Source organism: Psittacula echo (genome assembly GCF_963264785.1).
Source record: "Psittacula echo genome assembly, chromosome: 4".
Taxonomy (NCBI): domain Eukaryota; kingdom Metazoa; phylum Chordata; class Aves; order Psittaciformes; family Psittacidae; genus Psittacula; species Psittacula echo.
In genome coordinates, this window is record NC_137738.1 from 117,722,427 (window position 1) to 117,794,515 (window position 72,089).

The 72,089-nt window shown below is 46.3% G+C and overlaps 1 protein-coding gene across 1 annotated transcript; it reads right to left on the reverse strand.

Annotated features, from left to right (window-relative positions):
- Positions 1-34,076: 34,076 nt before the first annotated feature.
- BMP2 (bone morphogenetic protein 2) lies at positions 34,077-38,075 on the reverse strand (the record flags this gene model as incomplete). The annotated part of the gene is made up of 2 exons (XM_080615504.1): positions 34,077-35,377; positions 37,724-38,075. The coding sequence occupies 2 exons, from the start codon at positions 38,073-38,075 to the stop codon at positions 34,533-34,535; spliced, it is 1,197 nt and encodes a 398-aa protein (XP_080471630.1). The 3' UTR covers positions 34,077-34,532.
- Between the last annotated feature and the right edge of the window lie 34,014 nt (positions 38,076-72,089).

Genomic DNA, 72,089 nt, shown 5'->3' on the forward strand with positions numbered 1-72,089 from the left:
GTTCCTCCCAAAGCCCTACAATGCAATTTGCAAAACTCCCCTTTGTGAGATGTAAACATTTACTAAACATTGTCTTTCCACTTTGTATTATGACAAAAGAATAGAAGTCAAGATGTTAAATGTATTTCTGTATTTGCATCTGAAAGCCCCAGGCCTTCCTGAACATACTTGTAGATAACCTCCATTGTTTCCAGCATTGTTACCTTTTCTGTAGATCATCTTCCCCATGAAAATCCAAAGGGGAGGTCTTTGCCAAAACACTGAGTAGGACCCACTTATTACCCAGTGCCTTACAAAGGTATTAACGCCACGTGATGATCATCCACGTTGTTGCACGTCATTATTTAATACTGAGACATACCCAGCCTGGCTCACAAAGTCACCGCTGGGCATCTGAAAATGAGTGGCTTATTCTCCAATGCAATTACAGCTAAACCAGAGGTTGGCAGCAAAGCCTTTGGGTGGTTTAGAGTGATCCAGCTGCGGGGTGGCCAGGCTGCATCGGCTCTTAAGGGGCTGCAGAACAAACTCACCCAGTGCTCAAGCAGCCTGGGAGGGCAGCAAGAGCTGGCGAACCCCAAGTCTCGCATACAAACCACCAGCAAGCTGAAAACCCTCCTGAGTTTTCTCTGGAGCCAGAAACGCCTGGAAACACTTCAATCACCTCCCTCACGTCTCCACTAGATAGAAGAAATCCAGTGGCTTCATCAGCTCTGCCTTTGCCAAAAGCCTTCGTAATGAAAACAAGACCTTAAACCTAGTTTTGACGAAGTGCGGAGTACCCAAAGCTGCCTTTCCCAGCCTTCTTGCTGAACACCTTGCTGTGGCTCCAAGCAGACCTTGGCCCCTTGAGCAGCACAAAGCAGCAGACCCACACTGGTCTTCTTTTCCCTCCTTTTCTGTTTGCTTCTCTCTCTGATTGCTATAGACACGGTCCTATATTCCACAGCTCGTGAAAGATGGCATTACATTCATTGATGCTGTAACCCTCTCCAAGGGCTTAAAATAAAACTAGCTCTCAGAATTGCATTTCATACCATAAGCACATGCTTTCTTTTTTCCCTTTCTTCCCCATTATTTTGTGCATGTGTGTACACATGCATTTTTAGTGTGAGGTGTCCCTGCCCATGAGGCAGGGGGGTTGGAACTAGATGATCTTAAGGTCCTTTCCAACCCTAACTGTTCTATTCTATGATTTGTTCACGAGTAAAGAGCATACTTCACCCCATTACACACACACACATTCTTCAAGCATAATTAGTTGGAAAATCTCCAGTTAAAATTCCTACTAAATAAGTAAACATCACTTAAAGAAGAACCTCTTGGCGTTACTTGGTGCTTTTCTTCCTATAAGATGAAAATCCAAGACATGGGGCTGTAAGAAGAGATGCTCAGACTGAGTCCCTAATACAGGCGTGACTTTGGGATATGAATCTGCAAACCCGATTGAGACCCATTTTTTTCCGGAGCTATAGGAGCAGTTTCAGAGCAAACCCGCTCAAACCTTTTCACAATCACAACCGCAGGGACCATCTCCATGAAACCTTTTGGAGGGAGGTGGGGCTGTTTGTTTGTTTTCAATAGCCTGTTAACCTCATCTGCTGCTGCAGACAAAGCCTTGGGGCCAATCCTGCAAACACCTCTGGTATTGTTTGGAGCAGCCCTTTTGCACCTGCCAGGAAATTTGTAAGATCAGAGAGGCAGATCCACCTCCTGCAACCTCTCTGCCTTCCTGGAAACTCCCCCAAAAGAGCTGGTTGGGGAGGATTAGGCTCTTGCTTTGGACGTTGATTATGTGATCTCTGTTTCTTTCGGTCTTGCCAGCCAGGGCTTACCTCCAGATGAGTATTTCAGCACGTGCTTAACCTTAAGCAATGAGATACTCGTGCTTATAGTTAAGTATAGGCTTAAAAATGTTGTTGGAAGCAAATCACAAGCACATTCTTACATATTTCTCTGGGCTGGGCCTAACCATAGTTCTCCTGTTAAAACAGTTGGGTTTTTTCTTTCCCTCCAAACACTTATCCCATCACTGTAATTTCCCTCTTCAACTTCCCTCTCCAACTGCTTCATTCCAGGAAACCAAGGGGAAATGACATTTTCTTCTATGGCAAGTAAATCATAATTGACAACAAACCATTAGATTATGCACAAACTTGCAGGAAGAGGGAGTATCTTTTACATGGATCAACTAATCCAATACAGGTGGGTCTGTCCCATACCTGGCTTTCCCTAAATGAAGCATTGCCTCTCATGTAACTTGTATTCTCACAGTGCTGCATCACCCCAGTACACACACTTGTGCTTTGCTGAGGTTTTACGGGGCTGGGGGGAAGCTGCCTGCTCTGTTAAGCACCTAGGAACACAGAAGGAATGCAGTGTATTGCTCCTGCTGCGTAAGGCTGCCTAGCAGAGAGTTAATATCACTGCACATGAGCCATTTCACCTACAGCAAGAAGTGAAAGCATGCGACTACACCCAACAAATGATCACAGAGCACCCTGCAGGGAATTTGCTTCCATTTCAAAGGGAGAGATCAAAACCCACAAAGAGGGGAAAGAAGAGGGGGGGGAAAAAAAGAAGGAAAGAAAAGAAAGAAGGGAAGATGCTCCCAGCCTGTGCATGAGATCAGTGTTGGGCCCAACCTCAGAAGTTTTCTGAGAGGAAGGGGATGATACGGACAGAAGAATCACAGCGCACCTTCAGTGCCTCGTTATTTATGGGCTGAGGGTTTGATCCTACACACCAAAATAAATGGGAGGTTTGCCACCGACTTCAATGGAAGCAGAAACAAGTCCCATCACCTTGAGGTTTATTGGCTGCCTGCAGAAGATTCTAAAATGCGTATAGAAATTAAACAGGATAATTTGACAGTTTAATGGTGACGTGGTGGTTTTTCACATTAAAAGAGACACAAATTTATCCTTTGGGGTTTATGATTGTTCTTTTTTCCTGCCTGTTGTTTTTCTTTTAAAAGGAAAATTCTCACGTTTCAAGGGAAGAGTGATAAAAATGGGATATTCCTGTGCATAAGGAGAAAAGAACCTAAAGCTCAGTCCAGCCCTACATCCCTCACTCAAGGCTCAGTCGTTCCAAGCAGTTGGCATTAGCCATAGCAGCAAATTAGCCATCCTGTAAGTGCTCCAGTCCTGTGCCAAGAACAAAAGAGGGCTGTCCTAATTTGAACTATGCCAAATAGGGCACCTACCATGAAAAATGACTTTAAAGAGCTGGAAAAACACCCACCAGAGATAAGAAATATTGCTGTATTCACATCCTGTGCTCAGCACCCATCAACTGGTCCAAACAGTGAGGAACCAGCCCTGGCTGGCAGAACCAGGCTCAGGCCTCCCTATAACTCCAGCTCCTTGGGAAATCCAGACCAAAGCTCATGTGAAAATTGCTGAGTAAATGAGTTCCCAACGCCTTGGTCATCTTGGTCAGGTGGTTATTAATTAATTCATTAATCCACTCACTGAAGCCCACTAACGAGCTGCAATGAGCTGGTCTCCGCTCTGTTTCAGTTTGGGCTCAAAAGCCTTGTGGTAAATATTAAGAGTTAGGATAATGATCACATTTCCATCAATGTGAAGCTTAATAAAATTATGTATCTTCAGTTGCTTTGGTTCGTGCCCTTGTAAATCCGAAGTACCATGAGTGGCCTCTCCAAGCAGACCAGGACAGGACCCAGCCTCTGTTCAGGAGCTGACGGTCCTGCAGCTGCAATGCACAAGGAAAGGTGGATGGGAAAAGAGCTGGGGAGCAACAGGAGAAACACAACACCATCAGCCACTTCAAGGTGGGCTATTCCAGACATCCTTGGAGCCCCTTTATTAAATGAGTCATTCATTGGTCTCCAATACAGTACTTGCAGGAAGGTGGCTGTTCCCTTGCATCCCACAGGGACATCTCCCTGCATCCATCCTCACTGCTCAGTCCTGGAAGCAACACAAATGGCCCATTAGCCTCTGAGGTGTGGCTGCAGCCCCTGGAGGGAAGGCAGATAGGAGAGGGGATGCAAAAGGGACAGGAGGAAACGTTTAAGGTTCACACAGGAATGAAAAATCTCTGGTTCTTCCCACTCAAAGCTCCCACCACCTAGGACTGTGCTGTTGCTTAGGAAAATACAGGAGAATCCTTGGGTTGGGCACCACCAACAAAAATCTTTACAATGAACTGTGAAAAATACAGCTTAACCAAAACTGCTTGAATCTGTGCCACGTTCTGTGATGAGCATTTGTCTATTGCCAGTTCAGGGGAGGAGGGAAGAGGAAGAACAGCAAAACCATTTCAAGTCAACCTGAAAGGCTTTGGGGGTTTTTCCCCCTCTCTCCTGAGATTTTTCCACTTTGGTCAGCGCACGGAGAAACTGCCTCCCACATCCCTGCTGCTTCCAGCCCCACTTCCACTGAGGTTTTCCTAAGGCCAAATAGCTGGAGCAGACACCAGCGCTGCGGCAGCGGGGATGGAGCTGCTCTTCATGGGCCATGCGGACACCGTGTCCAGCTCCTGAATCCCCTTGCCAGAGACCTGGGTTGCTTGGGAATGGAGCTACAACCGGTGGCTGCTCCGGCAAGGAGACAAGCCTCTGCTGCTGGAGGTATAATCTCCAATTTATACAAAGCTTTGAAAGGCATCCAACAGTCTAATTGGGAGGCCCTTAAATTAAAGTGGGGATGGGATTTGGAATCCACTTTAGAGCCTGTGGTTTGGAGGGAAGCACGGGGATCCATTTCGTCTGTGTTGATATCAAGGGAGCCCAATATAAATGCTTTCTGGCACTTTTTATTCCTCCAGCCCTGGGGTTTACATGGGGGTTGGCTTTTTGTTCAGTTTTTTTCTCTTTCTTTCTCTCTCTGTTGCTGTTTTCTTGCACTCTGAAGCCTCTTCCAAGTGTAATTTCAGGAGAGGCGTGTTATCGCAGTGTCTGGGGCGTTTTGCTCTCAGGTCTGGCTGCCCCATGCCTGTCACCTCAGTGGTGACACCCACCCTAGCTGAACTCAGAGGCTGACGTGGGACATTGGCCATATGTATGGGAAGCAAAACTGTGCTTCTGGCCAAAGCCCAAGCACCAGCTCTGAGATGCCAAACTGATGCCATCTGGGGCAGGGGATGTGCTGCAGGGGTGGAGGGAGAAGGGAGATGTGTCCATCATAGCGCTATGCTCTGGGTTACATCTCTCTCCCCTCAAGCCTCAACAGTGCATTTTCACAGCTCTGAGGTTAGAAGCATGCTGTGGCCTCAGGGATATAGCTCTGGGATGGCTTTGGGACTGGCATTGGCCCAAGGGCAGCGCGAAAGCTCTGTTGCCCTTAAGCAACAGCTTTGCAGCTGAGGCAGCTGCTGGGGGCAGGAGGTGATGCTCCTTTGCACATCTGCTTTTAATTGGACTCTGCTGCAATACTGCAGCCAGTTTGCATCGCTCCTAAGTTGGCTCCCTGACAAGGATTCCGTGGCTGGCTGCACCTGAGCACTGGTTGCAGCCCTTGTGTCCCAGCACCCTTCACTCCCAGCATGGGACAGGATTTTCTATTCCATAGCCAAAGGAATACATTTATTCCATAGAACTGAAGAACAGCTTTCGGTTGGACCTGCGAGGCTCATCTGGTTCCAGCCTCCCTGCAAAGAGCAAGGACATCTTCAACTAGATCAGGTTGTTCAGAACCACATGCAGCCTGGCCCTGGATGTCTCCAGGGATGGTGCATCCACCACCTTTCATGGGAACCAGAAGCCAAAGGGGACACATATTTTCAACTTCTCCCACTACCATGAGTGGCAAACACCTAAAGGTGACACTATGAGGAAAAACCTCACCATTCCCATATGCTTTTTCCTTGTAGATGTGCTAAGCTATAACATAATAGGGAGAGGAGGGCTCCAAATGATCTTCTCCACAAGCCCCCTCCTCAGTCTCCATAGAATGCCCAGGCTGCAGCGAAGTCGGGCTGATTTACAGCCCTTAAGAGCTGAGCTCTGCATATTGAGAGTGCTGATAGGTGTCAGCAGCTGCTAACTGTGGCCACTTCTCCTTCTAATCTTCTCATGAAATATTCAGCAAGCAACCAGAAGCGACGCGGTTTGAGGGAGCAGGAGCTCTCCCAGCCTCGTGTTTTTACTGCCAGAACAGGGCTTTATTTCTCCTTGCCGCTCGAAGGGGTTCGTGTTCACAAAAGCCCTGCAACAACAATCCCGTGCGCGCGCAGGAAGTTCCCTTCACGTCTCGGTGACACGAGGAGGAGGAATGGGGAGCACACAATGCATGGAAAAACATAAACACGAGAAGTGACCTCACCCGTGCCAGCGCTCAGACTGATTATAGAGGTTCATGGCCAGCACTGCTCCCGTGGCCTTATTTTTGCTCTCCCCTCCAGTCTGCTGCATGCTCCGATCGAAAACAGGATAATGTCATTAAATAAGACTTGGCCTCATGTCATGTGCTTTCCCTCCGACTCCTAAACCTCCTTTCCCGGCCAAGCACCACCGTCACTCCCATTCTCCCGGAGCTGGGAGGGCAGGTTAGCTTTGGCCCTGTCCGCACAGGGAGCAAGCGCACTGCTCTGGTAGAGATCCCCTGGTGGGAAACACACATGTATGGAAATAAGGGATAGGCTTGAGGCTTAAGTCCTGGCATGAGATGCAGAAAAACTCGCCCTCACCTCCCAGCTCTCCCTCGATGACATCTGGCTAATCCTGGGAGCACATGGATCACCTTCATCTCCAAGCAGCAGCAGAGCAAAGCGTTCCTGCTATTCCTCACCCCTCCAGAAAAGCAGGCTGGGATTCTCCATCGCCCCTTCCTGTGAGCGACACAGAACCGTGGATTCACCAGGGTTTGTAGCTCTTCACTGTAGTGACAGGACAAGGGGTAACGGGTTCAAACTGAAACAGGGGAAGTTTAGATTGGATATAAGGAAGAAATTCTTTACTGAGAGGGTGGTGAGGCACTGGAATGGGTTGCCCAGGGAAGTTGTGAATGCTCCATCTTTGGCGGTGTTCAAGGCCAGGTTGGACAGAGCCTTGGGTGCCATGGTTTAGTGTGAGGTGTCCCTGCCCATGGCAGGGGGGTTGGAACTGGATGATCTTAAGGTCCTTTCTACCCCAAACCATTCTATGATCACTGGGGATGACCCACCTTAGCCCTAGGCCTGCTCTTTCCAGCCAGCAAGTCACAAAGCCATTGATGTCCTAAGCAGAGCGGAGGTGGTTGAGCTGCCACTCTTCTGTTTTGCATGAAGCTGGGACATTTCGTGTCTGTGTGCAGGATCAGCTCCAGAAAGACAATTCCCACAGAAAGTAAATCATTCGGGATTTTTTCTTTCATTTTAAGGGGAAAAAAAAAAATGAACCCTTTCCTTTTTTCCTTTATTTTCCTTGCGAAATACATATATAAAGAACTGCTCTTTTGACACTTGAGTACCTGCTGCTTTACCCTGCCCTGGGGTCACAATAAGCACTGGGGATGCTGATAGCAGACTCCAGAAGTCCCAGGGCTTCAGGCCCTGGAGCACAGCACAGAGCAGGATCATGGGGGATCCCCACTCCCATGGGGTTTTGGGCTCCTGCCCTGGGGCAGCACAGTTGGAAGCTGTAAGATGCCCAGCTCCCAATGCTGAGCACATCAGCTGTGTTGAAGCTACGCAGTAGCCTCAGTACCTGTAAAAGAAATGCCCCAGAGGTTACCCTTAAGCCAAGAGCCTTGAGGGGACCTGATTCTTCAGCTGAGACACTTGGCTCTGGAGAACCTTGATTCAAACACTGCAGGTTGGCCAACGACCTCCACATCACCCAACAACTCATCCCAGGGCCATCCCTGCCTGCTGGGTAGTGCTCAGTGCCCATGTTCCCCCACCACCCAGCAAAGCAGGACAGCAGTGCCCTGTCCTTCCAGGAAAAGGTGTCTGTCATTTGGTTAGTTACCTCCCGCTCCTCTGCCAGTCCCCTCCTTCATTAAATTAGCACCTCGTTAGAGAATGTGAGCTGCTTTGTTCCTACAAATGGTGCTGGAGGGTGTTTACTTTCCTAATGAATATCCTATGCAGAATGGAAATCTGTCCCTGGCAGTCCTTAACAAGTGCTTCATTAAGCTGTTTGAAAAATGCTCCTTTCTGTTCTCCTTTGAACAGGTTATGCTTTGCTCTTTTAAGCTAGCTTTTGGCTGCCTCCCCATACCTGAGAGGATGGGTGGAGAGGTGGCCATCTGCTCCCAGAGCAAGCAGTGCTTTTAATCCCCAGCAACAGGAAATGTGCTGATAGACAGTGCAGTCTCTCGACCAGGTAAATCAGCATCCCCTCTGCTGACAGGGACAATCTGGCAGCACCCAGTGCAGTGCAATGGAGAGAGCAGCGTTCATCTGCAAGTGAAGCTATGAGGTTCATGCCCTTATGGTACTACCATGTACTTAAAGTACCAGTACTTTATGATATTACCATGAAATTAAGGAATTCAATAGCAAAGTGGAAAGGTCAAAAGAGAGGTGTGATGGATGTAGGGGCCAGATGATCGAAGTAATGTGATTTCTGCTTGGAATTAGGCATTGACTTCAAGAAAAGCCTGGCTGTGCCAGCAGGGTAAAACTCTTAACAGCAAACACTTTGACTCTTGTGTCCCTGTTAGTAACAGCTAAAGTTGCTTATAATGCTGTTGAATAGGGCTTGGTTTAAAAACTGTTTATGAAAGTCTGGGGATAAAGAGTGTTTGGTGATGCTTCTCCCCCCGTCAGTAGATAGAAATAGGTACCACACATGTGCCTTTCACCCCAACCCTAAGGAAAGCTCACAAAAGGACTGAAAACACAAGGGGCATCCTTACAGGGCAGGAGACTTATTAGCGTGCTAACAAAACAGGATTCCTGGAATCTCCCTTCAAATCAAGGCATGCTCTGAGCTGATATATTGCTGCTTTCTGTCTCCAGTCAGTCCTGCATCCAAACCAGGAGCCTTTAAAATCCCCACAGCCTCAAAGGGTATTTTCATGGGCTCCTCCTTCCCCAGGCAGGCTGAGCATGGCCCATCATGGCTGATGAATTACCAAAGCTGGGTTTGGGATTTCCTTCTGGATTCTTGCTAGTATTAAAACCCTTTGCTAGGTTCAAAAGGGATGAACTGTATCACTTTGAGGGTGAGAAAACTGCATTAGTTCAAAGCTAACACAACCTCCTTTGCCCTAGAGCTACTCCAGGAGTCTAATTCATCTGGATAAACAGGAAACATGCTGGAAAAGGATCTGGCCATGAAGAAGAGAGCTCATTCATCAGCAGACCTCCAACCTAGGAGTTCTTATTTTGCCCCACTCATCTAACATCATTCCCCTCAGGCAATAAAGTTTGGGGAGGGCAACAGGGTTGGAAAATAGTCTTGTTTCCCTCAGAGTAAATGCAGGTCCCTATTTTAAGAGACAAAATCATCTGACAGTACCGAGTGATGTCAACACAGTGCAGGTATGACAAAAGCTCAGAGAAGACGTTTCAGAAGTGTGTGTTACAGCCACTGGTGGTTTGGGCATTGGTATCTTCATCACACAGCTTGGCACTGGCCACACAGCCTTGATCTTGGTTGGTAGGGCCTGAACTCTCTACCCTTCAGATGTTTGCTTTCCTCAGCCTACAGCTTTCAAATTTGAAAGGAAATATATGCCATTGGAAGGCCCAAAATAGAGCAAACAAATCCAGCCTTTTAACGGAATAGGGTTTTCTGGAGTGGTTTTCTTACGTGTTTTGGGAGGTTGGCGTGGTTTTTCCTGTATTTCTTTTCTTTTTCATTTACTACTGCATGGTGAAAGGCTGCCACTCAAGTCATCAGGCAATACCCACAAGCACATGAGAACTGCAGTGAAGTCACAGTGTGGATGTACATTAAGCTCAAAAGCTGAACCAAAACATGCAGTCATCAACATAGCCCCAGTAATAGCATTTGCAGAAGAAGGAAAAAGCTAATTTGCTAGCCAGTCATCCCATTAAGACAAGTCCCCTTGTTAAAACTATATTGATAGAGGAGTTGATAATTAACCAACTGGTGTCTGTACTGTACCAGTGCATTGTGCAGTGTTATCTGACAGTGGTTTCAGAGATAACACTGGACAATGGCTGTTTGGAAAAGTGGGTAAAGTGGAAAGGAGTACGGGAATGTCTGCATGAAAAAATAACGCCACTATTCAGACACTCAGCTACTAAATTCAGCCACTGCACATAAATTCTCATTGGACTTGGAGAGCTTTCCTCACAGATGGTACGTAACGCTGGCTGAAAGACCAGTAGTCCAGCAGTGGCTTCGCTTTCCCTTAGCTCCATCTATTAGCTAGACAGTTCAAAAGACGGGAAAAAGGAATTCATCTGCCACTGGCCATTGAAAGGAGGAGGCATTTAGAAACCACAACGTTGAAAGCAGAGGAAAAATAGCTGAAATAACCCAAAAGACCCGGGACAGAGCAAGACAATGTCAAGTAATTCCCTTAGCAAACCCTGAACCCAGACTCTGGCCGCTAATCCAGGAAAGGAAATGCTCCAAACTGGGCAAAAAAAGAGTTCTCAGATAACCTAGAGAAAATAATTCCTAGAATAAACCCGTGAGTCCAGCCTAACAGTCTGCAGGCCTGCCCTAAAACTGAGAACCTCTGCTTTTCCTGTGGCCAGATGATTCCAGCTGGCACGTCCATAGGCTACCTCAAGCATTTGGACCAAATTAGCATTGCCATCATCTATTAATACATATGAACCGCAATTAAATACTTCTAAAACAGGATGGGCTCCGTTCTGCCCTAAGTGACCTGCATCCACTGGGAATAGGCTTTACCAAAACCACTGAAATCACTTCTCTTGTACCCGAGATTAGAATCTAGCTTGATGCCTTTAAAGATTTTTTGGTTGCTCTCCAATCTGTACAAGCTAATGAGCAGCTTTGCCTCTATCAACCTGATAAATGTGTAACCTAAGGAATTATGTTTGCATTTCTACCTATTCTACATCTATTCTATGTGGTCGAAAATGATTGAGTTTGACTTTGACTATACATAGTTCAGTTTCCCAAAAGAGAGTGGAAGAATTACACTGAGAGTTGCTTTAAAATCCTCTTTCTAGGACATTTTCCTTTGAATTGCAGTGGTTGTTTCTCCTATAGGCTGTGGGAACAAAGGTGAAAAGTGCCATCTGAATTCAGAAAGTTGTATTTTACACCCCCTTTGCTCTTACTCTGCAGCATAAGGTTACACAGGGAGGAGGGCAGGACAGAAGCGAGTCTGATGTCTTACCATAAGTCTTGTAAACTCATCCACATCAGAATATGTGTCTGAGCACTATTTAATATACATTAAAAACTAGCTTCAAAGGCAGGCAGGAAACAGAACTTATCAGCCCTGTTCCTGAAGAGAAAGGGAAGGCACCACATTGTGAAGAATCTCCTGCTCCCTATTCCTGCACGCCTTTCAAAGCAGGATCTTCAATAGGTTTTATTGGACCTCTGAACATCCCTTCAAGACTGGGAGGATGAATCATAGCTAATGCCAGAGGCAGAAAACTTGCCAATCTGCTTCACATTTTGTTCTCTTCCCATAAATCTGGGGGGGAATGGAATTAGTGCATGCAAAGGTCTCTCCATATACACTGCTCACCCAGCCAGGCCAACAGGAGCTTCATGATAATTACATTGAATAAATCCTCTGTGATCCCATCAGCAGCAGAGTCTGCTGTGATGGAGAGCTGCCCTGGCATCAGCCAGAGGGCACAGAGACCTCCAAGACCAATGGTATCAGCTCTGCCACAGCCAGTGCTGCCTCTCTAGGCAGTGGCAGAGGCCATGATCTCCATAAGTAGGAATCTGACATCTTCCCATTTACTGACATCTTCCCATTTACTCCATCTGGGCAAGTCAACACAGAGAAATTGGAAGAAGGGATAGAGTAGGTGAGGAGAAACATCATCCAGGCTAGGACCAAGGGCAAGAGCCAGGCAAAGCCTCATCTCCCCTCTTACCTCAGCCTCATGATGGCTTTTTGTTCCCTGACGTCTCCCTGGTTTGCCATCCAAGTGGTTTCCCCTGCAGGTGCTTCCAGCGATCCAGAGCTTTCCATAGCTCAGCTCAGCCACCCTCCTCACCCAAAAGTGGCATTTGCTTCAACTACGTTTGCTCCCTGACTGGAGCAAAGTGATTAAGTCTCCCCTCCAGCTCGCACTGTTGATGACAAGCTGCAGCACAGGAGCATCAACAGCAAAGTTGTCCAAATTCAGGAATTCAGCAGAGAATGAGGTTCAAACACTGCACATTTTGAAGGCACTCACAAGCCAATGCAGCAGTAGAAATCCTCATGTTCATTTCATTGCTGACAGCCCTGTCCTGAGCCACCAAATGCTACATATTGGCATGGGCAAGCTGGGCAGGAAGAACCTGGGCAGGTAGATTTGACCCAAGGAGCCAAGTTGTGCTACCAATAGGGTCAATGACCTTGTTGAACTTTGTAGCTGTGTCATATTTGGAAACACTTGGATGCTGCTCAAGGGGAGAGAAATGGAAAAGGAGTTTCTCCTTAAGCTGAATGGAAAAAGAGTACAACAAGGGAAAGAAATGGAGCAGGCAGGCAAGCAATGAGCTCATCAATAAAGAGAACGAAAGACTGACCCAGAGTTGTTCTCACCAAGAGCAGAAGAACATGGTCCTCATCTCAGCATGTTTGACATCAGCAAAGAAAGACACAGGAATGGCACTTTGAGCCACCTTTCCTAAACTAAATCCTACTGACTTCCTGCACCTGTATGAGAAGGCACGTTGAAAACCACCACTTCTTTGGATAAGGGAACACCCCCGCACCTCCTACAAAGAGTGACAGCAACTTGAGGGCTCAGAAATTGGAAAAGCAGGGTACTGAATAGTAAGAGAGGCAAAGCGTAAGCTTAGAGCTACATTACAGCTCCCTCTGGTCCTGCCTACACCATATCTGATCCCATCCCCTCAACACACCACCATCTCATTGTCCTGCTTTTAGCTTCTCAAAAACATTGACCATAAATTCCATCTGCCTCCGTCTCCTACATAATTTTGTGGAAAAACAGAAGAACAAACCCCAGCTTTCCCTACACCACAGCAGGACAGGACAGGACAGCCCCACCATTGCAAGTCACCTTTCAAAGGCTCATAACAGCGGATGAGCTTGCACCTTCACCCACACTACTTCTGCACCTCCATGGGCTGAGCCTCATGCACCCAGCTCCGGCACCATAACTGCTTCCAACTTTGCCATTTCCCAGATAAACTTCACACCTCGCCCCACATCCTCCCCAGCCAGGACACTGCTACCACCTTTGAGGGATGGCCTGAGGGATGCCCTGGGTGTTACCTGGGGACAGCAGCAGCCTGGGGCCAGGCTCTGGAGCACTGCTGCCATCCCCTAAGGGAGAGGACTGCTGGCACAGCAAGGACACTTGCCTGGGCAGACCGTTCTCAACCAAAACTGCAGTGATAGAATAGGACAGTGATGCCAGGAAGTCCCAATCCTTTCTTTCAGCCTTTTCTTTCCCCCCTCCCTCCCCTCTCTGTGGTTCTTTTTTTGGTCAGATTATTCCAGGGAACTCTTATTTTTGGAAGAACTCTGATTTCATTCCTATTCAATGATAAACATTTATAAGCCAAAGCGTAATTCCAAATACTTAGCCCTTAGGTAAACACTCGAAAGTAAAGGTCAAACTGTAAACACCAGGATTTTTGTAAAGATTGAGCGCATTCGTGTTTTGAATTCTTGTTTTCCTTAAGTAAACCCCAGGCAAGAGATAACAGATGCCTAATTTCAAAGATCCTGAAACTCAGAACTTGGCACGCAACGGCATGCGCTCCAATGACGTTTACAGAAGCGCTCTCTGAAGCGTTCGCACATGAAAAATTAAAGTGGGGAGAGTTGTTTTATTTAAATCAGACCTATTTTCAGAACCCTTTCATCCTGCCATAAACTGCTGCGCAGGAAAAGATCAACATTCGTGCCTCCAAGTTTTCTTCCTAATAACAAGCCGCTGAATGCGGCACGTTCTGTCTGAAAGGACCATTAGGAAAGCACTTCTTTGCTGAGGGGTGGATAGGGATGTGTTACTCACAAAGAGATAAAGAAGACTTAATGTTCATGCAAAGCCAAGTGCTCACAAGTGAGAAAAAGCCGGAATTACAGTAAGTGGAGCAAGTTTATCCCCCCTCGTAGCTCATGCATATGAGCAATGATACAGCCTGTAGCAATAGGACCATACTCCTATTTTCAGGGTGCCTGCCCCAGTTTTGCTCAAGGTGAGCAAGGGGCTGGTCTGGCTCTGCAGAGCAGTTCTGTACTTGATATACTGAAGCTTGATATATGTATTGATATATACACTTGAAATACTGAGCTCCAGCACACACTGCGTGCTCCTGCTTCGCTGCACATGAGTCAAACCCAGCTGCAGAACTAGCAATGTCCTCATCTGTTTTGCTATGGCACTCTTGACGTTATTACTCAGGCACGTCACAAAGTTGACTTTATCTCCTCTGTTTCCCAACAAACTGAAGGGATGAACTTTCCCCCATTTCATGGACTGGGAAGTGAGGAGGGAAAAGAGGAGCTGAAGGATCCATAGCTATGGGAACAGTGCAAGTGGGCATGCCAAAGCTCTCCTGAGCTTCTATTGCCATTGTGACTACTCAGGATTTCAGGTCAGACCCCTGAGTCTCAAGTCAGATACCCAGAATAGAGGAACACTTAAACAGTGACCACCCATGAAGAGTTTGGTTTAAGTAACTTGCCTGGAATCACTCTGGCAGAAGCACTGGGAGTGCTAATTCCCTAGTGTACATGTGAACAGCCTTTAATATTTACTCCTCTTTCCACAAACCCCCACTTCATTCACTGTTCATCTTCCCACTCCTGCCAGGAATGGGGTAGAGATCCTTGGACAATGGTGTCTTTTACCACACAACCCTGATTCATTCCCCAAGCAAGTCTGTAATTGTAGTGGTCTAATTAAAGACTGTATCGTAACGCAGAGGATGGGAGCAGGGCTGGGAAGAGAATTAAAGTTGCAAGATAATTTTGGTATATCCCAAGCGTTTTTAAATGCAGTTTGCACACACACGTGTGTGATATCCTTGGCTTCAAAAACCAAGTCAAAATGAAGCTACAAAAATCCACTGGGAGCACATTCCAGCAGGGATGGGATCCTTGGAGCAACTTGAAGGGATCCCCAGTAGTTAAAGCTAATGAAGTACCTGTGTGAAGGGGAGCGTGTTGCCTTCTGCTGTGCAGACAGGAGGGAGCTGAGCGCATGCTTTGTCTGAGGACTTTGCAGACACTTGCTGAGAAGGGCAAAACGCAGGAATCACCAGCTCTGTTTCAGGTTTCTGGAAGGAAAAATGCTGAACACAAACTCTTCCACAGCCTCACGAAAGCACAGAGGCCTCCTGCTCTCTTTTCTCCTCTATTCCGTATGTATCTATGCATCAAGGGGAGACAGAGGAGCTCTTTGCGAACATCTGCCCCCCCCTCCCTGCGAGCACAGAGGGAGATACTCATCCAGACATGCAGGCTTTCCCGAGATCACTCCCATCCTCAAAACACAGCTGCGATTACAGAGCAATTCCCCTCTCATCCATGCCCCCCCCCTCCATCTCCCTAAGGGACAGACCCACCATGGGTGGGGGCTGTGGGAGAGCAGCCCCTATGCAGAGGGAGAAGCCCGAGCTGGCTTTGCGAGGATGAGATTTGTCCCTCAACCATCAGCCGAGCACGTGCAAGCCGAGAGGCTTGAAATGTTCATTAAGAGGCTGATTTTGGCAGGGAAACGAAGTGAAAGTCGCTCTCCTGCCAAATCTCAGCAGCACGGTGGTGCTCGAGCCGCTCCAGTCGGATACCTCGCTGTTTCAAGGCAAGCAAAGCGGCTTTTTCCCCATTTCCAGAGAACTGGTGGTGCCAGTCCCACATCAGCCACATGCCACAGTCACATACGTGCACAAACACACACACAGGGCAGCACTGCCACTGAAATCTGTGCGTTGTTAAGTGAAGAGATGGGTTTGTCCTGATTTGCAGCTGTCTGGGAAGGTTTACATTTCAGATCCACCCATCATAATAACAGAAAACCCCACGATGACTGGAATTCCTTCCTGTAATACTTTAAGAACTATTTCCCCTGTATTTGTCCACGTGCCACCAATAAGGGAGACTTTTGACAGCCGTCAGGAATGAGGATTTTCCCTGCTTTTCCCCTCACTTGGCTATGGTTGAGCAGCTCCCATCCACCTCAAGCTGAGAGCTTTCAGTTTAGACTCACAAAGTTGCAGACATCTTCCTGGCAGAACCACTGTATGCAATAGGCAAATGGCAAATGTGCTAAATAAACGGCAAGTGGGCTAACTGGGAATAGAGGCAGCAGACAACAGCACACACCTTTGTGTTTAAACTGTTAGGAACAAATATCCATCTCGTTAAATACAATATACATCCAAAAGCAAATTAACTGCCCATATTTGGGTCTACAAAAGGAAGCCATCTCGGAGACTGGGCCTACTGGAAGAGCCTGGTTTTACTGGTCTCATGTTGGCCAGTGAAGTTGGCAGCAGCTACCAAAGCTGGGACTTCAAAGAACAGAGGAGTTGCTGGAAAAGATTCAGTCTAGTCCATTCCAGAAGCTCTTTCCTGCCCCTGTGCAACACCAGATATCGACCCCCCTGTCTGTTTTGTGCACTTTTGGGGCTTGAGGGTTCAATTGCTTGAGAGTGCAATTATTTTCCTGAATAACCATACAACTGATGACTAACAAACACACTTTGGTTAATTCAGGCTTCTCATTGTTGTTATGTTTAAGCTCTGTGACAACACTGTTCACAGATGTCTATTTTCTCTTTGGGGTACAATTAAACACCAAAGAAATCGAACCAAATACAATTAAACAATAGCTAAGGGGTACCTGGTTTCACCAGATGTAAGTGTTAATAAATAATGGTATTTCTCTCTCTTTTTTCCTATCAAAGGAATTTTTGAGGACTAGAAACCAGCTATTTTCCTGAAAGCTTTACAAAACCTCAGGCCATTTGTACCTCCATTGCCATTTCGATATTAGGGATATATTCAGAAAGTCATGGAGCTTTTAGCTTTGGTGACTGGCTAAGCAATTCACTAGAGCAGCACAGAATGGCAATGCCGTCAGGAAGCAGGCAAGGAAGGGGAAAACTAAGGAAAAAATAGCGGGTTCTGTATAAAATATGGGATCTGTTGAAAACAGTCCAGGGGAAAGTTTTCCCTCAGTTCTGCATCCAGCTCTCCCAGCACCTTCCTCAAAACAAGTATTTCCACTTCAAGCAACACAGAAAACAAGAGGCAACATAAAGCAGCCTGATTTTCCAGGAGATCCAAGTCCCGGCCATCTGAAGAAACTACTCTTTGAGCCACATCCATCCAGACACCCAAACATTGAGACACTCCGTGCTGCTGTTCAGATCCAAAGTGTTGGCCAAGGTTTGTGTTTCACTGGATGATTATTCTGAGGCAGCAAAATACGCTTGTACAAGCCTCTGGAAATCCATGGATCCCTGCTGGCTTCAGAGCCTGGTGGAGAGATGGAAGCAACCAAGCTTTGTGCTAATACATTTTCCAGTTCACATCAAAACTCTGAAGGGAAATAGTTGGCTGTTTCCTCAAGCACACACTACATCTAAATGGTTTTGCAATGAAAGTCATTCACATTGCACATCCGAGAGGTCTTGCAGGCTGCAGTGAAACCTCTGCTCAGCTACATGGTAACTGCATGAGCAATGCTGAGCTGGTTTGGATTTCACCATATTTGGTGTGAATGAACCGAAACCAACACAAAAAGCAGCCGGTGTGACCCAGTATCAACCGGATTCCCAGCCATCGTTTCCCGCCAGCATCACTGGAGTTTGGGAGGTTTGCTTTGGTGACCTGTGGCCTTTCTTTCTTCCCACCCGCCTCATTCCTTCTTTCTTTGCTATGTATGTTAATTTGGGGAAAATCATAGCCTAGGGCAACACACCTGACTGCTTCCCACCCCAAAATCATTTACCATTTAATGCACGGTTACATTCATTCTTCTGCCTTTATAGTTCCCTAATGAGCTTGAACTGCAATTAACAAAATGATTGTGTTCACTTTAGTACAATGCACCTGCAAATACCAGGATGGGAAGTCATATTTAAACCAAAAATACACTCAGTACAGATTGCAGCAGATACTTCAGCGAGGGGTTGAATTCTAACAGGTGGCAATGGCTGCAAGTAGTTTGCTGTCTTTAAGGTTTTTATTCTAACTGGTCAAAGATGTTCTTGCATCATCTTCTCATCCACGCTGCAGTGATTTTGGGAGTAAAACTACAACACTTCATTTTTTTACTGAAATCATTTACTGTAGTGAATAATCCTTGTTGTACAAGTTCAGATCGAAGCTAGCACGAAAGTCCCTCTTGTGTGTGTGAAGATCTTTTCACACCCATTGTTAGGATTCGTTCAAAACTGGTATTTATGAGGAAGAAAAGGCTGCCCAAGATAAGTGATCAGGTATTTCTTGCATGATTTAATTGATATTGGACACAGTTTCAACAGAGATGTGACATCCTAACCCGCACACTGCAGCAGGCCTCCTGCCTACAAATTTCTGATCACTTTGAGGAGAAGAAAAAGAGAAAAGAACCAGGTTTTATCTTTTTCTCTGCTTGTTAAATGGAGCACAAATGGGAAATAACTTGCTACATGCAGAAGCAAGAACTTGCTACATTCCTATTGCTCCATCTATTGCTCTTGCTCAATGGTTTTTCTCTATGTCACAGAATCAGGAATGTTGAGGTTGGAAGGGACCTCTGGAGACCATCTCATCCAACCTCTTGCTCATGAAGAGCTGTTTCAGCTTCAGGTTAGATCAGGTTGCTCAGGACCTTGACCAGTCAACTTCAGGAAATCTCTGAAAGTGGAAATCTTACAACTTCCCAGGGCTCAAGTGCTAAACCACTGCTGCTGTGAGGAATTCCTTCCTTCATTCAGATTTACCCTTGCTACAATCTGTGGCAACTGCCTCTTGTCCTTCCACTGTGCGCCTGTGAGATGAAGCTGCCTCCATCCTCTCTATAACCTCCTTTTGGGTCACGGAAGAGTGCAATGCTATTCCCCCTAGCTAAATAAATTAGGGTTCCCCTACCCCTCTTCATGCATCACACAATCTAACAGTGTGACCACCACAGCTGCTCTCACCAGTTAGCCAGTATGTCTACCACAGAGGCCCAAACTGGACACAGTATTCCTGTGGTATTCTAGCAAGCACAAACAGGAGAATACTCAGTCTCCAGGCAACCCAGTGCACAGTTGACTTTCATTCCTACAGGAGACAGGTCCTCGACGCATGTTGGATGTAGTGCCTGTCAGGACTCTCAGCTCCCCTGTACCTGTTTCTGTGCTGGGTAAGGGACCTTGCATTCATCTCTGCTGGACTTGAGGAGATTCCTGTTGGTTCACTCTTTGCCAGCAGACTTGCTCTCCAGCATATCAGCCACTTCTCCTGGGTTGGTGTCGCCTGCAACCTTGCTAAGGATGCGCCCTGTCTCTTTGATCAGGTTTCTGATGGAGATGTTAAACAGTACCAGCCCCTCAGCTCACTCTGATGTGTCCTTGTCCAGCCCCATGGGCTTTTACATGCCACATTTACCTTTAATTCTTTAATGCAGGTACCACCTCTTCCCCCAAGCTTTGCCACTATGCATAGAGGCCTGAAAACAGATCTTGCTAATAAAGACCAAAGCAAGACATGAATACTTCAGCCTCTTCCCATGCCTTTCATCACCTGACACATTTAGTAGAAGGCCCACATCTTTCGTGGTCTCCCTCGTGGTGCATGTAGAAGTGACCCAAAAGCCACTTCCAATTCTAGCTGAGCTTGGACTTTCCTGTGTTCCTACGTGCCTAGGCAACAGTTCTGTGCTCCTCTTCGGTTGCTTGTCCCTGTTTCCACCTCCATAGTCTTCCTTTTTGCATGTGAAATCAGGCAGGAGTTCCCCGTTCAGTCTAGCTGGTCTCCTGCTCTACCTGCTCAGCATCCTGAACATCAGGATGGACTGTTCCTGTGCTTTGAGGAGGCTGGCCTTGAAGATCAAGCAACTTTCATGGGTCTCTCTGCCCTCTAGGGCAGACTCCCAGGAGATTCTACCTACCAGTTCCTTGAACAAGCCAAAGTCCACACACTTGAAGTTTTGAGTGCTTATGATACTACTTGCCTTTCCCATTTCCCTCAGGTTCTTAAACAACCGTCTCATACTGCAGCCACGCCACCCCAAAACAGTTCTTCCTTATTCATGAGCAGCAGGTCCAGCACTGTGCTTCCATCATAAGCTCATCCAGCACCAGCATCAAATTGTTTTCCCTCACATACTCCATAGGTCTCCATCATTGCTTACGTCCCTTCACACCACCCTTCCAGCAGATGAGAGATGGTTACAGTTCTCCTGTATTTAGCCTAGTATCAGAAAAATGAACCCACTTCTTGCTAACCAGGCTTTTGGATGTGCTCACAGCAGAATATTCCTGTTGTGACTTTATAAGCTAAGGTATTGCCATCATAGATACACTGTAGGATCACAGTTGGAATCCATACGATGTAAATGCAATGATTACAAGCGCCTTTGAAAGAGGTCCATTTTGACAAATCCATTGTGGCCTCCCTTGCTGAGGACCCCTGGAGTACTTCATACAGTGTAAAGCAAAGGCAACACAACACGGAACTAACGCCTGAAGTGTTCACTTACAGCAAATATGGGCCTGCAGGTGAGCAACACTGGCTCATTTCAGTACTTGGTAAGAAGAGGCATAGCATGACTTACCTGGATGATGAAAGCTCCAAAGCCAGACAGTCCAGAGGGCAAGGCCAGGAAATGAGTAAAGGAAGAAATATTTCTGTACCTCGTGGGCCCAATCCCCAGCATCAGTCAATTCCACTGAGTGCCAGGGACCGCAGTTCATATACAAAAGATGGGATCTGCAGAACTGCAACTGAATAACATCAGGAACCTGACACAGGCTTTCTAATGGACTTGGACACTGGCTGCACAAAGCACCTTCGCTGGTTTATAAATCAGAAAGCAAGTAGATTTTGGCCAATTCCCACTCACAAGCTTTCAACCTCACTGGTTTCGCACAGCGAAAGGCAAACCTGGCCATCAGTATGAACCAGGGCTTGCAGTTTGCCCAGGCTCTGAAAAAGCCTGGTGATGTAAATGAATGCCCGATTTGACTGTGACTCATTTACCCTGTTAGACAGCCCTAATGACTGACCTGCCCTGGCTCTTCAACAAGTGGGAGCTCAGAAGAACCTCTCCTGTCCACACACTGGTTATTAAGACATTCATATCTCCTGGTCATCAACCTCCTTCCTACCTATCTGAAGCCCTTAACTCCCATGCACCACCCCTGCCACTGTCCTCATCTACGTACCTCATAAATGTCACCAAATGTACCTCCACAACAGCCCTGCAGGATGGATTTCCTCCATGTTAGCAAGGGCAATGATGGGACAGCAAGGGCAATGATGGGACAGCAAGGGCAATGATGGGACAGCAAGGGCCAGATTTCTTTAAACTGGAATTTAGCTCAAGTTCATGCTAGCTTCGACAAACCTTTACTTTGCTTCTGAGCTGGTTGAGCTCACAGGCCTTGATTTTGCTTTGTGCTCCTGCAGTCGTCAGGGTTCAGGCCATGCAAAAGTGCCAAGTTTCACACTGTTTTGCACATGAAACCATAAATCCCCCTCCAGAACCCCAGGGGCATGAGGGGGGCCGCCGTTCAAAAGGTTCATGAACTTGCATATAGTTGGGCAGATACCAGAGCTTGTAACAATGTACTAAATTAACTTCTGTCCTCAAGTGTTTCGTGGGCCTAGAATACAAAATATCTAATAAGAACATTGAGGTTTTGCAGAATTGGGTAAAAGAAAAAGCCCAAATCATGACCGCATTTTGTTCTTAGCTTTATCTTTTCCAGTTAATTCAATGCATTATTTTCCCCTGGAAAATCCAAAGGAAGTTTTCTTTATCTAAGGTAATTTTAACTTTTAGTTAAAATCTAGACATGTTTCTTTCCCATTTTGCTTGCTTTTAAACTATGCACCTCCCAAAGACAAATGACCACATTCTACAAGATGAGACTAGCTGAAAATGTTCATTAGCCCTAAAATAGTTATTCTTCTGCATCTCTTCCTTAGAGATGATATTTGCTTGTACACAATATGAAGAAATAATGTATTTCTTACCTGTTCCCTTCAGTAAAAACCTAAATCAAAGGTTTATAATAATATAGGCTTTCGAGTAAGACTGAGAAATACGTGGTCACCTATTTAGCAAGCAGACACGTCAGCACAATAAGGAAGCACTTGGTTCATAGTTGAAAATCAAATTTCAAGTGAAAAGTATATCTTGACAGACAGATTTGAGACTTCCTTATGATAAGTAATAACTTACTCCATTGCCATCCTGGCATAATACTACCAAGAAGTGAGAGAGTCAGATTTTCTTACCTACAGAGCAGTCACAGAATCACAGAAGAGTTAGGGTTGGAAAGGGCCTTAAGATCATCAAGTTCCATTACAAGATGGAGCAATGAAAAGGACTCTGGTTTGATTCATACTGAAGTCACAAACACAACTGGTTCAGTGGAAGCTGTTTAGAGCAGCAGCTGTCTCTTTCCTTCATATTCAAACAGCGAAGCCTCATTTCAGCATCTCTTTACCGCTGACATATCAATAACTTTTGCAACCAGGAAGCCCAGATGTTTTGACAGCATGTAACGCTGCACAGTGCTTTGCATGTGGTTTGCAAAGCACTTTACACAGAGGCACTGGGCGAGGGTCACCTCAAAGGCCAGTGATGAACCCAGGTCCTGGGGCCTTTGAAACATTTCTCTGTCCCAATAGACATTCCTTTGGGAAAAGCAGCCCCCGATGGACTGGCACCTCCTAGAGATCCATCGCTCTGCTCTTGAGAGTAGCATCAATGGTTACTGAGGATGGCTTTTCATTTCCTGCCTGCCCAGCACACAAAACTGACATGACTAAAGGGAGTAGTGAAAAAATGTAAGAACTGGGGGAACCTTTAATCTCTGAAGTTAAAAAGGGGGGGAAAAAAAAGCAACCACTTACTAATGGAATGTTAAGATTGTGTATTAAACCCACAAAAGTCAGAAAACAAAGGAATTAAAGACTCCCTTGGCTCTTTTAACCCTTCCCTCTGCCTGCGTGCATTACAGGCTTTTCATTACACAGCCACATAACACCAGGCAAAGCGACATAACCGTAGGTGATGTTAAAGGGGGAGTATGGCTGGTTATGAAGCACAGCTACAGAAATTGAAAGGTTAATAACTAGTCATTTTATCTCGTTAAAGTTTAATATTCACTATTAAAGAATGGCAAAGCACTAAAGAAACGGCAAGATGTTGTTATGGAGCTAAATGAAATATGGAATAAATGAGCTGTTCCTCTCAGTAAATATTTTGCTTGCAGTTTACTTGCAGATGTATTTGTCTCCCATGACCCCATATGATGGTACTATATCACAGTAAGTAAGCACCCCCCAGTTTACGCCCTCATGTAAACAAGTCTCACTGAAACAGGCTAAGTTGGGCCTGCGCACAGCACCCATATACATGAGTCCCACACCTACAAAACCCAACGTGCTCCCCCCTTCTGTGACTTGCAAGCTCCATATCTATTGCATTGTGAGTAGCTGCACACTTCCCAACCATTAACACACACATCCTCTTCATGCGCAAGGAAATATTATTATCCTGGTCTTACAAATGAGAATCCTCGGCACAGAGAGATTAAAGCTGAGCATTTCAAAGCATCCCAGTTAATTAAAATGACTGGAAAATGGGTGTCCAAATTGTTTAGATACCTTTGAAGTCTCAGAATAATTATATTGCTCAAGGTCACACAGGGAGTTTATGGCTGACCCACAACTTGAACCCAGATTTCCAGCGTCCCATTCCAGCACCTTAATCACAAAGCCATCTTTGCTTTCCAATTTAATACTGGCCAGACCTGGTCCGCATGCAAACTGGTTACCAACGGATGAAACCTGTTATTATGCCATATAATGTAGCTATCTATCTCTACCCTACAGGATAAACAGCAGTGCATTTGGGCATCTCCAGATTCTTTAAGGTACAGATCATTACGACACAGGAGGCAGGGGAGAGCTATATAAGAACTAGAACACAAGGATGCTGAGGGACTCCTCTGATGGCGCACTCCAGCTTTGTCTCTCCTGTCCTTAGCCTGGTGGCCATGCCTCTACCCCACCTCTTTTTCCTGATGCAGTATATGATTGGCAGCATTTCCTTTTAACAGGTTTAGCCTCCAAAGCCCACCTTGTTGCTACCAGCTTAGCTGTGAATTCCACCACCTTTTGTGATTAGGCCTGCTTGACACTACAGCCACCAGCGATGCTGGTTTTTGCCATCAGGATTGCTACATTACAGCACAAAATAAACCCTCAAAGTTATTCAGAGTAGCAGCAGGACTTCAGCAATAGAGCACACAGTAGAAGAGTCCTCTTCCAAAGGAGAAAGCTCTGAAAGTACCTGTTGAAGATGCCTCCACACCATAGAGACAGAAGAACTTCTGCATATAGCACCACCAGATGTTAACACTCTGACACCCATTGGCCCTTCTCATGCCTCTGGGGTCTTTGCATACAGGAGGGCTGTACTTAACCAGCCAGTTTTGATAACCCCTAATGACCTGAACTCAGCTTTTCTTGGGCTTACACTCCAATTACACACTCCTCTCATTTCGAGCTCATTTCGAGTCAGAAAGCTGCATTTTCCAAACGATGATTCCTGCCCTGAGCACAAAGTCTTTGGGCCTTGAACTGATGGAGTTGCATAAAGTAAAACTTCCCAAAGAGGATTCAATCTCGGGTTCTCCCTAGACACACCAACACCCTGCAGGATGTGGAACGCAATGGAGGACAGAGATCACCATAAAACACACACACACACTCAACATGCTGACTTTTTATCACGGAGGTTGCTGATTTCCCATGCTAAGAACAACCTTTGGAACTAAAATGAATTATGCGTCTCATTCCAAGTGCATCAAAGAGTAGACAGCCTTTTTAAAGGAGTCAAGATCACCTCAGCTGTGCTTTTGTTATCTAGCCCAAGGTTAAGGATTTGGCCTTGGGCTAACAATTGGCTCAGAAAACCAGGATCACGTAATGAGAGTTCCAGGAAGAGAGAAAAACCAAAGCTTGGTGAAGGCACACTCTTCAAAGTGTCCCGGTGTTTGACCCTGTTCTTCCCCCTCCCCAGATGAATGAGGTAAAGAAGAGAGGAATGAAGCCTGAAACCCTGAAGGAAGTACTCTCATACAAGAGGAGCTGGAAAGACCTTCCCAGATCCTTCCCAGACACTCAGCCTTAGAGATAAAGGCCTGACAACAATTCTTCCTCACCAGTTAGATGGAAAAGTTGGCAGTAACTCACTGCATGGCTCAGGGCTCAAGAGCAGAAGGGAAGAGCAGTGCCTGGTTTATTTGCTTTGATATAAAACCTAAGTTAAGCTGCTTCTATTTGAGAATTAAATCTAATCCTCAAAACCAGATAAATCTAAGACCCTCCAGCAGGTGAGAGCTGCAGAGCAAAATGTCCTGCTGGGTTATACAGGGTTGTTCACAACCACTGATCTGTTCTTGTATGTCGTTTGGTTGGTTGCTGGGGGATTTTTGTCAGGACCTGCACACAGGAGCATGACTTCCTCAGCTTCTGCTGCTGACAAAAACCAGAAGGCTCCGACCCACAAACACCGTTTTCCCAGGGCTTGGTCTTCCTCGCTGAGGAACTCAGCAGTGGGCATGAATCAGTAAGTCGGCAGGTGTGCAGCAGCTCTCTCTAAATGACTCTGCCCTCTAGGGTACATTTGGGTTATATTTTCCAAGAGGAAAACCTTTCCATCTGCAAACCTGGGAGACTCCTTTGCCCAACGTGTCAAGAAGCAGTCGACAACCATTCCTTAAAAGAATAAAAATCACTAGACCAGGAAATATGAATCAATTAGTCTTTGAGCCGCCCCTCAGTAATAACATCATCTAGAGCATTGGTTACTGCTAGTCCTAAGTAACCAAGAATGTTGATGGACTTTACCAGTGGTTAAGAAAAGGAGAACTTCAGTTCCATTTCCTTCTGATCTTTCAGTCTCAAAGTGGCATTTGTGGGGCTTCTCCCCACACAGTGTGAGGAAACTCTATGTTTAAGAATCCCTGGTGCCCTCATGAGATTCCAACAGGGGAGGCTTTAAAGTAATCCTGCAATATGCCCAGTCTGTTCACAGAAAGCTGTAGAATGATAACATATCTGCCACTCACAGACCGGTTTGGGTTGAAAGGCACCTTAAAGCTCATCTAGTTCCAACCCCCTGCCACAGGCAGGGACGCCTTCCAGTAACCTACATCTTGTACAACAGGAATGAAAGAGCATCAATAACACCAGTATTTCACAGAACAAAACCACTCATTTTTTACTTAAAGCTATGTGGTCCACCTTTGATTTACAGTGCCAGGGCTGGGAAAATGACCCCCATGTGCATTAGGACTTGGTCCAACAGCAACAGTTGGTGACATCAAAACTGCCTTTGTGTTAACATTATGATGTCAACTAGAAAACCAGGATTCCTCAAGAAAATGGACAAAAATCAGCTGGGCTCTGAAACTGATTTGAAGTTAAAGATTTTTGCATTCAAAGGAAGAGAGAAAATACAAGCAGGAAAAGTATGGTAGAACTGTCCTTGAATTAAAACAACAGCCAGAGTGATGTTCTAAAGAGATAAAACATACCCTGTCTCTCTTCCTAATTCCTCAGGATTCAGTAATTCCTCTGGTCCATGAAGTCCCATACGAAGTTATCAATAAGTCATGAGAAAAAATGCAAAAGTCAAGATTATCATGAAATGAATCATTGTTTCTGGCTGTAAAGCAGAGGCATTCTGCTCAGCCCATGTGTTTGCTGCAGCCGCAGTCAGATATCCCTTCCCCCTCCCATCACCACTGGCCTTGCAATTAAGCTTCAATATGCTTGTGTGTATATTATTGATGTGGAAACAGCTATTTCCATCATGCCGCAGACATTCTATACTTTTGAAGTCTGTGGTTACAGAGTCATTATTCCGCACAACACTTTCCCATCACTAGGGTGTGCAGGATGCCATAAAAAAATGGGTTTGTGCAAGTTCCAAGTTACTGGAGTTATGTCAATAGTTACCTTAAATACATTCATTTCTTGTACGTGGTCACCCTGCTTTCTGAGGGTTTGCTTTAATAAAAAGGAGCGGATTGCCTGAGAACGAAGTCAGTAGGTAGAGCTGTGCTGATTTGCAGATCTGCTTGATATTCCCATCTTTTAATCTGCGTGTTGTTTCCAGGATGATGATGATGATAGCAATAATAGCAGTAGTAATAATAGTAATAAAAATACATTTGCTTCTGTTTGTAGTGAAACACTGCTGGAGTTGAATGCTCTGCTTTAATGAGACACGCTGAATGAAACGGTATCCCGCAGTGCAAGAAGTACATGTCAGCTCTCCGCTGCCTTGGCGTGATGACCCAAGCTACAGTACAATATTCATCATTTTCTTGGTGATCTCCCAGCAAAACCTTCTTAATTTAATCTCTAATGGGATTATCAGCCTCATTAAATTGTAAATCTGCCACAGTCCAGCTGTTGTGGGAAACTGAACTTTCAGACTGTTGTCAATTCACGGCTCTGACCTCTCCACCTGAAGTCCCTCTAGAAACTTTTAACGCTTTCAGCCTCAAAAGCCTGCAGGGTCCTTCCCCACTTCCTTCACCTACAACGTATTCTCACAGAAATCCCTGCCTTTTTGCAAACTAAAAGGGCACAGACCTGCTGCTTTCCTGGAGTTAAACCAATATACCCAGCTGCAGCTCCAGCCCAGTGGCCCTGCTCTGGTTTCTACATGGGCAGCCTCTCCAAGAATGAAGTCTGAATCGCATTCATACATCTCATCCCTACCCTGCTTTATGAACCAAGACCAAGCTGACCCAATGCAAGTTTCCTACCTCTGGAGAAGTCCAACAACTCTCAGCCTCTGTTCATCTATCAAGGGCAATACAAGCCCAGGCAGGTATTACAGCTGAGTGCCTTCACAGCACTATGTAAATACAGATGCAAATGAGCTTTGGCCCTCAGACTTCTGGCAAGCTACAAACTCCATCCCTTGTGTTGTGAGGTGTCTCTGGCTGCACACATTGGGTGCAAGCCTTCAGACCCTTCCCAAACTGGGGTTCTTGCTGGAGGCAGGGATGGATTTGTCTCATAAAGGACACAGCCAGGACAAACCCAGTGTACCTGCTTTGCTAAGTGACCATTGCACAGGGCTTGCAGACAGGAGGCTGCTAAATCCCAGAGGGCACTGACAGGTGACTCGGTTCCAAAAAGAGGGGAAACTCCACCTTGGGAAACCATTACTGCTTGTTGCTTGTTGCAGACAGGGCTGGGAGGAATACAGGTAATGAAGGATTAGTACCGGAGAGACAGGAAAGAAGTAATCTTAAAGTAAGTTTGGAATTCCTTTTGTGCCCAAGCAAGGCAGGCATAGTGGATGCACACACCTGCAAAACCTCTGAGGAGGATTAAACAAGAGATGTGGAGTTCAGCACAGTAAGGTTATATTCTGAAGGAGCTGGGATGTTTTTTCCCCTTGTACATAGTAGTCTAACAAAACAAAACACTGACACTTTTCCCAACACCCTTACAGCAAAAGTATATAAAATCCAAGTATCCTTCTGAACATAGCTTCTTTTTCCTTTCCTATGTAACTAAAAACAAAGTGGTTTGTGCCTATAACAACCATTTATAACGTCTTTAAAAATACATTTTAATGCCTTTGGCTTTTCATCATTATTTTCAGCAGCTTAAGTCAACTGGGAACAAGATTCGTGGTTCTCGTGTTGTAAGAACACAACAAATCAAGTTCTCATAGCAGCAGCCTGCCCTACCGAAAGGGGTAGCCTTAACATAAAGGAGAAGATAAACATTCCATATCCATAATTAGATAAATAATACTTCAGGCAAGATATGGCACCTTTAAAAGTGCCTTTTCAGCCTTGGATTTTTTTCTCTGCTTGTTACTACAGAAACCATCTAGCAACCAGAATCTAAGACAGACTCCACCCAAAACAGAGAAAAACAATATAGACAGAGTAGGCTTTTCCTTCCTCCCACCCCTTTTATTTCCCCCCCTTTTCCTTCCCCCTCCCCTTTCTCTTTTGGAAGGGTGGGTGCTAAGGAAAAGTCTCTCACTGTGCAAAGGACAGGAGCGTTTTGCATGCAGCTGAAACAGTAAAGCTCTGATTACAGATGGCAGAAATGAAAGCAGGGAATGAGTAATGAGCAATGAGAAATGCGTAATGCGGGATGAGGATATAATTTCCACACATCGGCTAAAGAAAGGTTTACACTCTTAAGCAATAAAAACAAACCATTAAGCCAGACCTGCACTGTCAGGAAGTATAAAACAGTTCTTGAAACTCTGCAGTTACTATACAAAAGCTTTTCATAAACTTTTGTTTCCTGATCTTTCATAAAACATTAACATTATGTTCTTTCATAAAACATTAACATCAAGCTGCCATATGGCAATTAGCTGCCTTCTGAAATCAATAAAAGAAGGCCCCCAAAATCAACAAGTTTAGGAATAGCTCTATAATAAAATAGTTCAATAATTATCCTCTTCTAATAGTGGATCTATTATAAATGCAGTCCAGATGAGCTCCTTCTCCAAAGCTCAGAGTACAATAAATCATGTTCCTCTCCAAGCCTCATCAGTACTGATTGTACACGTGGGACCTCTGACTGCCTAATGGGGGGCAAGCAGGTGACAGCTTGGGGACCCCCAAACACAGTCATCACAGGAGCAGGAAAGGTCTCAATGCCTGGCTATGATGAGCCCGGATTAGCGCAGCAGAGCACATCCTGCTCTGTTGAAAATGGCCAATGCTCTCGGGAGAGCTTACCTCAACTGAAGATCTTCCATTTCTACATGTTGCTGACCACAGGAGTCCAACTGAATTGTGCCCCAAAATTACCAAGCCACTCGACAAAGCTGCTACTGAGTCTCAAAAGGACAAGGGGAGATGCTGATCACATTTGTGTTTAGAGAGATGCTTATCTGAAATGCACAAAGGGTGATATTATCTATCACAATCTCTAGCTATATAGGTTGTAAAAGTGCCTAGAAGCAATATGTTTAGGGGAAAACAGGCCACAGGTTAACAAAGGCAGTTTTGCCTTCCAGATCTTCTGTTTTTTTCCTCCTCTTAAGAGGAATAAAAGACCAAAAAGCTCATTTCTTCTAGTAGAGCACTATAACACTAAGTACTACGAACAAACTAAAGTGCTACTAAAGAACTAAAGTAAGTACTACTACAGAACAAAAGTAAATGCTACTAAAGAACTAAAGTACTGGAGCACTGTGGTAACAGCATACCTTTAGTTTTTAGGGCTATTTAGCACTCATTACCAGACTTAGATGATGATTCTGTGTCAGAAAGCCCAAACCTTTAGGAAGGACTGTCTGATCATCAACCCTATTGAGCAGGGTTCAGGAACCCAACTGATCTCTAGGAGAATTTCCCGCTACTGAGGTATGAAAGTCTGATTCAATTCTTCTCTTTGTAATCCCAAACAAGCTCTCCAGTGCAGCACTCTCACAATCTAGAGAGAGAGGTTAAGGGTTAAGCATTTAAGGTACATTACAAAACCAATCCTGCAGAAATTTATTGATGTGCTGAGCTTGACACATGCCTATTTCCTCCTCAAAATCAGTACAGAACCGGTGATTCTGTGACTAACACTAAACAGGTATAGAAATGCTTACAAGAATGGGTCTTAATAGGTTTACAATTACACATTGGCCTCAGTGTATTTTACTAAGGATGCAATTCTTTCTCAAGCAACAGGAGGTTTGCCTGTACAAGGAATGCGGCATCACGCCATGAGCCAGCTCCTGCTCATGCATAGACAAGCGCCGTAGCCAATTTTTGTGAAACAAGATTAGCATCAATGTGTTCTCGTGCCTTACAGGAGAAGTAAAGCAGTCACCACTATAAAAAGGCTCCCTCAATCTAGTCACAGATGAAGGGCTGGGAGCTGTGAAACTGAAGCTTTGCAACGCTGGAGTGTAAGATCTGGTTAGAAGTGCTGTGGGTTCTTTACAGATCTCAGTAGGTTTGGGATCACACCTTTCCTGCTCATAGAAATGGTGCAATCTTCAAGTTTTCAGCACTTTCTGTCCAGGTTTTGCAAGCTGAGGCTCTAGAGTACGTTAGCACTGCCATAACTTGACTGGTACAACTGTACATTGCAAACAATCAACAAATCACAGAATCACAGAATAGTTTGGGTTGGAAGGGACCTTCAAAGCTCATCTGGTCCAGCCCCCATGCAATGAGCAGGGACATAGAATCATAGAATAGTTTGGGTTGCAAAGGACCTTGAGATCATCCAGTCCCAACCCCCCTGCCATGGGCAGGGACACCCCACACTAAACCATGTCACCCAAGGCCTCATCCAACCTGGCCTTGAACACCGCCAAGGATGGAGCATTCACAACCTCCCTGGGCAACCCATTCCAGTGCCTCACCACCCTCACAGTAAAGAATTTCTTCCTTAGATCCAATCTAAACTTCCCCTGTTTCAGTTTGAACCCGTTACCCCTTGTCCTGTCACTACAGACCCTGATGAAGAGTCCATCCCCAGCATCCTTGTAGCCCCCTTCAGATACTGGAAGCTGCTCTGAGGTCTCCACGCAGCCTTCTCTTCTCCAGGCTGAACAGCCCCAACTTTCTCAGCCTGTCTCCATACGGAAGGTGTAGATCAGGTTGCCTGGAACCACATCCAGCCTGGCCTTGAATGTCTCCAGGGATGGGGCATGCACCACCTCTCTGGGCAACCTCTGCCAGTGTTTTACCACCCTCATTGTAAAGAATTCCTTCCTCACACCCAGCCTGAATCACCCCTCTTTTAGTTTAAAACCATCACCTTGTCCTGTCACAACAGGCCCTGCTAAAATGTCTCTCCCCATCTCTCTTATAGGTCCCTTTTAAGAACTGAAAGGCTGCAAAAAGGCCTCCCCAGACTCTTCTCCTCTCCAGGCTGAACAACCCCAACTCTCAGCCTTGCAGAACCTTCACTGTAGCATATCCTGTGCCTGACAACCTTGCCAAAGCAACGGCCATAAAGCGTTCATCATCAGTCACACGCTGGCAACAAGCAAAAGGCAAACTAAAGTTCTGCATATTCATGTTCCCCCCTACACACATGAGCCAAGAAAACAGCACTGCTCTTTTGATAAAGCAGAGGTTGTCCACCCAGCAAGGCTGTAGGCTACCACTTAGTATCAGCATGACAATAACATCAGCTACCTCTCAGAAATACTGCTGGTACAAAGAAACACAGAAGTTGTTATCACACCACACAAGCTTACAACTGGTCTAAGAAACCTTCAAGAAAAATGGGAGCAGCAAACAGGAAATCAGTTTTTCTCCCATATCCTCTGTACCCCTTGCTTTTTGCGATGATAAGCCCCAGAGAACTGTTCTACATGAAGACCTCTAAGCCATCAGGTTAGCCTTTCTGATCAACAAACCTATGCAGTTCAGACAGTTCTGGTGAAGAAGTAGGAGTTTGGGGAGGGCAGTGAGAAAGAGGAAGGTTCTGTTAATAGAAAGTTAGGCTAGTAGGAGACCCAAATCAGAGATTCCCAGAATTGCCTTAGAGAGGTCTCTAATGGGCCAGCTGCACACATGGCTTTATGCTGCCTCAGTTCACCAAATCCAGAAATGGATCCGTAACAGAACACAAGGGAGTTCTGACATCTCTGGAGATACCAGCACAGTCATTATATATCCCTCTGAACACAGTGGAGAGCTCCTGAAACAGGCAGGAACCTACCACCAGCAGTTTAACGCAATCTCATTCCATTCCCAGCTTCAGTGCACTCCACAGTGGATTGCCAAGAAGCCGGTTTAAGCTACTTTCCCGCACAGCTTTCACACAACAAGCAACCCAGCCTCTATGTGCTCATCCCAGGTCCTATAGCTAGTAACCTGACTGCCCTACCAGTCTTCAACTACAACAGGCACAGTAAGTATTAGCTTTAATGCTGTTTACCAGCTGCAAATCATGCTTTTGCCTCTTAGAGGAAGGATGTGAAGAGTAAGAAGTTATAAGCACAAGTTATCCTTGCGATGACTGCACAAGCGAACCATTTTTTCCTTACAGACTGGACTTTTCAGAAAGAAAGATCAGAGTTTTATGATTTATTACCTGACACAGATTGAAACATTTGGGAAAGGGGGGAAAAAAAAAGGCTTTCAAACACAAAACCCTGGAGAAGAAGACAAGCCAATCTGCAAACCAGCAAACCCATCGGCTGAGGTTAGACAGGAGGCTGCGTACGACAACGGCTTGCTGTATGTAGGGCAAAACCTGAAGATGAATGTCACTACAACACTCCATAGAAATGAGCTCTCCTCTGAGGTGAGGGAGTATGCAATGCTCTTCCAACCGGTAAAGACAAGGGCTGGTACAAATAAGGCAATAATTCCTCTTTAGCAATACATAATCACCAAAAATAATTAAAAAAAAAAAAAAAAGATGACATTTTAGTTTTTATTATTTTATATTTGGCCAGGACTTTTAAAGGAAGGACTTTGAAAGGAAACATCAAACATTCACTTTTCTGTAGGTCTAGAAAGGATGCAGCCTTCCCCCACCCTCCCCACCTCCCATCGGGTTTCTATTGGCCCTTCTTAAATTCACACTGCAAATTAAGTTGGGAATCGCAGTATTTATACTAGATCAGCAACGTCTGGTTCTTATCCAAGTGTTCCACCTAAAGAGGACGCCAGTTCCCAAGGATTGGACAGCCCACCCTGCAGCATTCCTGAGAATTGTACAATATAATCTTGAAAGTCAGCAGAGTGGATTATCCACTTTTTTTTCTGGACTTGAACTTGTGACCTTAACAGTAGCACAGCAGAAAGCAAATGTGCTATGCACTTTGCCATAGTAACCTTCCATGTATTTTTTTCTTCCAACTTAAATACACACGACTGAAACAGCTACAATTTTGGAAAATTATGTACAAACCCTATATTTTTTGTTCTTTTTGATTACATATAAATACAAATTAGCTATTCTTCTAAAAAGTGGTTATAATAGGAAATAAATACAAAATAAGAATCTGACCATTATACTTCATGTGCTGGGGTGAACCCCATATAAAATGTACAACTAAAATACATTTAATCTTTAAAGGAATATTTCTCTGATTAAAATATTTGTTTTCCCAACTTTTTTTTTTTCTTTTCGTAGACATAAATATATTTTCAAAATAGTTGTGTTTTTTTTTTTTTTTCTTTTTCTTTCCATTTCATTACATAAATAAAGTCTTCATTGGGAAATATTAAAGTGTCAGCTTGGGGGGTTATTTTTAACCTTTTGTATTTGTCTAATATATTTTTTGCTGTGTCAGCGGCACCCACAGCCCTCCACAACCATATCTTGATAGTTCTTTAATACAACTTTTTCATTTTCATCAAGGTAGAGCATGGAAATAGCACTCAGTTCTGTCGGCACACAGCAAGCCTTGGGGATTTTGGAATTCACTGAATTGACCAAAGTCTGAACAATGGCATGGTTTGTTGAGTTTAGATGATCTGCCAGTGGAAAAGGACATTCCCCGTGGCAGTAAAAGGCACTATACCCCGGTGGGGCAACAATCCAGTCATTCCACCCCACATCATTGAAGTCCACATATAACGGATGCCTTTTGCAACTGTATTTGTGGCGTTTACGCTGTTTGTGTTTCGCTTGACGCTTTTCTCTTTTATGGAGCGGGTGTCCCTTGCCATCATGCCCAAACGTTACTAATAATGGCCTGAGCTGAGACCAGCTATCTTCATCCTGATGTAAAGACCTGCTAATCCTAACGTGCCTCTTGGAGGCACTGTTCTCTTTGTCCAAGTGAACCACCTCTACCACAAACCCATGATTAGGTTGTCCATGTGCAATCCACCTCAAAACAGCTGGCGTTACATCAAAACTTTCCCATTTACTTGCATTATGATGCACCAACCTGGTGTCCAAAAGTCTTGTGACAGGGTCCTTAGAGGTGGCTGTGGCTGGCTTTATAATTTCATAAATATTAATACGGTGATGGTAGCTGCTGTTGTTCTCAAAGGCTTCGTGCACCTGCTTCCGAAAAATCTGGAGTTCAGCTGAGGTGATAGACTCCTCATTAGGGATGGAAGTTAAATTAAAGAAGAAACGCCGTGCTGTTTTCCCACTTGTTTCTGGCAGTTCTTCCAAAACTTCTAATTTGATTAAACAGGGAAAATAGAAAGAAAGAAAGCAAAATCAGGAACTGAGACAAGCAACCAAACCCCTCACAGATTGTCTGCTGCTGGCAACTTTCAAACGATAACTAACGTATGTAACACACGAGACTTCCAGGTGGGAAATGCCACCTCCCTTGTCTTTCCCTATTTACACAAGCACTTATAGCATGGAGTTAAGGGTGCTTCACTCACTGTTAAGCATCTTGACTGCACACCGGTGCCCTTTGCATTCCAGGCGGTTATGAACGAGTGGCAGGAACCACACTGCGTTATGCTGGAATTCAAGGACATCAGTGCGAAGACTCAAGCCTGACAGGGTGGTTCTGATGTGAATCGTTACAACTGGTTGAGGACTTAAGACAACTGTTGCATTTCTGCCTTTTTCAAGAAGGTGGCTCTAATATCAATCCCTTAAACTCCATCCTGAAAAATACCGTTCCACAGTTTAGGTGACTTAGAAATATTAACTTATGGATTCTTGTATCTTGATTAGAAACAGTGAACTTAACATCTGTAACAGCGCTTTATGAAGCACACCCTAGCGTGCACCCAAAAGGGCCATAAAGAATGGCAGGAGCTGAAAAGGGGTGGATGGTGAAGGGATAATGAAATAAAATCGCTTCTGAGCAACAGGTTTCTCAAAACCACACCAAAAAATAAACTTAAAAAGTCACTGAACCCCAGGCCATTCTCACCTTTGAGTCAACAAGTGACTGAATGGAGCTTCAGAAGGAGTAAAACGTACCTAGGGCTGCTAAGAGTACGCTGCTGCTACAGCCATTGAAGAAATTACAAGTATTTGCCAAAGCAAACCTCTCTCAAATCAATTTTGGTTTCTATTTTGGGTGCTAAGCATCCTGGAGAAACATTCACTTTCAAAGGGGAAGCCCTAACTGCTGTTAGCAGTTCTTGGTCACGTAACCATTCTCTGTTGAATCCAGTGCAACTTTTGGATAGGGGAAGGCTCAGTTTTCCCGCTTTCCAGGAGCGGATCAGTATTTGTAAACATGCAGATGTTTGAAGTGGTCACAAGACCAACTCCTGCTTTCAAGAAGCCAGGAACAGTGTGAGAACTCAGCGAAAAAATGGACTTGTATTGATCTTCTTCTAAATTTTGTGACAATTATGGAATAGCTTTTATGCCAAAAACTGTGCTTTTTTGACTATTTCAAACTGCAGGTTTTTACATTTGCCTAGAAATCATAAACTTGGCTCTCCAAGTTCCTCTCTTGCTCAGCCCCTTGCCTATCACACTAATGTGAATGACCCCCACACTGGCTTTTCTCCATTCATTGCTACATGCTTACTTTCCACACAGGGAAGCACAGATGATGAGAGGTTACATTTCATCATCCATCTCCTTCCTCACAATAAGGCTTCCCACTAAACAGCACAGCCACTTCTGCGAGACCACCTCTTTTATCCATCGGAAACATTCAATATTAACCGATTCCTTTTCCCAACGCAGTTTCACTTTAGAAGCATGGGGAAAACTGCATTTTCATTACATCTACAGCAGGGCCACTGCACGCCAGCACCGGAGACGAGCAGCCAGGAACAATTACAACCTGGGGAAACGTTTCCCAAAGAGCACGCGAGCGACACGCGCCCCACCGGCTCCACGGGCCTACCCGTGCCGTGGCCAACACCACAGCCACTGTTTCAGCTCCGTGGGCTGGGAAACGCATCCAAGCTGCTTAGAGGGTCCCTGGCCTCGGCGGGCTGCAGGCCAGGAGGGATAGGGGTGAAGTGGTCACCGCGTTTCGCTAAGGGCTGGGTTATCTGCAGGTGAGAGCCCAAACCTGGCCACAGGGCTTTTACCAGCCTGGGCGCTGCTGGCTGGGGAGGAATAGCTTGGGTCCGGGCTAAACCCGCTCCTCGACGGCAGCGGGGAGAGGGAGGGCGCGATTGATGGTTGCATCGATCTCCCACGGGGATTAGATAAGGATTAGAAACCCCCGCAGCTCTGCCGCGCCTCAGGGAGACTTCCCTGCGCTTTACCCTCGCGAAGGGAAAGCCACCTGGGGGAACGCTTAGCGTGGAGCGGCTCTGCTTTACCGAACAAAACGGGAGCCCCTCGTCGGGAGAAGGAGGAGGAGAAGCGAGGCTGGCTGCGCGCCACAGCAGCAACCCCGGCGCCTGCCGCCGAAGCTATGGGAGCGCGGCCGGCTGGAAGCGCATCGCCGCCCCGGTGAATCCAACACACTCGCGTTACCGGCGCTCCCGGGGAGGAATCCACCCCGACGCTCCTCCTCCTCCTCTTGCGGCCCTCCCCTTTTTCCCCTCCGCTCCGCGCCCGCCACCGGCCCCCCGAGCCCGTACCTTCGTGGTGGAAGCTGCGGACGGTGTTGGCGCGGCTGGCGGCCCGCTCCAGCGGGTACCCGAGGGCCGGCGGCTGCCCCTGCTGCTGCCCGGCGTGCAGGCGGTAGAGGTCCAGCATGTAGGGGGGGATGACGACGTCCTTGCCGGGGCTGGGCCGCCGCTTCAACCCGAACATGTGGAGCAGGCGCAGCTCGAACTCGCTGAGGAGATCCTCGGGGCGCTGCGCGGCCGAGGCGGCGCGGCCCGGCTCGGTGAAACGCCGCCGGCCCACCTCCGGCATGAGGCCGGCCGCGCCGCCCAGCAGCGCCTGGCAGAGCAGCAGCGCCAGGAGGGAGCGGGTCGCGGCAACCATGATCAACCTGCGCGGAGGAGGAGGAGGAGGCGATGGGAGCCAGTCAGCGCGGACACCGCGCCGGGGGAGCGCGCCGCGGGGTTGGGGAGGGCGGCGGACGGGGACGGTCCGCAGGTGGGTCCTACCCCGGAGGGGCTCGGCGCGGAGCCCATGGCGAGCGGCCCCGGCCGGCCCCGAGGCGCGGAGGAGCCCCCCGCGGGGCCGCTTCAGGTGCGCGGCGGGCGGCGGAGCGAGGCACGAAAATCCCCGTGGCAAGAGATCAAAGGGGACGGGACGGGGCGGGGGAGCGGAGCGGGGCGATCCGCAACAAAGGAGCGCGGCGGGGAAGGGGAGGAAAGGGGCGGACGGGGGCACCGCCGGGGCCGGGCCGCTGCCCTCGGCGGGGCGCAGGTGTGCGCCGGGACGGGACGGGCCTCGCCTCCCGCCGCGGCCGGGACCGCTCCGGCTCCGGGACCAGGCTGGGGCTGCTGCCCCGCCGCCGCGCAGAGCGACCTCCCCGCTGCGCTCCCGTCCCGAGCAGAGGGGACTCGGGGCCGGCTCCGCTTTCCGCCGCTCCCCGCAGGGGCAGCGACTTTCCCCCATGGAGAGAAAGGGAGAGCTACCTTCCCTCTGCAGGGTGGGAGAAGGGCAGGGAGGAAAACACAAATCCTGCTGCGTCCTTAGCCAAACCCACAGGGTGATATTCTCCCCCGTGAAACTCTGCGCTGGGTTATTATTATTATCATTATTATAATTGTTATGATTAGTGTCCCGTCCCCCCTCTCTCTTCCAGAGCGCTAGCACCTCCGCCGTGGCCCACGGAGTCATCCTGCGGAGGAGGCTTTCAGCGGGTCTGCGACCGCCGGGGTTATACCTGTGTGCAGCAGCAGCAGGGGTTGTGTCTGCAGGAGGGTTTTCTGCTCTCGGGGTGTTTTTCCCGCATCACTTGGTGTTACTCCGAACTTCGCTGCTGCTCCTCTACAGCTGCCGAGCAGAAAAGAGAAGTTCTCTGAAGTACGGTCCGCCTCAGAAACATACTTTTAGCAGCTGGGTGAGGAGGCAGAAGGCAAGTCCCGGCCAGGGAAAGGCTTCTCTCTTTTAAAAGCAGCGATCGAAAAGTTGTTGCTTCTTCTTCTTCTTCCTCCTCCTCGAGTGTGTGTGCGTGTGCCTGCCCGTGAATGGGTCCCTATGTGTCTACGGAGTTAAAAAGCTCCTTTTCAAAGCAAAAAACAAAAAAGTCCTTTTGCATCACCCGCGTCGGACAGATGGACATTTACCGAGGCTCCCGTAGCGGCATTAAGGCGAAGCTTGACTTTTCCCCGCTCCCTTAAAAAGAAAGAAGAAAAGAGGGAGGAGAAAGGAGGGGAAAAGGAAAGGGAAAAAAAAAAAAGAGGGTGGGGAGCGACGGCTTTAGGGGACAGCGCCCGGTGCCCGGCCCGCCCCGCACCGCTCCATTGCCGGGGGTGCCCGCCCGCCGCCGGGGCTTTTTGTTGCGCGGCGATGTCACGACCCCGGAGGCTCGCAGGCCCGCTCCAATCACAGCTCCCTGTGGGAGCGGGCTGCGGCCCCGCACGGCTTTTTAAAGGAGACGCCGCCTCCCTCCCTCGTTCCTTCCCTCCCTCCTCCTTCACCCGTTCTCCTCCTTCCCTCGCTGAAGCTGCCCGCCCGCCCCGTTAAGCTGTGGGAAGCGCCGGCACAGTTCCCCGCATCCCGTTCCGGGCGGCCGAAAGGCGGCGGGGCACGGCCGCCCGGATCGGGATGCGGGATCGGGTCGTACAATACCCCATTGTACCGCAAATCGGATTAGCACCGTGCCCACGGCCGGCTGGGGTGGTAAGGTGTGAAGGTCACGTAAGGTGTCGGGAGAATCCCGGTGCTCTACAAGCACTTTAACAACATATATAGTTACTTTATTGCGTCCGAGCCTGCGGGAAGAGGGCCGGAGAGCCGGGGGTTTCCTCGCTGTCCTCGGAGGAGTCTCCTTTCCTGCTACGGGCTCAGTCCCAGCCGAGCGGAGGGTTGGGTTTGGGGTTTGGTGTGATGGGGTTTTTATTAAGATGTGGCTGCCCTCCAGTGGTGGAAATGCGGCGGATCTCCGGCACGGCACACAAACCCCGGCATGGCCATCGCAAACCAGCCCGGCGACCCAGACCAGCACCTGCCTCCGGTGCGCACCGGAGCGCCCCGGTCTGCGGGAGCCGACAGCGCATCCAGGCACGGAGTAGGACAGTGGGGGTGAAGAAGGCAGGCGCATGTTCAGTAAGTTTCGGCTCCCAGTCCGAGTTCCCTTTGCTGATATTGGCAAATCTCTTCATCCCGATGCCATTTAATTTGTCCGTTGGGATGCACCCTTTGTCCCATCTCCTGTTCGCCTGCTTTGGCTCTGCAGCAGGGCCCGGCCGTTGTCGCACAGGTATGTGATACCCGGCAATTCTGGGTCACAGAATCAACAAGGCTGGAAAACATCTTTAGGATCACCAAGTCCAACCTTTACCCCGGCACTCCCGAGACCACCACTAAACCACTAAGGGCCTCATCTACACAGTGTTTGAACACTTCCAGGAACAGTGATGCCACCACTGCCCTGGGCAGCCTGTTCAATGCCTGATCACCTTTTGGTGAAGAAATCTTTCCTAATAGCCAGTCTAAACCTCCCCTGGTGCAGCTTAAGGCTGTTTCCTCTTATCCTATCACCAGTTCCTTGGGACAAGGAACCCCCATCTCACCCCCTGTCTTATACAACCTCCTTTCAGGTAGCTGCAGAGAGTGATAAGGTCCCCCCTGAGCCTTCTCTCCCCCCCTCAGTTTCCTCAGCCATCCTTAAAGCCAAAGCCAATGGCACAGGGTCCCGGTGCTAGTGCAGCAAGCACCGTGAATGCCTTGTGCTGCACCTCCTCTTCCACCCAAATACCTCTCAGGGGCTTCATTTGCAAAAGGCACAGCCAGCCTCTGACACCTTGAATTACTGCGGAGGAGGATTTAAAGCAATAACAACCGAGACAGCTCCATTACCAGCTCCTCCTTTGGGAGCGGCCTTTTCCCTCCATCTTACTACTTTTCAACTGTAGGGAAGCCACTGATTTGAGGCAGAAATTCAGCACATTTGGACCAGAGTAATTCCTCCTGTGGCCCATGGCTTTTCCACCATGTTAGAGTGCCTTCAGCTCTACCTGCCAAACATCACTGCAGGATGAGGTGCTCACACAGAGAGCTACATACCAGAGTAACTAACCACCTTAGAACTACACCAGCCTAATTAAAGAGCTGGTAAAGCTCCTTCCTACCAACAGCTCCCAACACTTGTTAACCTGGATTTTCACTCTCTGCTGTGAGTACAGCAGGAAAGGCGATGGAGCAAGGTGAAATCCTTCAAAAGTGTAGCTACTCTTCCGTTGCATTCCAGTGCAGATAATGTTTAATTTTATGACTTCCTGCAAGTCTTTAGCATGAACTGAAAGTGCTGTGCAGTGTGACTTCAGGGTATGCCAATTATGTAAATCAGCACTAAAATAACAATGGCAACGTAGTTTACACATCACTGACATTAAATGAGCACTTCAACTTCTAATTGCCATTCCAGTTCAATCTGTAGTGGGTCATGCCAGGAAAAAGTCATTTCTTGCCTCAACGCTTACTCCTGTGCCTGGAGCATAGGCTGTCCTGTATGCCCAGCTTCAAGGTATCTCCAGGAGCTTTCTGTATTAGGATGATGAGCCTTGTGAGGGAGGAACGTGCCTGTGGTTGTTCTGAAGGCCTGCAGATGCTCTGATGTCAAAAGGGTCTTGTAGGTTTGTCCCTCTCTGATTTTAAACATAAATAGGCTCTCACAGTCTTCTGTTCTCTTGGCCATAGAACGTTTCCCCTTCTAGTTTGTCCTCTCTCTATTTAGATCAGGAGCTGCTGGGGCAGTGATTCTGCCTTCCCACTTGTTTCCAGGAGGTCGCAAAAGACAACACGGAAGCACTTACAACATCCTCCCTGAACACGCTGGCACCCACACCAGAACCTCAGCTGTGCTCCAGCACTCGCCCCACATTTGATTTCTCACCAAAGCAGATCTGGTTCCCCTTCAGCCGGTGCCCTGGTGAATAAGGGGAATAAGACCCTCAAAGTGTCATCCGTGAACATCTGGTTACAGTTTGTGCCTCATTAGCACAAGAAGCAACTAAATACCCCTCTGTAGAGCCCACTGCCTATGAATACAGCATTCCAGCCTACTCCTGCTGCACCTCTGGCATCAGCACACCTGAGGTCAAAGCTGAGAAGTATTTTTGTCATAACAAAGAACATTAGACACAGGTGTATTTAGCTATAATGAATGCAGCACTTGGTCTGTGGAATTAAGTTTAGTGTTTAGTAGAGATTTTTAAGAGGTGATGAGCCAGTAACTCAACTAATGGCACCTGCTGCTAAGGTTGCAGGTCCAGGTGTTTATTTCGAGGACCCAAACACAGCTGATAGACCTCAACTTCAGCTATCATCGGGTTTTCTTAGTGAAATGATAGAAAAGTATCCAAATAAGGTCAAGTTTTACAACACAAAGTCCTTAAAGCCCATCATTTCCTTCTTACAAATACTATACCAAGTCACATTTATATGATGCCACCATGTAGTGTCCTTTTTACCAACCTCATTAAATTGCAACCATCATTCTTGATGGCTACAAGCAGAAGACATCATCTGGAAGACCTAAATGAGAAATTCTCACTAGGGTTTCTGACCGTGACTTGTAATCCTTAACAAAGCAACCTAATTTCTGGTCTATTATAGAATCATAGAATCACAGATTAGTTTGGAAGGGACCTTAAAGCTCATCCAGTTCCAACCCCATGCCACAGGCAGGGACACCTTCCCCTACAGCAGGTTGCTCAACACCCCGTCCAACCTGGCCTTGAACACTGCCAGGGATTAAAGACAAAGGTCTGCAGGAACACTGGTATGCCCTATGCACGTTGATGGTCAACACTTCTACTCCTGGCTTCCCCAGACCAGTTAGACCCATGCTGAGCATTACTGAAAATTCCCACTTTGCACCACTGTCCCCTGGCTATAAGTACGTGAGACATGAAATATTAACAGCACTGAGCTTTTCTATGGATTTTGCACATTTTAGTGAATAAACCTCTTGATAAAAATCCGTGCTGAAGCATGAAACATACACATGGTACAGCATCAAATGCTAAAGAGGCAGCTGCTGAAAATGAGTTAAGATGTGTTAGTGATGTTGAGGTTTTGGCTTCGTAACGGGTGGGGATTATCTGAAAGCTTTTCTGTTCCTGAACTGTGCTTCCTGTTGGCATTTGTGTGAATCTGATGTGTGGCCATTCATTAAAATACTCCTTAGCACTGTTCTCTGAAGACATACTTGTCTTCTGGTGGTTTGCCTTTTACATCTTTAACATCTATCAGTTGTCTCTGCTGCGCAGGCTGTCTCCTGTCCCATGAAGGATGGATTCTCACCTGAGAAGGTAATGTACAAGATGGTGATCTGGTTTTGAAGAGGGGAAAGGCAGTTTGTTCAGAAATGTCTGTTTCTTTCTTGTTCACCTTTGCTGAAATTTGGCAGCTCTTCAAAGCTCTGTTTCACTGCGAGTCTCAATTTCATTCATCAAATCGCAGCTTTCCCTCCATCATAGAGGCAGGGAAATGGGAATTTATCAGGAAATACAATGCAGACCTAGTATTTTCTACATTTTCAGTATGTCTCCATTTCCAGTGAACAAAACCAGTTGCTCTTAACGGTGTTATGTCTGCAAATACAGGCTGTAGGAATCAGTTCACATGGCTGTGCAACCTTATATTGTAAGACAAATTCCTACAACCTGTACTAAAATTGCTGGGGAAAGAGGAAAAAAAGGAAGCTAATGTGGCATCCTTTCACTTTACTGTTTTCCCCTTGATGCTATAAAGTTCCAAATGTCAAAATCCAGTATTTGACCTGTGGCTTCTATCATTAAGAGGAGACAAAATGCCATAACGCCTCTGTGCAGACTGGAGAACAACTGAGCAATCACTGGACAGATTCCAAGGCACTGCCACCATTTATGTACATTTAATTACATGGAGTAGGAATAGTTACAGGCTGCCAGGCTAGGGAGATTCCATAGGCAGTGAAGTGAGTAAGATTCAAGAGACCTCAGTTCTGTTCCCAGTGACAGAAGTGTCCTTTTTCTTCCCTTTGTTTTTCCACCTTGGAAATGGGGATGTTCATGCTCACCCCCACTTGTAAGTCCCTACAAGACCTTTAGGTAAAAGCACGAAGAGTTGGGCACTGCTATTGTTTGGGGCTAAATACTAGGTTAATGCCAATAGCAATCTCAAATACCTGGAATCCCAGAGCTTAATCTTGCCTTAAAGACAGCGGCAAAATTCCTACTGGTTTCAGAGGTGCAGGATCCTGTGTGTAAGCTATGAAGAGACAGGGATGCCAACTATTCCAGCCAGCAGATTCAGAGCAAAGAGGGCTTTTTAATTATATAAGTCTTGTTGGGAAGACAATGAGGTGAGGGTGTTCCCCCACACGAAAGAGAAATGGCTGCGTCATAGATGGTCCATTTCAGGAGCTTATAATTTCATCACAGCAGAGATCTTGACGTCAAGTAAAATGGAGGATAATATAAAGTTGCGCATATTGCCTTAAGAAGTGCATATTTTAGCAGTGCAGCTGGATAATGTTTTGCAATTAAAATAAAATAAAGGCAAGCGTGACGTTCTGTTTAAGCAGATTGTCTGTATGAAGGCTTTATTGTAGCTGCAGATTTAGGGCATATGAAAAGGTTTTCTGTGCTCAGTTGCAGGATGAAAAACATTGCATCATCAAGGCATTCTTGTTCACTAACACTCCTTCGCCAGTGTGCCTTTGATAACGACTGCTTGCAGGTTTAGTTTCTGCTGTAAAGTCATGTTTTGTCAGGCCATTATCATTTCGATTTTCAAACATCCTCTTAAAACCAGACAGAAGGGCAGAAAAGCAATAGTAAAGCTGCTTCATGCCATGTGCTCAGCGCAAGCGATCAGCTGCTGCACCTGCTTCACACTGCGAGTAAAGCTATTTGCAAGTCGCTTTCAATCACATCCCTTGTTCCCAGCTCTGCCCAGTTTCCAGAGGAGCTCTGATGGGCACAGGCCTCAGTTCAAACATCACCCTGGAACTTTTCTTCAGTAACTCATTTGCTTGTGTGCTGCAAAATTGAGTGGCTTGGAGGGGTCTTAGGAGAACAGCATCCATTGAGCATTCCCAGGCTCTCATCTGCTCCAGCGTTCCCTCTGCAGCGTTCCAGAAAGCACGCTCTCAATTGTAGAAACTAGTTGGTAGTGGCACATATTGAACTGCTTCAAGACACTGTTTATCCCCGGAACATCTGTAGCTCCAAAGTCATAGTACTTTTCCTGTATGTGGCCTTTCCATTCCTCTCCAAGAGGAGGAAGAATTGCTCCCTCTGTTTTACAGAAGGGGAAGAGGGGCAGAGCAGTGAAAGGCTGTTTTTCTGGGGGCCCCAAAGATCTATATAGGTCACACTAATATTTTCGATTATGCATAATCAGATTAGACACAGTTTGGGGTTAAACTCCCCAAACTTCAGTGTGATGTTAAGTATTCAGCCCATGTAGATACTTTTGACAAGCCCAATACCAAATCTATTACCCAATAGTTTCCTGCCAAGTTCTTGCAGTGCCTTGTCCATGGTTCTTGCTGCAACCATAAATCCTAGCAGGAATATCATCAGCTTCTTCAAGTATGGAGAAATGCTCTCATATTGCAAGAGTTTGTCTACACTGAAGAAAGAGGGTTGTAAAAACAACCTTGGTGAGGACAATAAAGATACTGGTCAGGGTATGGACACGCAGCTTTATTCCCAAACCAGCTCAGCCACTGTAGGAGAGGTACACAGTGGATTCCCTTGCTTGCTGTGCCATCGCCTCCTCCCTTTCTCTGTTCTCCAGGCCCCACAGCAGGATGGGTGTTGCAGAGCCAATCTGCTTAGTGCTTTGGGAAAGCCTGTTCCATCCTTTACATGCCTTAATACCTCCAACTGCCTTCCCTCGCCACACCTTGGCTTCCTGCTTCTTTCTGGAACTTGCAATGACCAATGTACCCTTAGTTTATGTGCTTGTAAAACTAAGCCCATCCCTCAGCCTGCTCATGATTAGGCTGAAAAAGCAGTACCATAAAACATTTGTGACGGGCAGCATCGTCCAGTTACTAATTCCATTATTCCCATCAAATTCTATGTTCTCTAACTGGACTTATGCATCCTGGCGTTGTGTTACTGTAAGTGATTTGCCTTTTATTCCATATTCTGTTTGCTATACAGCATTCATGTGTATAGACTCAATAAACATTCACATCCACTTAAGGGGGTTATACTAAACACTGCAAACATTCCTTTAGTCCACCATGGCAGAAATTCCTTTCAAATAAATCCAAATACTAAATAAACAAGCTGGGAACTCCATTGACTCTGCATCTGTGACCTCCCTTGCTCTCTGCTCCCCTGTGTACCTCCCAAACCTCTACATACAGCTCTGACAGCCACTGCGAAAGAAAAAGGAACTGGCCCAAAACTTATCCTGCCTGTCTTTGATTGCCAGAAAAGGCAGACAGCACATAGAACCATAGAATAAGCTAGGCTGGGAAAGACCTTGAAGCTCGTCGAGTCCAACCATTCCCCAGCACTGCCAAGGCCACCACTAACTGGTGTCCTCATCATAAAAAGGACATGGAACTGTTGGAGCAAGTCCAGAGGAGGCCACGAGGATGATCAGGGGACTGGAGCACCTCCTGTATGAAGACAGGCTGAGAAAGTTGGGGCTGTTCAGCCTGGAGAAGAGAAGGCTGCGTGGAGACCTCAGAGCAGCCTTCCAGTATCTGAAGGGGGCCTACAAGGATGCTGGGGAGGGACTCTTCATCAGGGACTGTAGTGACAGGACAAGGGGTAACGGGTTCAAACTGAAACAGGAGAAGTTTAGATTGGATCTAAGGAAGAAATTCTTTACTGTGAGGGTGGTGAGGCACTGGAATGGGTTGCCCAGGGAGGTTGTGAATGCTCCATCCTTGGTGGTGTTCAAGGCCAGGTTGGACAAAGCCTTGGGTGCCATGGTTTAGTGTGAGGTGTCCCTGCCCATGGCACAGGGGTTGGAACTGGATGATCTTAAGGTCCTTTCCAACCCTAACTATTCTATGATTCTATGATTCTAACCAATGGCACTGAGGGCCTCGTCTCCACAGTGTGTGAACACCTGCAGGGACGGTGACTGCAGCCCTGCCCTGGGCAGCCTGTTCCAATGCCTGAGCACCCTTTGGGGAAGGAATTGTTCCTAATGTCCAGCTTACACCTCCCCTGGTACAGCCTGAGGCCGTTTCTTCTTGTCCCATCCCTTGTTCCTTGGGAGAAGAGCCCAGCCGCCTCCTGGCTCCATGCTCCTTTCAGTTAGCTGTAGTTAGAATTACTCTCACATGAATTACTGTGAGCAGCATATGAATCAGGGAAGATGCAACATCACTGCAAGCCCCAAATCATTACCTCAAATAACTCTAAATAGACCGAATGGATGCTGTAAGTCTTGGTTCGGATGCTCTCACAGCTTAGGAAGAGCCCTGAGGACCTGAAAAATAAGTTTGTGAATAAATCCTTGAAGAAATCAGAGCCACTTTGTCCATACCAGTGGAAAATTAAGATTCCAAGTTGCACAACTGAATGTGACATTCGCTTCTGGTGGGAAAATAGTTCCCTTTCAAAAGGAATTTAATAACAAGTAGACTGGTTTGTATCTGTTTTTTCCCTAAGCAACTTCTACAATGTCAGACATTAATACTATGGAACTTTGATGGACTAAAAAAAACCCCACAGCACTGTAATAATATGTAAATACTATTTTTTCCTTCTTTCCATTCATTTATGATGCTGGACATGTTCTGATAAAAGCAGCTGGATTTACCAGGGCCAAAACTGTAAAAACTCATTTCTATAAATTCTCCAAATGGATATATATGTGTATGGTAGAATGAAGGCTTCTTTCCCTTAAGCTGAAGTGATTTCCCAGCTAAGCTGACCGAATGCCATTTGCACCATGTGTATCCAGGCAGCTGTACACATATCTTACATGTTTGCTTTCATTAGCAAGAATGAATTCTAATTTCATTAGAAATACAAAATTCCCCTACACTGGATCATGGTGATGGCTTCTATTTATAATACTTCTCTACTTTACAAGCCTTGTCAGTTCTCAGATTGAAAATCCTCACTATACAGAAGAGCTACACATGATGTGTACAAGCTACCCAAGTAACTCAACCAGATGCTGCCTCTATTACAGTGTGTTGTCAGCCTCAACATGCTGGGTATAAGCTATAGCAGCAATTAGCTTCAGGGTCTAAAGTCCATCTCTTTGGCTTTTGATCTGCTCTGTGGCTTTCCCAAAACTCCATCTGGAAAGGAGGCTCCTGAGCGGCCACATGGTGATCATTTAAATGAAACATCTGTAAGCAGAGCAGCAGATTAACAGAAGGACTATCCCCATTGTGTTCAGAGAAATAGTATTTCCCAGTGTCCCTCAAGAGGGGCATAACTGCTCCTGGCAATCCCTCCATTGGCCCTACTACTGACAAAGGGGTTTGTAGTACCACTGGTTTGATATAAATGGTATAATAAGCCAAGAAAGGCTAAACAACCCACCCAAAGGAGGAGGCTTTAGAGCTTTTCTCTTATTGTAATATTTCACATCTTAAAAGCTGAAGAAATCTCAGCACTGGATCCCATTTTAAGGGGGGGAAATGAAACCCAAAGTTAACTGTGGGGAAGTGTTCAAGGCCAGGCTGAATGGGGCTTTGAGCAAGCTGCTCTAGTGGAAGGTGTTCCTGCTCATGGCAGGGGGGTGGAACTGGATGAGCTTTAAGGTCCCTTCCAACCCAAACCAGTCTGGGATTCTATGATACTATGAAGTCAATCTCTATCTCGGCCTTACTAAGGCAATAGCAAGTAGCATGGGCATTTGGAGGTTAGTACCTGCATACTTGGAAGGCTTCAGTCACTGTGCTAGGCTTGCAAAGCCAACACTAGACAAACCCTTCAGGCCAGAAACGGGGTTCAGCGGGCAGAGTTTCCCCCCAGTTTATCAAAACCACAATTATACTTCACTTGTGTTGAAGGCACTGTTTGCATCCACCTTAGGGCATTAACTAGAAATCCAGGTTCAGCAATACCAAAGTGACCTGTCACATCACTGCCCAAGCTCAAAGACATGATAAAAAATGTATTGCATTCCCTGCTTCCTTCCTTTCCTTCCCTTCCCTCAGCACATCGCTCCATGTTCCTCCTGGACACAAATGCATCTCCAGAGAAGCAAAATCCTCTTCCTCCCAAAGCCCAGGGCAAAATTCCAGGGGAGCAAGCTAGACCCACATCCCTCTTCCTCTAAGGCTACATCTCTCCTAAAATTTACTCTAGTAAATTAAGTGTGCCTGGGAACATTCCTGGGCATGGAAGCCAGCTGGCATGGAAAAGCCTGCTTCACTGCTAGCTTCCGCACTGGGGTGGCTGCATGCAAACTGCTGCTTGGGGATGGTCCCAGGAACATTAGAACAAACCTCGGCTCTAGTTTCTTTGGGAGAGAGCTGCTTGGCCTGGTCCAACAGCATCCTGGAGGCATCCAGAGACTACAAGCAGTTACTTTGGGCTTTTGGCTGGGGCTAAAAGTATTCCCAGGCACTGCTTTATTTCCCAGCGCAGGTGCAGCCCAAGGCCATGCCTACCTCTGCCTGCTCAGTACCACAGGGAGGATGCAGGACTTGGATTGCCACTGTCATCACTTCAGTCAGCTGATCCTCTTTTCATACACTTGCTGAATGCACCTTTTATCTGTGCAGGAGCTGTTGATAAGAGCATTTAAAGCAGCCTAGAGGGGAAACCACTTGAAAGAGGAGTTGCAGCGATGCAGAGAGCAGCTCTGGGGCAGGCCTGGACCAAAACGGGGTGGGATGCCACGGTGCTGCTGGGCTGTGGTGGGGCAAGAGGAGTCCTGAGGGCTCCTGAGGTGCTATGGGCCCTGCTCAGCCTTTCCCACTGAGAGGCTGAAGGGTTTTTGCTGTGAATTGTGCCCAGGTTTGCCAGGATATAGGGAGCTATGCACTGGCACACTAATGGCGCATACAACAATGTAGTTTTGCATTGCATTTGGTCCACAAGCTGGTCCAAACTGGCACCTACTTGTGACTGGCATCCTCTTTATCAGGGTATCACACTATGGCCATAAACCCTGTTCTGATTGCAGGGAGCAGGGAAAGGATTGCCTTTATCTCTCACATCCTCACTGAGGCTTAGTGCCTCCTCCACCTCACATGCACAGCCACCCCTTAACTCAGGTCTCCCCAGGTTAGGGTAAAACTTCTTCATTCATTTAAGCTAATTCTAACTATTTCCTCTGCACCAGGGTAAGGAGCAATTGTATGAGCAGCTGGCTTGGCAGAAAGCACTGATGCTAGATGAGGATGTGTGACCACCACCTCTTTGGGCATATTTTTATCTGTTTTGTGTTTCTAAACATCTCAGTGACAGGAGTAAAGATGTTTTTATCCAGTTCACCAGACAAACACATGGTCTGAAATCCCTCCCCAAAAGCAGCCTGTTCACTAAAGCCAAACCTCATTCAACCTGTATTCCTTCGTGATCAAGCCATAAACTGGGCAGAAGTTATGAGTGATCTCCACTTGAGCACTCTCTGCGCTCTGACCTGCACAACCAAGGTGAAGCCAAATCTCCCATCTATGCTGCAGCTTGATAACACCTCTTTGGGTTCAGGCTTTGTATTTCCAGTGGCCAATCTACCCCAGAGTAGAAGGATCCTTCCTTCCACTGTCCATCTGCTCTCTATTCAGCACAGGAACATTCTGTAGCAGGCCCACATGCCAAAAACACAGTTCCAAACAGCTCAGCTGACCAAAGCACAGGCTGCCACTATCCCTCCTTCTGGATACCTCCTTCCCAGACCCAGCCACCCACCTCTGCTCCATCTCTTCTCCCAAAACCAGTGCTCCTGCAGTAAGCAGGTTCAAAGAGCTGGTTTGTCTGACAAGTAAACCCTTCTTTGAGTACATGTGCATGTAAGTACACGGGGTCCTGCTCCCAGTTGGAACTTCTACACCACAAATACATTCTTTCCCTTTATATTTAAATGAAATGTAGAATCATGAAATCTCTGCTAAAACCTTTAGCTTGGGACCCAGGATTTAAAACTCTATAGGATCCCCAAGTAGCTGAACGTGCAGTAGCTGAGTTGTCAGCTAACATTGTTTTGTTCAAAATCAAATGAGGTTCCTATTAAACCTACAAAAGGAAATCGTGATTGATGACCTGGCCTGCCTGACTACAATTCCTTTAGTAGCAGAAGTATGTTGCAAGTTCATTTATTATTGAGATCAAGCAATGAGTCTGGAGCTCCACAAAATGGTTCCAGTTAGATTCAAGTAATTGCCATTTGAGTGAACATAAGCTTTTCTGGATTAGAAAAAAAAAGGGCAGTAAAAGCTCAAGTAAGCTCACGTCTGAGATTTAAGACTTCGAAGCTGCTTTTTTGCCTTTTTTCCCTCTCTTTTTAGTGAGACACACACATACCTGGATGGGGAAAGGAGGAACAAGGATGCCTGAAGAAAGAACAGTGATTTTCCCAAGCTGGTTTCTCTTCCTGATTTCTTCCTTCCTGATTCTCATCCCTGGGAATGCTGCCCATGTCATCCGCACCAACTGGATCAGCAACAGCACGAGAATGAAAAGCTTCCACAGCATCATTAAAATACGTGGCAAAGGGAGCAGAAGCCAGCAAAGCACAAGCTTAATAACCCCACCGAAACCCTCCTGCAGGAAAGTTCTTTACTGTGAGGGTGGTGAGGCACTGGAACAGGCTGCCCAAAGAAGTGATGAATGCTCCATGCCTGTCGGTGTTCAAGGCCAGGTTGGACAGTCTTGAGTGACATGGTCTAGCGGGAGGTGTCCCTGCCCATGGCAGAGGGTTGGAACCCGATGATCTTAAGGTCCTTTCCAACCCTAACTGTGTGCCACACGTTGAAGTGTACCTTGAAACAGTTTTCCAGCCACTCATGGGGCAGGGGGCAAGGCTGAAGCCTCCGTGTGACTTCCACGCTGTGAAGAACATATTTCATCCATGGAATATGGATGCAAAAAGAAAAGGATGGGATCATATTTCCACACTCCATGAGCATCAGCCACACACACACACCTCATACAGGCATTTCACAGAGTTTGGTGTCACCATCCACTATATCACCTGTTTCTCACTATAAACGTTTACCTTCAGCAAGGTTATTTCCCGGGAAGACCATGAGTGATTAAGGAGTTATTAGTGAGGAAAGAAGATGGCTTGCTTCTGCTTTTCATGCATTTGTTTCTTCTTTTTATTGCCCAGATGTCATCATCAGATATTCAATTTCCTGTGCCCACCCAAAGGTCTACCAAAGTTCTCTTCTGCCTCTACAAGTGGTTTAATCTCTAGAGTGCAATTTGCTAATAATTACAATGAGATCATAAATACAGATTCACATTTGTATGCAGCTTTATATAGCTTCTTTTGGGTCTGAATATGTATCAGTATAACACAGGACACTTTGCTTTAGCTCAGCTTTGGTTTGCAACTTTTCAGTGTCCTCATTTCAAGTATGAATACGAAGTCTAAATCTAGTGAACTTGCACAGTTCAGCTGAAACAGTGCATACTCAAAGCAGCTGAGGACCTTACCCATCCTAAAAAGAGTTGTTACCAAATCTTAGCATTTCTGCCTAAAGAGGACAAGAAACCAGCATCTTTCCCTTCAAGGCAGTCTCCCATGATTCCCACAGGCACTCTTAGCTTCAGGTTTAGTTCAAGAACAGAAGTTTTAACAGGCAGGAAATGTCCGTATTCAGTTTTGATAAGAAGCAAGTGCCTCCCTTCTCTTGCTCTTAAAAGACTGTCCGTCCACCCTGAGCAGCTCTCCCAGGGAAGCAGAGGAGCGTCTGAGTGCCAAGCAGGTAAGAGCAGCCACCCAAAGCACTGACCTGGACAATTCCAACCACAGCCCCATCTCCCTGAGTCGCTTCCCGAGGCTGTGGGAATGAACCTGGGTGGCATCACACACGTTTCTATCCTCTGCCAGAAACACGGTGCTACACGTCCATGTAGTCTGGGTCATGGCTTGTTCTGCACAGCCTTATGGTGAACATGCACAGAAGTAGCTGCAAAGCTTTAGGCCCCGATCAGATTAACTCCTGCTCTAGCACGGGAAACCACAACCAACAGCGCACAGCTCCCATTGTTTGATTTCCTTCTGCTATAGGGGACTGAGGCTCCATTTCCTTGTTGTTCTGCTACTTGCAAACACAAGCTGCAGTTCCACAAGACCCTCCAAATCAAAAGCAATCTACTTCTTCCCACCTCCTAAGGGCTGAGCTAGTGCTCTCCAGGCATTAGTAAACCCTATAATTCCAAGCCTACAGATAGCACCAAGGGGTCTGGTGTACTGGATCATTCTCTAAATACCATCTTCCATTAAACTCATAATTTCATTCTGTGAATCTTTCCCAAAACTTGGGAGTGCCAAATTCACACTGTCCTGCAGTAAACTCTGGATTACCTACACTAATGTATAGACCTCCTCTGAGATGGGCTGAACAGGACCGATCCACAAACTTCAACCAGGTCTGACGACTCCTCTTCTATATTTTAGATTAAAAAATAGACACAATAAAAGGAAAACCATACATTTTCTGCTCAGAAGAAGCCAGTACTCAAAACAGAGAGTGTGTGGGGAATGGAAAGCTCACTACTCGTGGTTAGTGGACTCTCAGGCACAGAGATGTTGCTGTCTCACCATAGAAGGCTGTTTTTTGCTTGTGGGTTAATGTCCTTTCATTCTCCCTATTATCCAGGTAAAAAGGAAGCTCTAACTGCAGTTTGCTGTCTGCCTCACCACAGTTAAAATCAACTGACTGTGCTGCAGACTCAAATGCTTTCTTTCCCCATAAATTATCTTCATTAGCTATGGAAATAGAATCCTAATGAGATACTAATTGGTTGTTAAGATTTCAATCTCAAATAATAAGAACAGTTTTGCAGTAATGCTTGTATTTGGTTCTGCCGATGTGAATCATGGAATAGTTAGGGTTGGAAAGGACCTTAAGATCATCCAGTTCCAACCCCCCTGCCATGGGCAGGGACACCCCACACTAAACCATGGCACCCAAGGCCTCATCCAACCTGGCCTTGAACACCACCAAGGATGGAGCATTCACAACCTCCCTGGGCAACCCATTCCAGTGCCTCACCACCCTCACAGTAAAGAATTTCTTCCTTATATCCAATCTAAACTTCCCCTGTTTAAGTTTGAACCCGTTACCCCTTGTCCTGTCACTACAGTCCCTGATGAAGAGTCCATCCCCAGCATCCTTGTAGGACCCCTTCAGATACTGGAAGGCTGCTCTGAGGTCTCCACGCAGCCTTCTCTTCTCCAGGCTCAACAGCCCCAACTTTCTCAGCCTGTCTCCATACGGGAGGTGCTCCAGCCCCTGATCATCCTCGTGGCCTCCTCTGGACTTGTTCCAGCAGTTCCATGTCCTTTTTATGTTGAGGACACCAGAACTGCACACAATGCTCCAAGTGAGGTCTCACGAGAGCACGTGCCATCGATCTGCAAATACCACACCACTCCTGCACATGGTTCTGTGGCTGCTGTGTATTATACACATGCTTCTTGGGCATCTTAGATACGTAGTGGAGATGATCAGGTTTTGATCAATACCTGCAGCCTTACCCTCAAGGTAGCGTGGCTGTTCCTGAAGTATATGTGAGGCTACACCCTTGGATGAGGTCACTTCTGCTGGCTTCCCAGGCTTCAGGAAGTCCTCCTTACAGTCATTTCATTAGGAGAACTGAATGAGTACTAAATACAGGGAGATTGCAGGCTGCCTAAAGGAGGATTTCATAGAATCACGAAATAGTTTGGGTTGGAAGGGACCTTCAAAGGTCATCTAGTCCATTCACCTGCAATGAGCAGGGACATCTTCAACTGGATTAGGTTGTCTTCCAACCTGGCCTTAAATGTCTCCAGGGATGGTGCATCCACCACCTCTCTGGGCACCTGTGCCAGTGCTTCAACACCCCCATCACATAAAAATTCTTCCTTATATCTAGTCTAAATCTCCTTCTCTTAGTTTTAAACCACCACCCCTCATCCTCTCACAACAGGCCCTGCTGGAAAGTCTCTCCCCATCTTTCTTATAGGCCACCTTAAAGTACTGAAAGTCCACAATAAGGTTTCCTTGGAGTCTTCTCCAGGCTGAACAACCCCACCTCCCTCAGCCTTTGCTCATAGATGAGGTGCTCCATCCCTCTGATCATTTTTGTGGCCCTAAATTTTCCACCAGTACCAACACAAGCAAAATTAGTCAACAGAGAGATCCCCAGCAGGGGCTGACATTGACATCTATCTAACTAAAATGAAGTATCAATAACCTAGCTCACACTCGATGAAAGAGCCGTCCTGAATTATTTACTGTATGTCATACTTCAGGTTTTAATTTCAATATATTGTGAGATGTACAATGAATTATTTAGAAGGGTGACAAAATGCAGTTTCAAATCCCCTTGCATTTTCTACTCTTAAGTTAATGGTCCAGTTTACAACAACAATTCACTGATCTATTTTTGCTAATGGCTTTTCAACTACAGAGGCATAGAGGCATACAAGTTTTCCATTGCAGCAAATCTTATCCAGCTTGAATCATTTAACAGCCCATCCTCCTTGAGATATATTAATGAAACACAGCTTGGGCAAAAAGGTCAAATATACCTGCAGCAGGTTATCCCAGGAGCCTGTGGTTTGGCTTCTCCAGCTTCACTCAGGGCCATGTGAGGGCTCCTTTCCTCTCACTTGAATTGTTTTGGGGTTCTTTGTGTGTCAGAGAGCCTCTTAGGGTGAGAGATTTTATTTTACTTCCTAACTTTTTCTCTTCTCTTTTTCACAATCAGTTTTGTAGGAAGCAATGCTTCCTTGGAGAAGAGAAGGCTGCGTGGAGACCTCAGAGCAGCCTTCCAGTATCTGAAGGGGGCTACAAGGATGCTGGGGAGGGACTCTTCATTAGGGACTGTAGTGACAGGACAAGGGGTAACGGGTTCAAACTTGAACAGGGGAAGTTTAGATTGGATTTAAGGAAGAAATTCTTTACTGTGAGGGTGGTGAGGCGCTGGAATGGGTTGCCCAGGGAGGTTGTGAATGCTCCATCCCTGGCAGTGTTCAAGGCCAGGTTAGACAGAGCCTTGGGTGTCATGGTTTAGTGTGAGGTGTCCCTGCCCATGGCAGGGGGGTTGAAACTGGATGATCTTAAGGTCCTTTCCAACCCTGACTATTCTATGATTCTATGATCTGGGAAATACAGATGATGTTTTAACACATCCAGGCACTTGTTTCTTTGTATTGGGTTGGCAGGGAACAATGTTGTCTCCTTCTACTCCAAGCAGCCATGGGTTCATAAAAAGGAATTGTTTTATCTTGCAACTCATTTTTAGACCAGTCTTGCAACGTTCTTTATGTCCACTTGTCAACATATTTTTCATCCTCTTTTTGGCAACCAGAGTGAGGAAATAGATGTCAATATTCCTCCTTGGGACCTCCTTGGAGACTTCTCTCTAGACACAAGGCCAGTGATTGAAGCTCTGTTTCTCAATGAGTAGCACCTCTACAAAGTTACAGTCTTCTCAGCAATATTCAGCCTTGTAAGAGTGATAAGTTTAAGATCCAATATTTCCTGACTCGTCAGAGCTCACAATGGAAAGCTTTGTAGTGTCTGAGGGGAGAAATTCCAAGTTTCTGTCCATGAAAGAGCCCAAGTTCTTAATAAATCATGACATGTTTATGCAGAATAAAACAATTTTAGGTCAATTTAGGACATTCCATCCCTTTAAAAATCTCTGCTGCTGAATTTGAGTCTAGGGGATAGGAAATCTGTATAACAAGAACATTTACAATACCCAGCTATATTTTAACCAAAATCTTCAAAGCCTTTGACACATACTCAGTACTTTATACAGTGGTCTTTATACTGTTCATAACTGACTCATGGCTCGTCTATTCTAAAATCATGGGACTACCATGAGAGACGTGATGCTGAAAACTGCCCTGTGGTACACTGGGATCAGCAGCGAGTTCCCGTCACCCAGCTCATAGCACAGCCACTCAAATACCAATGGCACCACTGACGAAAGGCCACCAAGCTGCTGCGCAGGGATGGAGCAAGGAGCCAAAGGGCAGTCGGGGAACTAAGAGTACATTCACTTTTCCCTCAGAGGCAGAAAGGCATCAAATACAGCCTCAGCAGGATTGCTAGAGAAGGAACACGGAGAGCTGCTGCTCTACCTGAAGTTAAAAAGGGAAAGAAAATGCAGTTCTTTTGGGTTTTTGAGAATCAGAAACCCTGGATTTCTGACAGCTTTAAGAAAACCCTTACATATACCCTTCAGTATAGATAATGTATCTCTAAGGATACCTTATCTTGGTGAAGTCTCCAGCTGAAAAAGCTTGGCTGAAAGGTGCCATATCCATTTGAATATTGATCCCCAAGGTAAGACAGACAGAGATCAGTTTGTTTCTTCCTTAGCAAAAGTAAGGCTGCAGCAAAGGGGAGTATGAGGTGGCTGGAGTTCCAGTTCAGGAAAACAGCTCATCAGACTGGGATCCAGTTACATAGTGAGTCCACAACAGGTTGCATTTAGGACCACAGGCAAATCATTCCTTGCAATGTGCCTCAGTTTCCACACCTGAAATCCTAAGTTAAATAGCTACCAGGCATTGCATAACCCAATGTATATATTTTGGGATGTGCTGACACTCCATATTGCCCGAGCACTTGGTCAGAAAAAATAACAAACACTCTGGATATTACAATAATGCCAGCAAATTATAGACGTCTGCAATTACATTGAATTAAAACCCGGTGCGGTTCACAATAGTCAGATGGGGCAGCATGAAACAGGAACCGTATTACAATCAAACTGTTGCAGCTTAAATAGTTGAGGGTTGGAGCACTTGGGTTTAAAAATAAAGAGCTTAAATTTATAGAGAGATCTCAGGTAGTTCGGTTGAAACAAACCTTATTTTTCATTAAGAAAGTATAGTTGCAATAACAGATTTTCCCACCCAGCCGTGTTGCACTGCACCACAGTGTGTCAGACTTACCTCCCTGCTACTGCTGGTGTCACTTTTGAGCACAGTCCACATTCTTAATGTGATTCCTTCCTTCCCAGCAATCATTCATTAGAGTACATACATCATTTTTAATCAAAGCTAGGATTGCACCATGAACCAGTTGTGTTGGCCGAAGCACTTTGCATGAAAGACGTAAAGACAGCAGCATATGCCTGAAGTCACCGCTCAGAGCTTAATTAATACCAGGGGTTTTCACCGTGGTATTAATACTTTCCTCCTGAATTGAAAGGGACTTGACCTTGTCACAACAAGAGCAGGGCAAGTCTGTGGAAACAACGTTATGACATCAAAGCCAAAACAAAGGAATGTCTTCGTGTGTGTCAGAGGGTATGATGGGGTCCTCTTACAGTAGCAAAATGATGTCAGTGTGACTCCAAAGAAACCTTCACAGCTACTAAATCATGGAATCATAGAACAGTTTGGGTTGGAAGGGACCTTCAAAGCTCATCTGCTCCGACCCTCATGCAATGAGTAGGGACATCTTCAACTAGATCAGGTTGCCCACATCCAGCCTGGCCTTGAATGTCTCCAGGGATGGGACATCCACCACCTCTCTGGGCAACCTCTGCCAGTGTTTTACCACCCTCATTGTAAAGAATTCCTTCCTCACACCCAGCCTGAATTGCCCCTCTTCTAGTTTAAAACCATCACCCCTCATCCTATCGCAACAGGCCCTGCTAAAAAGTCTCTCCCCATCGCTGTTACAGGCCCCTTTTAAGAACTGAAGTTCTCTCTGTGGAAAGGAAGTGCAATGGGAGAACCTGGCAGATGGCAACTCCTTTACAAACCAGAAGATGCAGATGCGGTCCCTAGCTGGAGAAAAGAGACTCTACTGACTTTAATGGAGCTGGACAGATTCACATCTGCTGGAGATCTGGTCCACTGCAACCAAACTGAGGGAAGGATGTATAAATTAAAATACCACCTCACTGAAGGGCATATAAATTCATCATCAGTGCGCTCGGGCACTGCTCCCCATCCCTCACCGTGGAAATAAGGCCACATCATTTTCATTTGTGGGCAAGAGCTCTCAGTGCCTCCCGCCCCTCTCCAGCCTGCAAACCCCCACTTAGAGCTGGTTACTTTTCCGCCTGGAATTGCCACACTGTGAAATCCCTGTTCCCAGCAGCCCCCGCCTTGGATGGGGGGAGTTCCCCTGTGCCCCCTCCTCTCCAAGACTCAACAGTGCAGCCTTAGAAAGGGGATTTTCCAGTATAAACAGAGCGAAGCCAAACTCTTCTCCTGGCCTCTCCGTGCCCCAGCCCATATTTGCCCCATATATAATTACCTGTGGATTTCACCTAGAAGACAGAGGATTTCACTTATAACCCCAAATAGGCAGGCTCTGACGTAATGGCAGTCTGAGGAATATAGGTCAGGGAGGTGGCCTGGCCACTGGAAATGGATTTCTGAAGCAGAATGAGCAACCTTGTTAGAGGGGAAGATAGTAATCAGCAGTGGTCCTTGGATCTAAACATTTCACCTCCAGCACTCTTGCAGCTACAGCCCTCATCTGTTTCACTTTCCTATTTTAAGTTCCTGACTCACATCCTAAATATTGACTTCTATTTTTCTATTAGCACTGGATTTTCAGCCTCCATATTGACTTTGACTGTACCTACGGTTGATACTAAGCCTCTCAGGTCAACAAACTTTTATAGCTGTTAGCTGCTTAAACCACATTGGGCAGGAACTGGCACTACAGAGCAGTAGCTAGAAGCAATATTATTGGGAATTATAAATTATTCCTCTGCCTGAACTTTTCCTCTTATTCACATAGCTACATTCATTTTTAAACATGTGGCAAATGAATCGCACAGGGAGGACAATTGGGACTCTGTGATTTGGGGAGCACCCGTCACCACTAGCAGGGATGGATTCTCCTCTGGGAACAGTGGAGTAATGCAGAAGTTAAAGCAGGGGTAGAACAGTGTAATCTGGGCTGCTAATACCTGTAAGGACAGAAAACACCCAGCCAGAGGATCAGAAGCCCCAAATCCTTCTTAGTTGTACACACAGACTCTTAATCGTCTCCTTTGGCTAATGTTTTGGCAGGACACACAACTGAGCTGCTGCAACCAAACATCAGAGAGACACGGCCATCCATCATTCGTAAAACACTTCATGCACGTAAGAAACAATAACAACATTAAAAGAACATTACAGCAGTGACAAAGCCAAGCCTAAAAAGTGAGGAAACACAGCAATTAACATTAACTTATGCCTCACAGTATAGTATTTTCTATGGACTGCCTACTGCATTTTGGACTAGGACCTCTGCTCGGAAGCAGGGACATGGAAGGTCCAGCTAGCCACAAGCTATGTCAAGTATTTTACTGACAGAGGATGACGACAGCATTTAGATGTGAGATGAATTGTGCTGTATCCCCTCAAAGATGCCCCTTTGGGCGCTGCTGACCCTGGGGATTTACCCAGCACAGGTCCCTGGCACAAAGAGCTCACAGAAGCGGTTTCCTGCCATCCCCCCTCTGCCATTCCACCTTCACAGACAGCCAAAACGTGACCCGGATTTATCTTAAATTTTAAGTCCATGCCATGTTCAGTTTAATGCTTTCTAAAAAGTGGTTATCACTGAGGAAACGATTACTGGGATGATAAGCTATGAATGACTTATTCATGCAGTATTTTCAGTCCTTCATCAGCCTACTAGATCTTGTGCTAATGTTCCAGCCCTTCACAAACTGATTAATTTTTCATGTGCTACCAGGCCTTTTTTCAAGCAAAGACTGCCAAACTAATGCAATCTGGCCATTTAGTAAGCTGTTTCTTCCCTTCCTTGTTTTTCTTACCCCATACCTTCAGTACAAGCCCATGGAAGGAAGGAAGGGTCTGTCAGAGAACTTGTATGATATTCGTGATTTATTATTAATTGCTGGCACAGGAGTCCCTGCAGGTCACAGGACCCTGCCTGTGCTAGGCAACGGACTGACGCTGTGCCGGGCAATGGATTGACTAGGAAAAGGGTGCTCTTTTCCAAGACCTTTTAGCTAGGCAGTTTCCCCTTCCTATGTAATGGGAAGGGCAATAAAGGCGCTGTCTGATCAAGTGCATGGGGGGGCCATGCTGCAGTAGAAACTGGAGCTGAACCCAGACCTACACAGCACCACAATGCCTCTTTCTTCCCCCCAACAACACACTCCCATTCCTCCTATCTCTCAGTGCAAACCCAAGGAACATGCTTTTTCCTTGCCTGAAGCCTGCCGAATTACAGTTTCCAAGGATTTACCTCTTAATCGCAGAATTCTGGCCCACAATTACGCTGTGTTCTCTCTGCCAGAGCACATACATGAGCTGTAAGCAGAGAGTGGGGTTTTCCTCATCCTCCCTCCAACTTCACCATGAGGTGGAAGAAGCTGGGATGGGTTGCACTCGCTTTTCCCTGCTGTGCCAGGAATGACGAGTGCCTTGTCCTACAAAGCTCCTGTCACAGAGAAAGCACCATGCTCAAAGCACACAGCCCATGGCCCCACCAAAACCAATAGGCATTATTCTACCTGCAGCATGTGGCAGGATCAGGGCCATGAAGTACAGACCATGCAAAGTAACACATTAAGTATTGCTTCTCAGGTAAAGGCTGAAGACACCATCTCCTTGATACAGAAGTGATTTGGGCTTTTTAGACTGGTGACAACTAGATGTAAGAAGAAAGTAACATTTATTCTACTCCTAGCAGTTCAGCTTCATTTGTAACCCCAAAACTGTCCTGAACACGACCGGTGCTCAGAGTAAAAACCTAACTCTGCTTTGACAGAGATTCCCTACACAACTTTAGCCAAGTCTCTTGGGTATTCGATAGGTATCTGTTCAACAAGGCAAAGGTAATCCTGCCTTCAGCAGAGCGCTCTGAGGATGGCTGCACTGGGGTTTGGAAGGGACTCTGATGTGCAGCATCTGTAATGAGCCTCTGATACCTAAACCAAATCCTTCTGATGGAAACATTTATATCCCTTTGGTTCCTAATTCCAGCTATACATTACAACAGCAAGATAAGCCTGTTGTATTAACCAGATCTCTACCAGCTGATCAGTTAGCATTTGACTGTGCTAAGCCAGCACACTGTGTGCCCCCCTATTCTGCAAATGATGCAATTATCTGATGTTTTAAAATGGAAGACACACAAAAAGCAGTGTTTTGTGAACTACCTACTGCCACCATGGCCCCAAGTGACCCAGGCCAGCTCTGCTGTGTGCCTGCTATCAGCATCACCTGTGTCCTCTGAACAGCTTGTCCTTACCCCATCACTCCACACATGGGAGACTATCCCCTTATTATCCTCACCCAGGGCCCTGACCTCAATTATTAACTGCGTTTAGCAAGAACATTATTAAACCTGACTCTCTGCTCCCAGATGAGCTATCATGTGTCTCTCTTTAACCCAGCAGGAACCTTTTTCTCACCCCATGCCCTTCTTATTACCCTTTAATGTGCCCTGAAGCCTCTGGAGCAACCCCATCCATCCCAGATAATAGAATTTCTAGAAGGAGAGTAAAAAAAAAACCCCAGAAGAGTCCATTCCTGAAGATTTTTTCCTAACTGGCTCTCAAACATCTTTCCATTTCCTTTCTATTTTAATCAACCATCTCTAATAGCAAATTCTCTCCAGTCACAGAAAAGTGCTCAGCTGTGGATTAAAGCATGTTGCACTTTTGCGCAGGACACTAGCTCTTTATACCTGTGAAAATCGATCACAACTGTCTATTACAATTAAAAAGCAAGTAAATATTAATAACTAACTACTGATTAGCTTACATTTTAACTGTGGATTTCATGCCAAACAACAACAGGAGTGCCACTGAAACATAATATAGAAGTCAGCAAACATCTCCACTTCTGTGCTTGGCAAATGCAGCTCATGTTGTGTTGATGACACCAAGGCACCGACGGGCATTGGGCAATGCTCCCCATGCTCCTCTCGGGCTTTGGCACAGGAACAGCTCTGCACCAGGCTGCGGTTGGGGCATAACCCTGGCTGTAAGTTAGAGCACTCTTAAAGCAGCTTTACTTCATACTTCATACACAGCAGCAAAAGCCCAACAGAGGCTGTTCCAGCAGCTGAACCGAGGAGACCTCAGCAGCCTCTAATCCTGTTTTCTCCTTCCTCAGTCCTCTTCTGGTGGCTTTATGCAGCAGGATCTGTCAGGGCTCATCTCATGTTGGCAATGGAATGCTTCTGTGTCACCCTCAAACCCATTAGAGTGTGGGAGACCCTGGGTTAACTGATAACCTCATCTGGTTAGAGATATCTGCAGCATATTTGCACCTCACAGCAAAGCTGTAGCCTTTGCATAACCTATTCAGCAGCGACAGTGGCTGCCCAGCCAGCAATGCATCTCTCCCATCTGCTTTTCCACTACCAGACACCATACCAGAGGTCCTTGTTGCAGTGCCCCATGGCTTCACCCTATCATAGCTCACGTTAACACTGTCTACCTGGCTCCATCCACCCAGCCAGGAGATCTCACATCCCTCCCAACACCTCCTTGTGAGAGCAACTGTTCTAGATCTGCACTTCTGAAGATAACCACCACATTTCTCTATTCCCCCCAACTGTCCTCTACTGCATGCTCACACAGTGCCCATCATCCCAAGGTCCTCACCTCCTGCAGAGCCCCTAGGTGCTGCTGTATTGCAAAGAATACACACCAATGAACAGAGAGCACGCAAACGTTCACCGAACCTGTCCTTTGGCTTATGGGAAGCAGCTGAAAAGCACAGCAGCCTTCAAATAAAACACTACGGCTGAACACTGGCAATTGCTTTGTGGATGAGAATGCTCCCTCCCCTCAACATATTTGTTTTCAATACCCACAAAGTAGTATAATGTCATCTAGCGAGGAAAATCCTGGCAGCCGATACACAACCTGGCAGCGCGACAAGTACTGTAGGTGTTACGATACACACACAACATGCTTTACAAATAGAAAGCGGTTTCCAGAGTTCTTGAATATATTCTCATTTCCCCCCACCTCGGCCCAAAAAAAGCTGCAGTTATGAAAATACTGAAATATTAAACTAGAAATCTGGAGAGAGTTGGGGTTTTTTTTAAAGCTCCCTTTTCAGCTCTTCCTCCTGCTCTTCTTTTTTCAGGCAGGTATGTTTTTAGCAACTTAAACAGGTTGGGCTACCCACAAGAAGCAGCAATTTTTCCACCTCGCAGATTGAGGCATTCATCCCCTCTTTAGCCAGTTCTAAATTTATTCTTCAGTATTATTCAAATAGAAATATTTGCATGTACACCCTGCATCAGATAAAACCGTTTCAGTCCTAATCCACAGGTAGAAACCACACAAAATGAAGAAGATTAACAAAATGCACCTTCTTTGAATCCAAAGAGCCTTTGGGAGAAAGCCTCCCCAAAATCCATCCTGCCTCACTTGGTTATTCACATTATTTCTTCATTTTACAGGAGAACCCTGAGCTAGAGCAAACCTAGAGCCTGTACAATACACAATGACCCATACACTCACCTGGATAACCTGCTGGCTAATAGCCACATGGGTAAGGAGCTATTAGCCTAATTTATAGGTGGGAGACCAAAGAGAACAAAGACCAAATGAACCACTCAAGGCCATCCAAGACACCTGTGTCACCACCAAGAACTGAATGGTTTTCTTGCAGTAGTCACATGCCTCAGTCACAACACAAGGCTTCTTTCCCAAGAAATCACATCACCTGCTTCTTGTGAACTTTCAAGGTGCAGAAAAGCTGAGTTTGAACTTCTTCAACGCTCTGTGGTCGCCAGCTTCACTCTCAGGTGCAGTGACCACACTCATTTTCAGGAACATAAACCCGTTGCAGAGCATTCAGGTGTGAGCAATGAGTCACGCTGCTGTTTGTCAACAGCCAACCTACCCATCCAAAACAAAGCATCTCTACTCTTTGGGGGGGGGGGTGTGTCCTTCCAAACCAGGCCTTCACACAACATCACAGTGGAGACACCAACCTGATCCTGCAGGGAGTATGCCAAGGACATACCATGCAGTGCTAACAGTAACATTAGCACTGTACCAGCATGCTATACCTGAACCTAGAAGGGGAGATGTTGGGGCCTTTCTTTTGATCAGTGCTTATTTTTTGCATGCAAGAGAGCAGGTCAGCATGGAATTGAGCAAGTCTTGCTGCTTTGGTGAGCACTAACTACACAGTGCTCATCCACACAGTGAAGATATGTCAGAAGTTTCTTCTGGGAACCTGAATGGAAGGGCAGATATCTGCTGGTGACATCCAAACCCAGTGTCCTAACAGTTTCATGTGTACTTTCATAACCTAAATGAAGGTGTTCTCAGTTTGGCTCAGGTGAAAATCCCCAGGACACTGTTCTCAATTCACTTTTCTTGGGATGGGGAATCAGCAATTAGGTAATGGGTTCCCCTACAGGAAGAAAGGCAAGGTGGAGGATAACTGCAGTCTACTATCAGGTTCATCAGGCTGTGCTACCCCAAGTACAGGAGGACCTCAAGGAGCAGGACCTGGAAACTACTGGGGTTTCTCAGGCTTCATGACCTGTTTATTCCTGCAGCCTACACAAGTACCATGTTCAATCCAACATATCTATTCTACGAACAGAAGCATCCTTTCCAATTGCAAACATCCAGGCTGCCAGCAAGGAACATCTCCCAGACACCCTTTAATTGCTACACATGAGGCAACCACGGGCTTTTGTGTAGGTTGTGATGGGAGAGAAGCTCTCATGCTGCACTGCTACTGAAGAGGGGATGACACGATGCTGAGAACAGGGCTAGCAGTGTGCTACCTGCATCAGCTGCAGATCACGACCACAAGGTCTGTCTGTAGCCTGAGGACAGTAACTGAGAGAATAAGTTGGTGCAAATTACATGAATTACCTAAATATTGCTTGCTAAAAAATTACATCCGAGTTCTGCCATCCGTTAGTCTGCAAACAGCTCCACAGACAGCAGAGGAATAACACTACAAGAAAGTATTACTCAGCAAAACATGGGGCTGAGTACGGTGCCTTTAGCATTTTGCACCTGTTTGCAAATAGACTCCCATCTTTACAACTCTATTTACCAGCCCAGATCCTCACCTGGCCAGCTCCACTGGGGTGAACTCACCAATGCTAGCTCTGAATTCATGATTTACAGGCATTTGCAGATAGTCAGTGCAGCCTGTTGTCTGTCTCCAGGTTGTTTGTTAAATCCAGTAGTATACCTTGTGGTATTTCCACCTCCTGCTGTTGCGCAGGTGCCTCAAGTCATTGGGTTAGGAATGATGAGCCCAGCTTTGCAGCACCCATCAAGCTGTTTGTGAAAAGCTTTCTAATCTGGCTCTTCCCCTTGAAAACTTGACCTGGGAGACATAACCCTGACCATGAGTCCAGTCTCTAGACAAGCTGAGTCCTAACCCAGCAGACCATGCGGTTAAGTCCCGAGGGACTTAAGCATGTGCTTAAGTTCTCTGCTGGATCAGTGCCTTTACAACCAGTCCGACTGCTTTGTTAGCAGTGCTGAGCACCAGGGCTGAGCTCCAACAGGAAATAGCAGCTTCCCTTTGAAGTCCTGCCACTGATGTTCACGTAGGTGGGACTTCAAAGAAGAGCCACCGCTTCCCCTCCCAGTATCGGAGGCCCCAGTGTTGGAGAAGCAGTACTGCTGGTTTTAATTGCATTAAGGGATGCTTTAGGGCGGACGATTCAGCCTTGCTCAGAAAAAGGACAACTTAAAAAGGTTCCCACCTGCTGGCAGGAGACCCAAGGAAAGGTTAACTCACACCCCAAAACACCCTTTAAAACAAAGGTCTGTGGAAAGAAATCACATCCCCTTCTGTTAACCGGTTTCCCTTAGTGCCACTTAAAACTGCCTTGTGTACCTTGTGAGCATCTAGTTTACTCTGGAGCTGTATCCTGGCCATAGCAAGGGCCCCTCGCCAACTGGGACGTGGATGAGGAATGGCCAACCTCAGCTCCCATAATAGTGATCACTGGAAAAACTGACCTCAACGACAGCTAAACTGAGTCAATGTGAAGAAATAGCCCCACAGGCAACCTACACGGCTGATCGTGTTGCTGACTGGCTGTATCATCACACACAGGAGCAACTTCAACTTCTCTGTATCATCTCTTTTCCTTGAGGGAAAACAAAACAGAGAAATCCACATCCTAAATGGTGTAAATCAACTCAACTGATATTAAAATACGGCTCCAGGTTTTCTCTTTCCAGTCTTGCAGATTGCCAGTTTCCAGTTCTTCTCTAAATCTACAACCAGAAGCAAGACCCAGTCAGACGGGAGAGGGATCAGACCTCTAACACAGAAAGCCCAGAGAATCACCAAGTACTGAATGCACTAGAGAAGCAGCCAGTGTGCCCAGGGAATGAGAAATAGTGCATTCTTTACATGGGTTTGCAAAGCTCTTCCATGTTTAAATTCCTTGTTTTTGTCTTCCCTGGAATTCACTTCGTATAGCCAGATTCCATATATTTCCACGTTCAAAAGGAGGCATGGATTTTGAAGGAAGATGGGTGATTTTGTGTTATTTGAGGACTGAGTACTTGGTGACCTCACTGCACAGAGTTCAGCTGAGCTTTGCTCTTCGGGTCACTGACTTGCCATAACCTGGTCGTCTCACCTGGTCACTTCACATTTGTACCTCCACACACAACACTTGCACATTGTTTGTAAAGTCAGCACTAAAGCAGTCTATGCCAGTGGGAAGTACTAAGAGGGGGAATTTTATCCCAGTAAAACCAGCTAAGCAAAGATGTGCCCCAAAAGTGCAGCGAGAGCTTGGTGCCAGACCCTGAGGGGCTGACAGCAGCAGCATCACTGTGGTGTGACGAGACTGGGCTTGACCACTCAAATGGCCCCAGCCTAAACCCTGATGTGTGTCCTGGTGTGAAGAATGACCAAAATGCTGAACTAAAACAACTTCTGGCTCAGGAAGAAAAAATAGGTATGGCAAGTCACTCATGTGCCTTTCAGCAGCACAACCATGTGGCTATGGGGCTGCTCAGCCAACTCAACAGCAAAACAGCTTGCATGGAAATGCTTGGAAAATCTCTCTTTCTATCAACAGAAAAGAGATCTTTTCCCCCCAAGACATTTCTCTTCAAGTTTTGCAGCTTCTACCAAAAACTGACAATTTGCATTTTCAGCCCAAATTCTGCAACTATTCCATATACAGCAGTTTTCCGTGAACGATTCTTGAGATTTAGGAGTCGGGGGGGGGTTAATTGCTTTTTTTTCTCTGAATATTTAATCAACATTTTCCACTAAGGGAGCACAAACATTCTGGCCAAGTGTAGTTTCCTTGCAAGGATGAGAAGGGCAATGGGTAGGAGGGGTCACTGTATTTTTCCTTAAAGACACAAACATTCTCTTATAACTTAAGTCACCGCTGCACTTGCGAGCCTGACAAATATAGAGGCCTTATAAAATCAATCAATAAAGAAAGAGCTTGACCACAAAGGAAGCTCTGGTCAACCCTTCACCTTGACATCATAGGCAACATTTATTTTATCACAGCCTTCAAGAAATTAAAATAGCAAAATGCATCTTCTTGGAAAAGAGCAGTTATTTTCTTCCACTGCTCAGATATTTTTATAAGCCCGGTTCCACCAGCCTCCCTCATGGTGAGAATCACCTTACCCTGCAGGGCAGGCCATTTATTTAGAGGTGAGATATTATGTCCCAAGCAGGACACTAAGATGCCTCCACCCAACAAAAACTCTACTGTGCAGCTAAGCTGGATCAGCCTACATCCCAGGTCCAAGGCTGGTTTGAAGTATTACCCATACTGTCTGGATGCTGGCCTCTATAAATAAACAGCCATGAAGGTCTGGAGAAGAGGTGAAGCTTTCTCATTAATTGTGAGCAAGGAAGGAAGTTGTAGCTTACCAAAGACTGCGGGAATTCATAGCTCCCTCCTTCCTTTAATAGCACCGCTGGAGGCGGAGAGGATGGTCCAGCAAAATAGCCAAGACAACCTGTGAAATGAAATACTGCACATGAGTAAGGGTGGCAGAACTTGCCTGACAGATACCTTTCTTGCTGGCTAATCATAACCACAATTTATAGCTCTTTCCATTAAATCCTAGCAAAAGGCCCTAATGGCACAGACACTGATTTGGATCCCTGGCAAACATGTCTTAACCCATGTTTGTCCACAGAATTGGTAGTTTTTCACACACACACACACACACACACACACAATATGTCTCTCTGGTTATTTATACATATCAGCTTCAGCAAAACTTCCACTGGGAAAAGGTCTCTGGTCCAGGAGGAAACTTCTGGTCAAAACACACACAAACAAACTGCCCAAAGCAGCCAAGGGCTTCAGCATTCAGCTGGAGCACAGAAGACACACATTTGAAGGCCTGATACAGATCAGGTTGTTGAACTTGGATCTCCTAAATCCAAGAGGGATATCCTAACCACCAGGCAAGAGGCCATTCATGGATGCTGCTTTCCTGTAGGAGTCGTTTCGGATTGGATGTAAGTCATAAAGTATTTGCTGGTAGCATCAAGACCAATTCTGTAAGCCCAGAGGCCAAGACACTGAACCAGAAAGAGCAGGAACATGATGCTGGGTCTCCCATACACCAAGCAAGTGACTTGGCTATCTGCTGGCTTACTGCAGTAATAAGAAAAACCCCAAACCCCTTTACAGACCCTGTGCCTTTCAAGCAGAACGGAAAAACCTTGAAACCTCACAACATCTTGTGCAACAGGAGAGCCACTTCCTACCCGCTGTTACAGGGGGGTTAGATCTGCGGCGTTTATCACCTCTTGTCGCCAAAGTCAGAATCTGGCCTGCTGCCTTCCACCCTAATTCAAAATGCACTTTCATCTCTAGTATAAACACTGAGAAATATCAAAAGCCCTGTTGACAGTAGTGCTCTCATTTTCTGCTTTAAGAAGTTGCCAAAATGCACAAAATTAAGCTCTCCGAGTCACAGTGGGCTGTTTTGTCAGTTTACCCAATCAGTAACGTAATACTATCGTAACCTCTATGATTCTCCCTCTTTTCTCTTTTTGCTTCCCCCACCCCCTTCCTTTCTTCCTTTCTTTCTTTCTCAAACAAGAATTTCCCCTGGAAGGGAGCACAGTTCCTCCAAAAATTAAATCACAGCATTGAATTTCAAACCCCCAAATATAAATCAAATATCGCCCTGCCGACACCGAGGAATATTACTTTGTGTGACGCATGATGCTGAAGCGTTGTCCTGGCCATGGTAGGTAGACTATTGATATTACAGTGCTAAAGGAGCTTCTTTGGGAATCTCCTCTGAAATCACAGGAGTCAGAATCATAGAATCATAGAATAGTCAGGGTTGGAAAGGACCTTAAGATCATCCAGTTCCAACCCCCTGCCATGGGCAGGGACGTCTCACACTAAACCATGCCACCCAAGGCTCTGTCCAGCCTGGCCTTGAACACCGCCAAGGATGGAGCATTCACAACTTCCTTGGGCAACCCATTCCAGTGCCTCACCACCCTCACAGTAAAGAATTTCTTCCTTAGATCCAATCTAAACTTCCCCTGTTTAAGTTTGAACCCGTTACCCCTTGTCCTGTCACTACAGTCCCTAGTGAAGGGTCCCTCCCCAGCATCCTTGTAGGCCCCCTTCAGACACTGAAAGGCTGCTCTGAGGTCTCCACGCAGCCTTCTCTTCTTCAGGCTGAACAGCCCCAAGGAGCTTGCTTCACTGTCTCTTACCTACTACCTCAAAAAGCACATTTAAACACCGGCTCCCTGTGTTTTTCCTTTTCTTCCTTGCTCTTTTCAAAACTATCAGGAAATGCCGGGCCTCAAAAAAATACAGAATTAGGTTCTTTCTTGCTTCATCAACAAAAGCAAGAGCAGAAGAGCAACACCATTTAATAAACAGCAATGCTGTGGAAAACTTCTAGGAAAAGAGGAGCAATGCCAACTGTTTTTCTAGCACTGGAGTTCCTAAGCAGGGCAGTACATCCCCATATCAAGGCATGCATGACATGTGCAAATGACCTTCACTTGAAATCAAAGTGTAACATACATTACCTCAGTACATAATTCATTCTTTATCTATTAATGATATGACTCATTAACATATTAGCAGCAGTAGCGGTGTTAATAGGAGTAATACCACTAATAAAGCCATTGTTAGTGCTAACAGGTTCCAACATGCTCGTTCTTCTACACGCATATAACAAAAGGATTTGTGACCCAGCATCACAGAGGTGGTGAGACGAGAAGTTTGATAGCCCTAGCTATTCATGGGATGTGTGCTATTAACCCTTGTTATCTCCCTGAGGAATAAAGGAGGATCTAAATGTGCAATCATAAGGATTGTTCAGGTGGAAGATCCCTGATGGTATCTCTGCTGGACATGGGATGAAACCCTAAAGAATGGGTGCTGGTTTCATATTCCCTAGATGTTCTGTTAGTACTCTATCAGGTGTGAAGGGCCTTGTAGGACCATGTAGAGATTTCTGCATGAATACTCTCACCTTGGAAAGGTTTTATGAAGTCCTTTTGCAGAACTTGCCAAGACCTCCCAGGCAGGATAACACACAGCCTATGAAAAGCTGTTGTATGTCTTGTTTTCTACCCTTGACTTCCATGCTTGGAAATCTCAAGGGGTGAAATCCAGGTTCAGGTTTCAAGTATCCTTAAAAATCTGCTGCTTTAAGAATCCAGCTTCGGGGTCAGGCCCTTCTTTGGTTCTGGAAAAATCACTGGGACAAGAAAGCAGGACAGCATCCCTTGCTCCATGCACAGACAAAATCTGCAAGCACAGGTCTGCCTCTGCACCTCCGTGGTCAT